At 45.2% G+C, this 72,089-nt stretch overlaps 2 protein-coding genes across 3 annotated transcripts in view; one reads left to right on the top strand and one right to left on the bottom strand.

Annotated features, from left to right (window-relative positions):
• The window catches only part of LOC139404973 (tumor necrosis factor receptor superfamily member 16-like), a 16,645-nt gene extending 2,526 nt beyond the window's left edge, over positions 1-14,119 (top strand). The window contains exons 2-6 of one of the 2 annotated variants that reach the window (XM_071147524.1): positions 8,529-8,661; positions 8,795-9,160; positions 11,867-12,110; positions 12,349-12,491; positions 12,743-14,119. In XM_071147524.1, coding sequence (XP_071003625.1) covers positions 8,529-8,661; positions 8,795-9,160; positions 11,867-12,110; positions 12,349-12,491; positions 12,743-13,065 — 1,209 coding nt within the window. In that variant the 3' untranslated portion in view covers positions 13,066-14,119. Of the gene's footprint in view, positions 1-8,528; positions 8,662-8,794; positions 9,161-11,866; positions 12,111-12,325; positions 12,492-12,742 lie in introns of both variants that reach the window. The other variant, XM_071147525.1, reaches the window with a different exon arrangement.
• A 9,233-nt stretch (positions 14,120-23,352) lies between these two features.
• LOC139404965 (histone-lysine N-methyltransferase SETD2-like) lies at positions 23,353-65,576 on the bottom strand. The gene is made up of 23 exons (XM_071147518.1): positions 65,248-65,576; positions 63,489-63,610; positions 60,678-60,699; positions 56,015-60,468; positions 55,634-55,765; positions 50,915-51,043; positions 50,276-50,399; positions 49,919-49,996; positions 46,739-46,836; positions 45,234-45,384; positions 42,440-42,574; positions 39,108-39,236; positions 37,496-38,890; positions 37,353-37,401; positions 36,880-37,210; positions 35,318-35,963; positions 34,857-35,063; positions 34,560-34,685; positions 33,991-34,139; positions 33,663-33,780; positions 26,070-26,144; positions 24,729-24,830; positions 23,353-23,751 (listed from the first exon to the last, which is right to left on the bottom strand). The coding sequence occupies exons 2-23, from the start codon at positions 63,515-63,517 to the stop codon at positions 23,590-23,592; spliced, it is 8,841 nt and encodes a 2,946-aa protein (XP_071003619.1). The 5' UTR covers positions 63,518-63,610; positions 65,248-65,576; the 3' UTR covers positions 23,353-23,589.
• Positions 65,577-72,089: the final 6,513 nt, after the last annotated feature.

Here is a 72,089-nt window from a genome sequence, read left to right as displayed (position 1 = left end):
CTCAGGGTGGAGCTGGTGACACCACGCTGCTGTCCTCAGGGTGGAGGTGGTGACACCACGCTGCTGTCCTCAGGGTGGAGGTGGTGACACCACGCTGCTGTCCTCAGGGTGGAGGTGGTGACACCACGCTGCTGTCCTCAGGGTGGAGGTGGTGACACCACGCTGCTGTCCTCAGGGTGGAGGTGGTGACACCACGCTGCTGTCCTCAGGGTGGAGGTGGTGACACCACGCTGCTGTCCTCAGGGTGGAGGTGGTGACACCACGCTGCTGTCCCCAGGGTGGAGGTGGTGACACCACGCTGCTGTCCCCAGGGTGGAGGTGGTGACACCACGCTGCTGTCCTCAGGGTGGAGGTGGTGACACCACGCTGCTGTCCTCAGGGTGGAGGTGGTGACACCATGCTGCTGTCCCCAGGGTGGGAGGGTCAGGGTGGAGGGAGAGCCCTGCCTCCTGGGGCTCCCCACCCTTTTATGTGCTCATCACTCTCACGTGGAAACTCCATGCTGCTGCAGCCAAGGAGTCAAATATCATGTCAAATGGGATCGCATTGCAAAAAGGCCAAAGGGCGGCTTTAGGGAGTGTGTGTGACTGCGCGCTTCTGTGTGTACATGTGCTTCTGTGTGTATTCACCCTTTTGTGTGTGTGTGTGTGTGTGTGTTGCTTATGTGTGTGTTGACGGAGTGACCGTGACAGCCGTGGAGTTCATAGCACCTTTTGAAAGCAGAGAGGGCTCCATGGAGGTCTCCTCTCACCAGGGAATCAAGTCCTCTAGTACTGAAGTGGAGAGAGCAACTGCGGCCCCTCAACTCTCGCCAGTGGCCCTGGTGCAGACAGATCAGGTCTATGTGTTCTCTTTTCTCATGGTCCTTGAGCCAAGGAGGTGTCGACTGTGTAGGCTACTTGGCTCTGTATGTAAGCAAGTCCTGAGCTACCCCATAACAGTCTGAAAATGGTTTATATAAGCTAGCATATAACAGCACAGTACACAATGATTCTAATATAGTTCATCAAAATTCTAACAAGTCAGCACTTTTTTTGGAACAAGATTCCACTCTGATGTCATATGCAAATCGGGTCACTTTTCATGTTGACTTTCTCAACTGCCTTTTCCTGTTCAGTAGGCGAGTACGGAGACCTTTTACACAAATTCCCTCTGAGGTCCATAAATCAGAGCTCTGTTAGTCCCAGTCCTGATTACTGTGGTCATTAAGCCCTGGGCAGGGTGGATGTTTATACACACACACACACTACACACGCGCACACACGCGCACACACACACACTCCACCCCATGAACTGGTGCACGGAGGGGAATATTTAACTCTATATTTGGTCAGCACAAGAGGAAATGCCAATGGGTCTGGCTCTGCAGAGCAAAGTAGAGCTGGAGTGGACCATGTCTGGACTTTCTCGTGTGTGTGTGTGTGTGTGTGTGTGTGTGTGTAGTGTGTGTGTGTGCGTGTGTGTGTGTGTGTAGTGTGTTGTGCGGTTGCCAGTTTCTGGTCTACAGCACGATGAAGCAGCAGTTGGAGACACTACCAGACAGCATCGCTGCCACAAAATATTTATAATTCAGTGGATGGGTAATTGTATGTGTGGGGTACAGAGATGAGGTAGTCAATCAAAAATCATGTTAAACACTATTATTGCACACAGAGTGAGTCCATTCTACTTATTATGTGACTTGTTAAGCAAATGTTTACTTCTGAACTTATTTAGGCTTGCCATAACAAAGGGGTTGAATACTTAATGACTCAAGACATTATGGGGCCTTGTAATTTAGGTGCAAATCCAAGCCTTGTAATTTAGGTGCAAATCCAAGCCTTGTAATTTAGGTGCAAATCCAAGCCTTGTAATTTAGGTGCAAATCCAAGCCTTGTAATTTAGGTGCAAATCAAAGCCTTGTAATTTAGGTGCAAATCCAAGCCTTGTAATTTAGGTGCAAATCCAAGCCTTGTAATTTAGGTGCAAATCCAATCCTTGTAATTTAGGTGCAAATCCAAGCCTTGTAATTTAGGTGCAAATCCAAGCCTTGTAATTTAGGTGCAGGATGACATTTGTTTTAGATGACAGTTAGGCTACAGGAGGTGAACATTACAGGTAATATTCAAGATGTTGTGAAGACCAGCGTGCTGTAAACATTCTAAAATGTTGTGAAAACCAGCGTGCTGTAAACATTCTAAAATGCTGTGAAACCAGCGTGCTGTAAACATTCTAAAATGTTGTGAAAACCAGCGTGCTGTAAACATTCTAAAATGTTGTGAAAACCAGCGTGCTGTAAACATTCTAAAATGTTGTGAAAACCAGCGTGCTGTAAACATTCTAAAATGTTGTGAAAACCAGCGTGCTGTAAACATTCTGAAATGTTGTGAAAACCAGCGTGCTGTAAACATTCTAAAATGTTGTGAAAACCAGCGTGCTGTAAACATTCTAAAATGTTGTGAAAACCAGCGTGCTGTAAACATTCTAAAATGTTGTGAAAACCAGCGTGCTGTAAACATTCTAAAATGTTGTGAAAACCAGCGTGCTGTAAACATTCTAAAATGTTGTGAAAACCAGCGTGCTGTAAACATTCTAAAATGTTGTGAAAACCAGCGTGCTGTAAACATTCTAAAATGTTGTGAAAACCAGCGTGCTGTAAACATTCTAAAATGCTGTAAAACCAGTGTGCTGTAAACATTCTAAAATGTTGTGAAAACCAGCGTGCTGTAAACATTCTAAAATGCTGTGAAAACCAGCGTGCTGTAAACATTCTAAAATGCTGTGAAAACCAGTGTGCTGTAAACATTCTAAAATGCTGTGAAAACCAGCGTGCTGTAAACATTCTAAAATGCTGTGAAAACCAGCGTGCTGTAAACATTCTAAAATGCTGTGAAAACCAGCGTGCTGTAAACATTCTAAAATGCTGTGAAAACCAGTGTGCTGTAAACATTCTAAAATGCTGTGAAAACCAGCGTGCTGTAAACATTCTAAAATGTTGTGAAAACCAGCGTGCTGTAAACATTCTAAAATGCTGTGAAAACCAGCGTGCTGTAAACATTCTAAAATGCTGTGAAAACCAGCGTTCTCTTAAGGGCGCTGTACTGCAGCGCCAGCTGTGCCATCAGAGTCCTGGGTTCGCGCCCAGGCTCTGTCGTAACCGGCCGCGACCGGGAGGTCCGTGGGGCGACGCACAATTGGCCTAGCGTCGCCCGGGTTAGGGAGGGCTTGGTCGGTAGGGGTGTCCTTGTCTCATCGCGCACCAGCGACTCCTGTGGCGGGCTGGGCGCAGTGTACGCTAGCCAAGGTGGCCAGGTGCACGGTGTTTCCTCCGGCGCATTGGTGCGGCTGGCTTCCGGGTTGGATGTGCGCTGTGTTAAAGAAGCAGCGGCTTGGTTGGTTGTGTATCGGAGGACGCATGACTTTCAACCTTCGTCTCTCCCGAGCCCGTACGGGAGTTGTAGCGATGAGACAAGATAGTAGCTACTACAACAATTGGATACTACGAAATTGGGGGAAAAAAGGGGGATTTTTTTTTTTTTATATAAATAAATTAAAAAATTTAAAAAAAGAAAACCAGCGTTCTGTAAACATTCTAAAATGCTGTGAAAACCAGCGTGCTGTAAACATTCTAAAATGCTGTGAAAACCAGCGTGCTGTAAACATTCTAAAATGTTGTGAAAACCAGCGTGCTGTAAACATTCTGAAATGTTGTGAAAACCAGCGTGCTGTAAACATTCTAAAATGTTGTGAAAACCAGCGTGCTGTAAACATTCTGAAATGTTGTGAAAACCAGCGTGCTGTAAACATTCTAAAATGTTGTGAAAACCAGCGTGCTGTAAACATTCTAAAATGTTGTGAAAACCAGCGTGCTGTAAACATTCTAAAATGCTGTGAAAACCAGCGTGCTGTAAACATTCTAAAATGTTGTGAAAACCAGCGTGCTGTAAACATTCTAAAATGTTGTGAAAACCAGCGTGCTGTAAACATTCTAAAATGCTGTGAAAACCAGCGTGCTGTAAACATTCTAAAATGCTGTGAAAACCAGCGTGCTGTAAACATTCTAAAATGTTGTGAAAACCAGCGTGCTGTAAACATTCTAAAATGCTGTGAAAACCAGCGTGCTGTAAACATTCTAAAATGCTGTGAAAACCAGCGTGCTGTAAACATTCTAAAATGTTGTGAAAACCAGCGTGCTGTAAACATTCTAAAATGTTGTGAAAACCAGCGTGCTGTAAACATTCTAAAATGCTGTGAAAACCAGCGTGCTGTAAACATTCTAAAATGTTGTGAAAACCAGCGTGCTGTAAACATTCTAAAATGTTGTGAAAACCAGCGTGCTGTAAACATTCTAAAATGCTGTGAAAACCAGCGTGCTGTAAACATTCTAAAATGTTGTGAAAACCAGCGTGCTGTAAACATTCTAAAATGTTGTGAAATCCAGCGTGCTGTAAACATTCTTTTGTCACCAGTGCTTGTTTTGTTGAACTGTTGTCGTCCTCACTGTTGCTCCTACGGCACTAATCTGGTGAGCACCTTTTGGAGCTCCGCCCAAGCAGGTCATTGGATTGGTTTGACATGTTGTGAGGTGTCACTGATTTCCGGGTTCTGACCCCTCTTTAGCTGATTTCTGCCATGGAACTTCCCCGGGAAGCCTGGTTCACAACAATGCTTGTGCATTCCAAATGGAACCCTATAGGACTCTGATCTAAACAAGTGCACCAAGTAGGGAATAGGGTGTATTTGGGACACAAGCTAAATACACGGCCGTTGAAAGAGACTACAAGCCATTGGCCAAGCTCTTCTCACACAACTCACTGTGATGGGCCATTCTCACATGTACATTTTCTGTCATTTAGCAGACACTCTAATCCAGAGTGATTTACAGTCAGTAGTTATTTAGCAGACACTCTAATCCAGAGTGATTTACAGTCAGTAGTTATTTAGCAGACTCTAATCCAGAGTGATTTACAGTCAGTAGTTATTTAGCAGACACTCTAATCCAGAGTGATTTACAGTCAGTAGTTATTTAGCAGAGACTCTAATCTAGAGTGATTTACAGTCAGTAGTTATTTAGCAGAGACTCTAATCCAGAGTGATTTACAGTCAGTAGTTATTTAGCAGACACTCTAATCCAGAGTGATTTACAGTCAGTCGTTATTTAGCAGAGACTCTAATCCAGAGTGATTTACAGTCAGTGGTTATTTAGCAGACACTCTAATCCAGAGTGATTTACAGTCAGTGGTTATTTAGCAGACACTCTAATCCAGAGTGATTAACCGACAGTGCATTCAACTAAGGTAGGTAGAACAACCACATATCACAGTGATAAGACAACCACAGCTCACTGTAGAAGCGCATGTGATCGCTGAGATGAATACCTGTTGAAACTGAGCTCCCATCACCCTGATACTGCAGATCTGTGCTAGCTGAGGTTCACATGTTGTCTGGCTCCTCAAATAATGGTGCAATAAAACCTCTGTGCTGTTTTTCTTGGCATGAAATGTGCCCTCCTTCCCTTCAAAGCTGTGATGTTGTTCTTGGAATGAAACGTACCCTCCTTTCCTTCAAAGTTGTGCTGTTGTTCTTGGAATGAAACATACCCTCCTTTCCCTTCAAAGTTGTTCTCTTTCTAGTGGTGGAATTGTTTCGGTGCAGTTTTGTGACTGGAATGATCAAATTAAATTAAATGTTATTTGTCATATTGGCCAAATACAACAGTGAATTCTTACTTACAAGCCCTTAAAAATAGTGTTATATTTACTAAATAAACTAAAGTAAAAATGTTTTATTAAATTAAAAGTAGCACAATAAAATAACAATAATGAGGCTATATACAGGGAGTCAATGTGCAGGGGTACAAGTTAGTTGAGGTAATTTGCACATTTGGTCCGCACATGCTCTGAGTACACATCCTGGTAATCTTTCTGGTCCTGCGGCCTTATGAATGTTGATCTGTTTAAAGTTCTTGCTCACATCGACTACGGAGAACGTGATCAAACAGTCGTCTGGAACAGCTGGTGCTCTCATGCATGCTTAAGTGTTGCTTGCCTCGAAGCGAGCATAAAAGGCATTTAGCTCATCTGGTAGGCTCGCGTCACTGGGCAGCTCATGACTGTGTTTCCCTTTGTAGTCCATAATAGTTTGTATATGCCCTGCCACATCCGACGAGCACCAGAGCCAGTGTAGTATTCAATCTTTGTCTTGTATTGACACTTTGCCTGTTTGATGGTTCGTCTGAGGGAATAGCGGGATTTTTTATAAGCGTCCGGATTAGTGTCCTTCTTATTGAAAGTGGCAGCTTTAGCCTTTAGCTAGGTGCAGATGTTGCCTGTAATCCATGGCTTCTGGTTGGGATATGTACGTACGGTCACTGTGGGGACGACGTCGCAGATGCACTTATTAATGAGGCCGGTAACTGAGGTGGTGTACTCCTCAATGCCATTGGATGAATCGCGGAACATATTCCAGTCTGTGCTAGCAAAACAGTCCTGTAGCGTAGCATCCACATCATCTGACCACTGGCATGGTGTGTGTGTGCGTTGGTTCCTGTGTGTGTTGGGCTCGTTGGAGGCTCCACATGTTGACACAAGCTGCTTCTTGGAGCAGACATCGGAGACAGCGGTTTCTCCCAAATGGCACCCTATTCCCTACGTAGTGCACTACTTTTGACCAGAACCCTATTGGCCCTCGTTAAAAGTGTGTACTATAAAGGGAATAGGGTGCCATTTGGGAGTGAGTCGGGGAGAAATCAGAGGGTTGTTTAGCTGTTAGCAGGAGGTTAGTTGTTAGACATCTGTTAGTTCCTGTCTACCCTCAGGCTCCAGGGATAATGGCTAGTGGGTCAATCAGCCCTCAACATGGGCATGTTTCAGATGCCTGACTGCCTTAGAGGAGGGCCTTGATGGGGGGGGGGGAGTGTGTGCGTGTGTGTGTGTGTGTGTGTGTGTAAATCTCGTTCTTAGACATAGTGAGGGGCAGTCGGGAGGGAGCGACACACACACACACACACACACCTGCAGGGCTGGGGGGGGGGGGACATCAAAGGCCCCCTCAAAATAGACACACATGCTGGGCTGCGGGGGCTAACTGACACACCCGCCTGGGGCTACAACGGTCTCCCCTCCTCCTCACCCTCCCTCCCTTCCTCCCACCCCTCACTGTGTCTGAGGACAAGAGACACACACACACACATTGTGACTATAATGTCATTCACACCCATGTGGAATGTGTCAATGTGGGAGGGAGGAAGCCCTTTCTACTCCTTCCTTCTTCCTCATGTCTCAGTGTTTTCCTTCTCCTTTGTTTTATTCTTTCCATGGGATTAAAGCCAGTCTGATTATAGCCAGTCTGATTTAAAGCCAGTCTAATTGAAAGCCAGTCTGATTTAAAGCCAGTCTAATTGAAAGCCAGTCTGATTTAAAGCCAGTCTAATTTAAAGCCAGTCTAATTTAAAGCCAGTCTGATTATAGCCAGTCTGATTATATATAGCCAGTCTGATTATAGCCAGTCTGATTATATATAGCCAGTCTGATTTAAAGCCAGTCTGATTATAGCCAGTCTAATTAAAAGCCAGTCTGATTATAGCCAGTCTGATTAAAGACAGTCCCTCCTGCTAGGCTGCACTGGGCTCTATAAGCCCTTAGGAATGTCTGATGTATCCCTCATGTTTAACACACACTGGGGCTGCCTCCCAAAAGGCACCCTATTCCCTATAGAGTGCACTACTTTTGAGCAGAGCCCGGCGAGCCCTATAGACCCTGGTCCAATGTAGAGCCCCATATAGGGAATAGGGTGCCATCTGGGCCTCAGTCTGGCCCCTCCATTACCCGGCCGGGGCAGATAAGCGCTCAGCACTCTGAAAACAGAGCCAGATCAAAATATAAAAAAAGACTATTTTCAATACGCCCACCTTCTCCCCATTCTTTCCATCTGATGTCGAGGCAGGAAAAGGGGTGTGTGTAATTGATTTCCTGATTTCTACACAAACATTGAGGTCTTATTTTTGAGTCTTTGGTTGGTGGAACTGGACTGGCCTTGACTGAGACCAGCCGAGAGAGACGCTTGTGCTCTTACTCCTCCAAACATAGCTTGTCACCATAGTTTCCATCATAATCTTGAACATGTCTATGTGTTGGCTTGTCACCATAGTTTCCATCATAGTCTTGAACATGTCTATGTGTTGGCTTGTCACCATAGTTTCCATCATAGTCTTGAACATGTCTATGTGTTGTCACCATAGTTTCCATCCTAGTCTTGAGCAATCTATGTGTTGGCTTGTCACCATAGTTTCCATCATAGTCTTGAACATATCTATGTGTTGGCTTGTCACCATAGGTTCCATCATAGTCTTGAACATATCTATGTGTTGGCTTGTCACCATAGTTTCCATCATAGTCTTGAACATGTCTATGTGTTGGCTTGTCAACCACTTAGCACTCATCAGTTTGATCTATAAAAGAGTTCCCTCGTCACTGGCATCTGCAAATAAATACAACACTATATCTATCTGATCATTGATGCTAAGCTAACTGTTTTGTTTCTCCTTCCAGGTTGCCCTGGGAGATGCCTGTGTCAGTGGGCAGTTCAGCCAGTCAGGGGAGTGCTGTAGCCCGTGTCCTCCAGGCCATGGGGTGGAGGTAGAGTGTGGGATGGAGGACACCAAGTGCCAGCCTTGCCCTGAGGGTGAGTCATGGAGGCAATAGGGTTTAGATGCTGTTGTTTATATCATTCCCCCAGTAGACATACAGCTATAGTACAACACATACTGATAACACTGTGAGATACATTCAAATCACCTATACCTTGTATGTTCTAGGAACATTCTCCCCATCAGACGGTCTCTCCCCGTGCCTCCCCTGTGCCCGCTGCCCGGCTGGCATCCCAGAGCTGACCTCCTGCAGCGCCACCCAGGATACCCACTGTGACTGTGACCAGCACTTCTACCTTTGGCGGGATGGGAAGAGTGTGGCAGGGCTGTGTGCCGCCTGCACCATGTGTGGACGGGGCGAGGGGGTGGTGAGGCTGTGTGGTGCCCAGGGGAACACCCAGTGCACACCATGTCGCCCAGGAACGTTCTCAGAGGAGAAGAGTGATATCAAGCCCTGCCAGGCCTGCTCTCAGTGCTCTGACACTGAGGTGGAGATCAGAGCCTGCCAGCTCAACTCTGACACCCTCTGCATGGGTGAGTCTCTGTGCGTATGGACTTAAAGTTGACCGGGGCAGCTCTAGCAGGGCAGACATTTGACAAACTGACTTATTGGAAAGATGGAATCCTATGACGGTGCCACGTTGAAAGTCACTGAGTTCTTCAGTAAGGCCATTCTACTGCCAATTTTTGTCTATGGAGATTGCATTGCATTGCTGTGTGCTCGATACAGTTGTCAGCAACGGGTGTGGCTGAAATAGCTGAATCCACTCATTTGAAGGGGTGTCCACAGACACTATATATACAAAAGTATGTTTCCCATGCCAATAAAGCCCGAGAGAGAGAGAGAGAGAGAGAGAGAGAGAGAGAGAGAGAGAGAGAGAGAGAGAGAGAGAGAGAGAGAGAGAGAGAGAGAGAGAGAGAGAGAGAGAGAGAGAGAGAGAGAGAGAGAGAGAGAGAGAGAGAGAGAGAGAGAGAGAGAACACACATGTGGCCAACACCTGTACCCACACCTAATCTGAACACTTAGCAACACTTGAGGAAACATGAGCACAGTCCAACAGAGAGAAAACACTCTTAAGTGCTGCAGTCAAATGGCTCGGAGCCGACAGCTCTTAAAAAGGGCCTGACAATCTAACTACCCCCACACCAGACCCCAGGGCCTTGGCACATTGGTGACCCCAACATGGTAACCCCTCACCGGCTCCAAATGACCAAGCCTTGGTCTAGTGGCCTGGATCTCCCCAGGAGTCTGGTCATCTGAACACACAGGTCACCCCATCTGACACTGTAGATAGAGGTCAGGGGAGTCCCCAGTCGTGTTTGATCCTAAAATGGGCCGGCTGTAGAAGGAGTAAGGAGGGGTTTGGGGGGGGGGGGGGGTGACTGAGTCAGGGGCTGTAGAAGGAGTAAGGAGGGGTTTGGGGGTGACTGAGTCATGGGCTGTAGAAGGAGTAAGGAAGGGTTTGGGGGTGACTGAGTCAGGGGCTGTAGAAGGAGTAAGGAGGGGTTTGGGGGGGGGGGTGACTGAGTCAGGGGCTGTAGAAAGGGGTAAAGAGGAGGGGGGGTTGACTGAGTCAGGGGATGGTAGCTGACTGGGTCGGGGGGGCTGGTAGCTGACTGGGTCAGAGGGGGCTGGGAGCTGACAGGCCCTCACAGACTACTGCTGCTGGATTAAATTTGGCAACAAGATCATTATTCAGATAGCTGGTAGTGTTATCAAATATGTTCACTGTTTGTGACTGTGTTTGCTTCAACTGTAGGTATGAAAGCCCTCACATTCTTTACACAGTCATTGACTTATTACAAAAAAACATTGTGCCAATGGTAGATGTGTCAAGGCCCTTGATTTGATGTTGAGACGGGGATAAGGACAGGGCAGATATGCTGAGACGGGGATAAGGACAGGGCAGATATGTTGAGACGGGGATAAGGACAGGGCAGATATGTTGAGACGGGGATAAGGACAGGGCAGATATGTTGAGACGGGGATAAGGACAGGGCAGATATGTTGAGACGGGGATAAGGACAGGGCAGATATGTTGAGACGGGGATAAGGACAGGGCAGATATGTTGAGACGGGGATAAGGACAGGGCAGATATGCTGAGACGGGGATAAGGACAGGGCAGATATGTTGAGACGGGGATAAGGACAGGGCAGATATGTTGAGACGGGGATAAGGACAGGGCAGATATGTTGAGACGGGGATAAGGACAGGGCAGATATGTTGAGACGGGGATAAGGACAGGGCAGATATGCTGAGACGGGGATAAGGACAGGGCAGATATGTTGAGACGGGGATAAGGACAGGGCAGATATGTTGAGACGGGGATAAGGACAGGGCAGATATGCTGAGACGGGGATAAGGACAGGGCAGATATGTTGAGACGGGGATAAGGACAGGGCAGATATGTTGAGACGGGGATAAGGACAGGGCAGATATGTTGAGACGGGGATAAGGACAGGGCAGATATGTTGAGACGGGGATAAGGACAGGGCAGATATGTTGAGACGGGGATAAGGACAGGGCAGATATGTTGAGACGGGGATAAGGACAGGGCAGATATGTTGAGACGGGGATAAGGACAGGGCAGATATGTTGAGACGGGGATAAGGACGGGGCAGATATGTTGAGACGGGGATAAGGACGGGGCAGATATGTTGAGACGGGGATAAGGACGGGGCAGATATGTTGAGACGGGGATAAGGACGGGGCAGATATGTTGAGACGGGATAAGGACGGGGCAGATATGTTGAGACGGGGATAAGGACGGGGCAGATATGTTGAGACGGGATAAGGACGGGGCAGATATGTTGAGACGGGGATAAGGACAGGGCAGATATGTTGAGACGGGGATAAGGACGGGGCAGATATGTTGAGACGGGGATAAGGACAGGGCAGATATGTTGAGACGGGGATAAGGACAGGGCATCTATGTTGAGACGGGGATAAGGACAGGGCAGATATGTTGAGACGGGGATAAGGACAGGGCATCTATGTTGAGACGGGGATAAGGACAGGGCAGATATGTTGAGACGGGGATAAGGACAGGGCAGATATGTTGAGACGGGGATAAGGACAGGGCAGATATGTTGAGACAGGGATAAGGACAGGGCAGATATGCTGAGACGGGGATAAGGACAGGGCAGATATGTCAAGTGGCCCCCTTCTATCCTTAGTGTTTCCTTCATGGTTCAGTGGTTCTGTAATCAACAGTCTCCCATCTCTCTCCAACCAACAGATAAGAAGCTCCACATCCTGTCTCGTCCCCCTGAGTCTGACGGCCCTCTGGCCGCTCCTCGCCTGCCTGGGTTAGGGTTGGTGAATGATGGAGAGGAGGCCAGCCCTGCCCCTGGAGGAGGAGCAGCCCCCAGGGCCCCCGGGTTCACCCCTCAGGATGATGGGAGCAGCAACCACATCCTGGTCTACGTATCTGTTCTGGCTGCTGTGGTGCTGGGCCTGCTGCTCTACGTCGCCTACAAGTGGTGAGTTGACAGGAGACACGCTGCCGTCTCATTGGCTGCATCCTGATTCTCCACACTTGAAGCATTGCATTGGTGTGAGCATTGGCTGGAGGGAGTTGTTAAATGCATAACGGGGTGGAGAATTGTTTGCAAACCTTTCGATTGCCGTCGTGTATTTCCGTTATAGGTTGTGATAAAAATGATCCTGTTGTTATGTTTAGTGAAGAGTGTAGAAGTGTTTCCTCCCATGTCTCGTCAGCTGGACGTCGTATAAGCAGAAGCAGGCGTTGGGTAAAGCCCGCGCTGCAGAGCTGGGGACGTGTCCTGAAGGAGAAAAACTCCACAGTGACAGCGGCGTGTTCCTGGACTCACACAGCCTGCAGGATGGCCAACCAAGTAAAGGTAACAACCAACAGCCATCTCACGACTACGCCACAATTAACCTCACTGCACTACACTGTTACTGGAGTGAGAACAGAAGCCCAAGTTAAATACATGTTCTCATCTCTCTCAATGTAGAGCACATTTAGCATTTATCAGACACTCTTATCCAGAACAACTTACAGACGTCTTTTCTTATTGGCTATTCTCATCTATTATAACTGTTGAATGGACTTGTGACGATCTGTGTCTGTTGTGTATTCTACCCCCAGGTAGTAAGAGGGACAGTAAGCAGGACGGCCGTCTGTACATCAACCTGCCCCCCCACAGACAGGAGGAGGTGGAGCGTCTGCTCCAGGAGGGGAGCGGGGGCCGCAGAGGCTCCTGGAGGACCCTGGGGGCCGCGCTGGGCTACGAGCCCGAGCAGATGGACCTGTTTGGACACGGCGAGGCCCCTGTACACACCCTCCTTTCCAACTGGGCTCAGCAGGAGGGCTCCACTCTGGGGCTTCTGTGCTCGGCGCTGGCCCGCATCGAGAGGCCCGACGTAGCTGCCGCTCTCACCTGCCCTGCCCAGGGGGTGTCTGTGGTCTGAGGAAGGAGCCATGGTGGGTCCCAAATGGCACCCTATTCCCTATATAGTGCACTACTGGTAAGCTAAAGGTCAAAAGTAGTGCACTATGTAGGGTGCCACAGAGCCTTCCTCATGAGCCTGATAAGACTGGGTGGCATTCATTAGGAACCAAACGCAAGAAAACGGACTGAATCAGGGAGTGACGACCTGAACTTGAACCAATAAGAAATGTTTGTTTTCCGTTGCGAAACATACTGCTGCGGCGTGTACTAATGAATACGAGCCTTGTGGACATAGGAGAGGATGGATGGGGCAAACAGCCCTCCTTCTCGCCCAGTGGGAGGGCATGGCATGCCAGGGGAGGTACTCGGCGAGGAGTACCCATAATGCCCCATAATGCCTCAGACATTTGAACTGAAGAGGACAGTGGAAGTGTTGTTGCTGGCTCGTTGAGCTGGGTCATCCTCTATTGGAAATGTACAGTATATCCACCATTCTGCCAGTATATATATATATATTACCATACTTGTGTATAATCTGCCCAAGCGTTCTAGGAATGGGTATTTATTTGCAGCAATGTCAGAAGGATCCACTCTCTTTCCTGATTTGTTTTGTAGCAATGTGAGGAGGATGCACAACAGCTGACCGTAACTAACTGAACAGGCATGGGAATGAAATACTCTGTAGAATATTCTTTACATGAAATAAAGGCATTCTGTTCATATTAACAATCAGTCGTGAATTTTAAGACCTTTGTAAATATTTGATCATACATTCATTGTAATATAGTGTTAGAAAGGTTTTCAAGCGTGAAGGGGCAATCGCAAACATCTTTGACTGAGGATGCATGATGACTCTCTCTCTCTCTCTCTCTGACATTGGGAGGCCTCAACTCAGTGATGTACTATCAGCGTTGCTAGCCACTGCCTCTCTCCTATCATGGTTTCTGGTGTGGCTGGCTATCCAGAACATTATCGTGATGTAACAATCAATCACTTATTCTTGTGTATATTCTAACGTCATGGTGTGTGTTTTTCTAAGACGTCGTTTCATATAATAAATGCTTTTGAAGGTGTGTGAGAGAGAGAGTCAAACGGTGTTCTCTGAGCTTGTTGTGTTACATGCTCTGACAAGTACAGTGGTTTCTGTCCTACGCGGACGTAACAGCAAGCAGCTACCTGCTCTGTGGTAGTTTATTCTGGAGATAATCAATGGCTGTCTTTGTTTGTCTCAGTCACCTAACTGAACAAGGGGTGTGACTTGTAACATAAATTAAACAAGTATGTGGTCATGTCAGAGGAAAGTATGGAAGACTTCCATTTACAGTTGAAGTCGGAAGTTTACATACACTTAGGTTGGGGTCATTAAAACTCATTTTTCAACCACTCCACAACTTTCTTGTTATCAAACTATAGTTTTGGCAAGTCGGTTAGGACATCTACTTTGTAAACGACACAAGTAATTTTTCCAACAATTGTTTACAGACAGATTATTTTACTTATAATTCATTGTATCACAATTCCAGTGGGTCAGAAGTTTACATACACTAAGTTGACTGTGCCTTTAAACAGCTTGGAAAATTCCAGAAAATGATATCATGGCTTTAGAAGCTTCTGATAGGCAAACTGACATAATTTGAGTCAATTGGAGGAGTAGCTGTGGATGTATTTCAAGGCCTACCTTCAAACTCAGTGCCTCTTTGCTTGACATCATGGGAAAATCTAAAGAAATCAGCCAAGACCTCAGATAAATATTTTTAGACCTCCACAAGTCTGGTTCATCCTTGGGAGCAATGTCCAAACGCCTGAAGGTACCACTTTCATCTGTACAAACAATAGTACGCAAGTATAAACACTATGGGACCACGCAGCCGTCATTCCGCTCAGGAAGGAGACGCGTCCTGTCTCCTAGAGATGAACGTACTTTGGTGCGAAAAGTGCAAATCAATCCCAGAACAACAGGTACTTGTGAAGATGCTGGAGGAAACAGGTACAAAAGTATCTATATCCACTGTAAAACGAGTCCTATATCGACATAACCTGAAAGGCCGCTCAGCAAGGAAGAAGCCACTGCTCCAAAACCGCCATAAAAAAACAGACTACGGTTTTGGGGACAAAGATTGTACTTTTTGGAGAAATGTCCTCTGGTCTGATGAAACAGAAATAGTGTGGTTGGCCATAATGACCATCGTTATGTTTGGAGGACAAATGGGGAGGCTTGCAAGCCGGAGAACACCATCCCAACCGTGAAGCACGGGGGTGGCAGCATCATGTTGTGGGGGTGCTTTGCTGCAGGAGGGACTGGTGCACTTCAAAAAATAGATGGCATCATGAGGCAGGAAAATGATGTGGATATATTGAAGCAACATCTCAAGACATCAGTCAGGAAGTTCAAGCTTGGTCGCAAATGAGTCTTCCAAATGGACAATGACCCCAAGCATACTTCCAAAGTTGTGGCAAAATGGCTTAAGGACAACAAAGTCAAGGTCTTGGAGCGGCCATCACAAAGCCCTGACCTCAATTCCATAGAAAATTTGTGGGCAGAACTGAAAAAGCCTGTGCGAGCAAGGAGGCCTACAAACCTGACTCAGTTGCACCAGCTCTGTCAGGAGGAAGGGGCCAAAATTCACCCAACTTATTGTGGGACGCATGTGAAAGGCTACCAAAAACGTTTGAACCAAGTTAAACAATTTAAAGGCAGTGCTACCAAATTCTAATTGAGTGTATGTAAACTTCTGACCCACTGGCAATGTGATGAAAGAAATAAAAACTGAAATAAATCTCTCACTACTATTATTATGACATTTCACATTCTTAAAATAAAGTGGTGATCCTAACTGACATAAGACAGGAATTTTTACTCTGATTAAATGTCAAGAATTTTGAAAAACTGAGTTTAAACTTCCAACTTCAACTGTAACTCTCGCCATTAGTCCTGAATCTGAGGAGACTTCCATTTAACTCTCCCCATTAGTCCTGAATCTGAGGAGACTTCCATTTAACTCTCACCATTATTACTGAATCTGAGGAGACTTCCATTTAACTCTCACCATTAGTACTGAATCTGAGGAGACTTCCATTTAACTCTCACCATTAGTACTGAATCTGAGGAGACTTCCATTTAACTCTCCCCATTAGTCCTGAATCTGAGGAGACTTCCATTTAACTCTCCCCATTAGTCCTGAATCTGAGGAGACTTCCATTTAACTCTCCCCATTAGTACTGAATCTGAGGAGACTTCCATTTAACTCTCCCCAATAGTACTGAATCTGAGGAGACTTCCCATTTAACTCTCCCCATTAGTACTGAATCTGAGGAGACTTCCATTTAACTCTCCCCATTAGAACTGAATCTGAGGAGACTTCCATTTAACTCTCCCCATTAGTCCTGAATCTGAGGAGACTTCCATTTAACTCTCCCCATTAGAACTGAATCTGAGGAGACTTCCATTTAACTCTCCCCATTAGAACTGAATCTGAGGAATATAATTATATTCTAGGAATAAGCTAATTTGTTTTTCCACAGAATGATCAGAGGGCACATATGGAGATAATAATTTACAGTTATTACATGTTGGTCTTCAATCATAATGCAACTCTTTATAACAGTTTTATTAAATACTCCTCAATGAAACCACTTGATGGGTCACACAGGTAAGAGGTTTGGATGTAGGAGGGTATTTAAAGGGGTTGGGACAGAGACAGTATTAGGAGGGTATTTAAAGGGGTTGGGGCAGAGACAGTATTAGGAGGGTATTTAAAGGGTTTGGGGAAGAGACAGTATTAGGAGGGTATTTAAAGGGGCTGTGACAGAGACAGTATTAGGAGGGTATTTAAAGGGGTTGTGACAGAGACAGTATTAGGAGGGTATTTAAAGGGGTTGGGGCAGAGACAGTATTAGGAGGGTATTTAAAGGGGTTGTGACAGAGACAGTATTAGGAGGGTATTTAAAGGGGTTGTGACAGAGACAGTATTAGGAGGGTATTTAAAGGGGTTGGGACAGAGACAGTATTAGGAGGGTATTTAAAGGGTTTGGGGAAGAGACAGTATTAGGAGGGTATTTAAAGGGGCTGTGACAGAGACAGTATTAGGAGGGTATTTAAAGGGGTTGTGACAGAGACAGTATTAGGAGGGTATTTAAAGGGGTTGGGGCAGAGACAGTATTAGGAGGGTATTTAAAGGGGTTGTGACAGAGACAGTATTAGGAGGGTATTTAAAGGGGTTGTGACAGAGACAGTATTAGGAGGGTATTTAAAGGGGTTGTGACAGAGACAGTATTAGGAGGGTATTTAAAGGGGTTGTGACAGAGACAGTATTAGGAGGGTATTTAAAGGGGTTGTGACAGAGACAGTATTAGGAGGATATTTAAAGGGGTTGGGACAGAGACAGTATTAGGAGGGTATTTAAAGGGGTTGGGACAGAGACAGTATTAGGAGGGTATTTAAAGGGGTTAGGACAGAGACAGTATTAGGAGGGTATTTAAAGGGGTTAGGACAGAGACAGTATTAGGAGGGTATTTAAAGGGGTTGGGACAGAGACAGTATTAGGAGGGTATTTAAAGGGCTTGGGGCAGAGATAGTATTAGGAGGGTATTTAAAGGGGTTAGGACAGAGACAGTATTAGATAAGTCTTCACCCAACCTGTTTTTTAAGATATGCTTTCCCTTTCATTGAGATTCCTGCTCCCTCCCTCCCTCCCTCCCCTCCATCCCAACCCCCTCCTCCACGACTTCTACTCACTCTGTCCTCAGCTGAAATCTGTTCATGATTTCTCTCTCTGCCTTTACTCTGTGCTCTAAGTGGGAGCAGGCCTGCGTCTCTCTCTAGCAGGGCCCGGGGCAGGCAGCGTTCCATGATTTCTCTCTCTGTCTTTACTCTGTGCTCTAAGTGGGAGCAGGCCTGCGTCTCTCTCTAGCACGGCCCGGGGCAGGCAGCGTTCTATGTCGTCATGGACACCAGACACTCCAGCTTAACTGTGGTCTGGAGCACACAGGCATGGGGCTGCGGAATGCACATTAACTCAGAGTGGGATGGAGGTGAGGGGGGGACCCGATACCCTATATAGTGCACTTCTTTTGTCCAGATCCCTATGGGTCCCATTTGAAATTTAGGGTGCCATTTGGGATGCAAGTCAGAGGCTCTCTGCCAGAAATGTTCCATACGCACAAAAAGCTAATTTCTCTAAATGTTTTGGCACAAATTTGTTTACATCCCTGATAGTAAGCACTTCCTCCTTGCCAAGATAATCCATCCACCTGACAAGTTAGGAATATCAAGAAGCGGATTAAACAGCATTGTCATTACACAGGTGCACCTTGTGCTGGGGACAAAAGGCCACTCTAAAATGTTCTGTTTTGTCACACATCACAATGTCACAGATGTCTCAAGTTTTGAAAGAGCGTGCAATTGGCACGCTGACTACAGGAATGTCCACCAGAGCTGTTGCCAGAGAATAGAATGTTAATTTCTCTACCATAAACTGCCTCCAATGTGGTTAAACGTGGTTTAAGAGGACAACCGCAGACTACATGTCCATGCGTTGTGTAGGCGAGCGGTTTGCTGTTGTGAACAGAGTGCCCCATGTTGGTGGTGGGGTTATAGTACGAGCAGGCATAAGCTATGGACAACAAACACTTTTATAACAGTTTTATTGCACAATTGTATTTTATTGATGGCAATTTGAATGCATAGAGATACTGTGACGAGATCATGAGGCCCATTGTCGTGCCATGTTTCAGCATGATAACGCACAACCCCATGTCGCAAGTATCTGTACACCATTCCTGGAAGCTGAAAATGTCCCTGTTTTTTCATGTTCTATATACTCAGACATGTCACCCATTGAGCATGTTTGGACTGCTCTGTATCGGTGTACGACAGCATGTTCCAGTTCCCGCCAATATCCAGCAACTTTGCACAGCCATTGAACAGGAGTGGGACAACATTTCACAGGCCACAATCAACAGCCTGATACACTATGCGAAGGAGATGTGTCGTGCTGCATGAGGCAAATGGTGGTCACACCAGATACTGACTGGTTTTCTGATCCACGCCCCTATCTTAAAAAAAAAAATGGTATCTGGGACCAACAGATCAGTGTCAGTGGAGGCACCTCAGATGAGGACCATCCTCAGTAAATTTCATAAAAATAAAAATGTTAATACATTGAAAAAGTTGACCTTTTTAGATAGACCTACACTAAATATATTCACGTCACCAAACAATTGATTAAAACACTGTTTGCAATGAAGGTCTACAGTAGCCTCAACAGCAGTCTGTAGGGTAGCACCATGGTGTAGCCGGAGGACAGCTAGCTTCCGTCCACTTCTTGGTACATTGACTTCAATACAAAACCTAGAAGGCTCTTGGTTCCCACCCCCTTCCATGGACTCACAGTAATTATGACAACTTTCAGATGACATCCTCCAACCTATCAGAGATCTTGCAGCATGAACTGACATGTCCACCCAATCAAAGGATCAGCTAATTAATCTAGAGCTAGCTAGCACTGCAGTGCATAAAATGTGTTGAGTAATTGACTCAAAGAGAGAAAGAAAATAGTTGAACAGTTGTCAACAAATTAATTTCTTCAAAAATGAAGGAGAAGCAAGAGAGCTAGTGTCATTCTTTTTCACTTTCAGTTTCACTTACTTAGCTAGCAAATGCAGCTGGCTAGTTTAGCCTATTGAAACACCCTGCTCAAACAGAGGGATGCTATGTTAGCTAGCTGGCTATGACAGAGGGATGCTATGTTAGCTAGCTGGCTATGACAGAGGGATGCTATGTTAGCTAGCTGGCTATAACAGAGGGATGCTATGTTAGCTAGCTGGCTATGACAGAGGGATGCTATGTTAGCTAGCTGGCTATGACAGAGGGATGCTAAGTTAGCTAGCTGGCTATGACAGAGGGATGCTATGTTAGCTAGCTGGCTATGACAGAGGGATGCTAAGTAAGCTAGCTGGCTATGACAGAGGGATTCTAAGTTAGCTAGCTGGCTATGACAGAGGGATGCTATGTTAGCTAGCTGGCTATGACAGAGGGATGCTATATTAGCTAGCTGGCTATGACAGAGGGATGCTAAGTTAGCTAGCTGGCTATGACAGAGGGATGCTAAGTTAGCTAGCTGGCTATAACAGAGGGATGCTATGTTAGGTAGCTGGCTATGACTACCCAACACAACACTGGATCTATTCCAAGTCAAGGTAAACTTTTAGTTGTATTACGTTTTTGCCCCTGGACCGCCGGTGTAACGTTACTACATGATTGTAGCGGGTTTACTAACGCATTAGTTCTATTAGCTGTTGACTAGGACATTACTTTAGCTGATAGAACAACAATGTAGGTTGTGTATAGCGGTTATGACATGGTCTGGTTTAGAAAGGTTTTTTCGTCTGGTCACATAACCGAAGGGAAAAGGTAGAGAGGGAATACGTGGCTGCTCTAACACTGAACTGTGTTTATGCGTGATCAGTGGTGTATTCATCCCGCCTCTTCTGTTGAAAAACGTTTCTTAAACGAAAGCAAACGAAACAGGGATACAAATTCCATGCATTTGCCCAATATTAACTCTCGTTTGCAACTGTTGGACTAATGATTACACCCTAGATCAGCTAGATGCAGGCAAGTGTGTGCAAGGCTGTATTGCATGTGTCACTGTCATCTTTTTTTTATCTCGACCTGTGTTGAAAACTTTCATTCATTGGCTAGGTTGTAGCAACCTCATGATGGGTGTAGGGAACATTACAGTATCATGTAGTAGCCTAAACCTATCGATGTTACATTGAACTGGGTGAATGGAATATGAATGACAGTCATCCAATATGCTGGAATAGAAATAAGGCCACGCTCATGAAAAATAAAAAGTGCTCCCTCAGAGGCACAGACCGCCACTGTAACAGATGCATATCTGTATTCCCAGTCACGTGAAAGCCATAGATTAGCGACCTAATGAATTGTTTTCATTATATGAACTGTAACTAAGTAAAATATTTGAAATTGTTGCATTTATATTTTTGTTCAAATCTTGTCAAAAGTAGTGCACTAAATAGGGAACAGGCTGCCATTTGGGATGTAAACAGCCTGTCCCTCCATATGCACCCTGTATTGAAGGGGTAAGTACACAGTGAAACAGGGATTGGGTGGAATGCAGTGCACTACTGGGTGTCTAACCATGTAGTGGAGGAACTTCTCAGTTGGTTCTGGGTAAACGCTAGAAATATTTCAATAGTGTGCAAGTTGAAAATGGAATACACATTTTTACAAAAACTTTATTTTTCTTTTAAAATGTTTGTACACTCAGCATGACAATGTGCTTGCACAGTACTTACAGTAGAGTTGGGGTGAAACTCTTTTTGTACAAAAAATAAAATAAAAAGTCTCAAAACAAACAAAACAGAAAAATGCTGCAACCCCCACCACCAAAATAAAACTCAAACAAGAGGCTGTGAATCGGTGGAATCCTGGCTTTAGCTTACAGAGGAAGGGGGTGTTGATTTGAGCTGCTGGAGCAGACAGGGGTACTCACTTCGACCCCCCCCCCCTTCATTCACCTGTGTTTGGTATACTGACACCAGGCTATTGACAGGTTATATCACGGACCAACAGTCCATCCTTTCACAAAGACTCAGCTTACCTAAACATTCTCAAACTATTTCTCAATATATTCACATATAAAGCACTATAATACATGTGTGTTTGAACATGGTTTTAATGCAATTTAAATGGTGGTGAGAGAGTTACCTAAAGGATTAACGACCCCAAGCCTATGAACCGGTAACCCTGACGACAGGACACAAACCTTGTTACCCCGGAGACTAAGGAGTAAAACAGCTTGTGTAGCAACAAGACGACAGCACAGGCGCCTCTGATGCCCGTCTAAAGGAATTATAATAGTAAAAAAAAGAGTTAAAATGACCACGCCCCATTGTGGAGGAGGGGGGTCGAAACGGAACGAGGGACAGACTGACTGACACATAAGCATCATGTGTCTGATAGCATCCAAATCCTGTTCACTTCATAGTACAAGTTAATTAAAGACAAAAACATTGATCAGTAACCCCGTCCCCTGCTGTTCCTTATTCACCACCAAGTCCGTCCGTCCGTCCGTCCGTCCGTCCGTCCGTCCGTCCGTCCGTCCGTCCGTCCGTCCGTCCGTCCGTCTGTCTGTCTGTCTGTCCGTCTGTCCGTCTGTCTGTCTGTCTGTCTGTCCGTCTCACTACTTGATACAGTCAGACGAGTAGGCGGACTGAAGAGAACAAGCTTCATAATAAAGTTCATTCTTCAATTTTTGTATTAAAAAAAAAATTTACTCAGGGAGGGAGCATTGGAACATGGACTACGTCCCAAATGAACACTATTCCCTACATAGAGCTCTCGTCTAAAGTAGTGCACTCTGGGATTCCCCTATAGGCCCTGGTCTAAAGTAGTGCTCTTTTTAGGAAATAGGGTGCTATTTGGTAAGCAGCCATGGAGGAATTCCCATAAGTACACCAGTCAGCACGATAGAACCGAACCCAGCCTCCATCCGGACCGAACCCAGCCTCCATCCGGACCGAACCCAGCCTCCATCCGGACCGAACCCAGCCTCCATCCGGACCGAACCCAGCCTCCATCCGAACAGAACCCAGCCTCCATCCGGACCGAACCCAGCCTCCATCCGAACAGAACCCAGCCTCCACCCGGACCGAACCCAGCCTCCATCCGAACAGAACCCAGCCTCCATCAAGCATTCATATAACAACAGAGGCGCCGGAGGATTGTGGTCTGAAGGCAGGGAGGGCACCAGATACCCTAGTCCAGTCAATAGCTGGCTTGGGGGTGTGGCGGGCGGGCGCACCAGGGGAAAGCCAGTCATATGGACAAACAGCGATTTTGTCTTTCTTTACACGGATCCATTTTGACCAGTTAATTGCCACTGCTGGACTTCATACAGCAACATCCCAACAGTGGAAAAACAAGAGCAATTTAAAATGGTGGTATGTCTGACTCTTTCATGAATCCTTTTCAGACAGGGGAGGAAGAGTTCTAGAGAGAATATGTAGATAAGATTTGAAAACATTGTTAGTTAGGTAAGAAAGTTAAACTGGAAAAAAAATGTAGAAAGCTAACATGATAGTGACACTATAGGTCAATGTAGCACCCCTCTCTGGGTCTGAGTGCCAAACAGCACCCTATTCCCTACTTAGGGCACAGAGAATAGGGTGCTAGTTGAGACGCAGCTTAGGTGTCGCACACTTCTCTGTGGACACTTCACCTGGATCCTCCGCCCTTTGGGAGACACCTCCCTCCTCGCCATGATTCTCGCCCCCCTCCCATTAGTCAGTGGGCCCGGCGGCAAGCCTTCAAGGCATCAGTTTAAGACACCGTCTTAGTCAACATAAATATGTGTCTGGAGTGATCCCACCTCCACAGTTCAGTTTCCCAGCGTGACTTGACTTTAATCTGGGTTTCAGTGGGTCTCCGTTCACCGTTTGTGGGCCCCAAACAACTGTAGCCTAATCATATTTTCAAGTCTTGATCCCCGTTCTGTTCCTCCAGTCAGACGCAGTGTTAGTCCAGCTCAGTGTCCTCTTTGGGCCGGTAGATGTTGCCGAACTTCTGCATGTATTTCTTGATGTACTCCTTGGTCTTGTGCTTGACGTTCTCGTTGCACTCCAGGTCCTCTGGGTTCTTACAGGACTTCAGCTCCTTGTTCATCACGCCGTGAGTTAGCTGGAGGAATAGAAAGGGGGAGACAAGGAAGTCAGATGTTTCTCCTGACAACAACATCGGTAATGGGTAACTTTCCCATAATTCCCAAGTTTTCTAGAATCCTGGTTTGAGGATTCAGGATCTTCTGCTAATTCCGTCCCGATTCCATTAATCTTCCAAACATGATTTCTGCAAAACTGGAAAGTTATGGGAATTTTACAACCCTGCAACAACAAAACTGAAACTAGTTCCAGCAAAAGGAAGAATGGAGGTTAGGTCACACTGTGAAGAGATGAGGCTTTCATTCTGACTGATCCATTTCATGAGCTTTGTTCTCCTCCTAAAAATGTAGACAGTCAAATGTCAGGGCTGCGTCCCCCAAAATCGCAGCTTTCTATATAAAACGAGTCAATCCAAAACTTTAGCTAGCGCTCTAGTTTTTAAGAGGTTCTGCTTTAAGGGTTTGTTCTGCACGGTATTAAATCAAAATGTGAGCCAGTTTACTTGGCCTCTCTTTTGTTTATTGTGACCATGTGCTCAAGAGTAGTAGAGTGTCCAAATGGCACTCCATTTAAACAAGTCCCCACCGAGTTGTGGTTGTCAACCCAGAGAAACACTCAAAACTACTTGAGGGGGAAAAAACAGAGCTTTATGCCCTTTGAAAAAAAGAATGCTGGCTGAGCACTGAGTGAGAGAGAGAGAGTATGTCCCAAATGGCACCATTTTCAATACATAGTGCACTACTTTGGAATAGGGTGCCATTTGGGATACAAATGTGAGCTGAAGGTTCAGGCGTTTAGTTCTGGTCTGGGGGAAGAGCTTTAGTGAGATGTGAAGGGGAAAACCTTTATCCTTTCAAGTTAATTGCTATTCAGGACTTTAATTCAATACTCTGACTGTTGGGAGAGGTTCATGTTTTGGATGGTTTGAGACAATAAAATACAAATATCCAAATGATTGCTTTCCACACACAACCCCCCCCCCACCCTCCCCCCTACCTTTCTGGCAAGGTGTTTGAAATCCTCGGTGTTGACAATGCGTCCCAGTTTGCAGTCTGGTTTCCGGAACGGATTCAAGCAGGTCACAATGAACTGTGACATCTAAACACAGGAAATAGGAGGTCAAATCGATCGTGTAGAGATGACATTCATTACATTTCAGTCATTTAACAGACACTCTTATCCAGAGCCACTTACAAGTACATTCATCTTAAGATAGCTAGGTGGGACAACCGAGTATCTCAGTCATAGTCAGATGGGCTTGACATTAACTTGTAACTTTTTTAGCCACTTGTCAAATGTGCAAACGCGGCTTTGATCTAAAAAAAATAACATCTCACAAATACATAATTGAAAGACCACTTGTGCCTGTCAACGCAGAACTACTATAATTATACTCTGATGAGCTCTGCAGAGACCGGTAGGACCGAGAGTAAAACATCGCATCCCGGGGACACTTTCCATCCCTTTCTGATCAGAGTAGCCTAATTGTTTGATATTTTTTTACTTGTCTATTCAGACAACTTAAAGGTGTTGAAAGCGTTCCACAGGGATGCTGGCCCATGTTAACTCTAATGCTTCCCACAGTTGTGGCAAGTTGGCTGGATATCACCATGTGCAATGCCAAGCGTAATTTGGAGTGATGAATCACAATTCACCATCTGGCAGTCCGACAGAAGAATCTGTGTTTGGCGGATGCCAGGAGAACACTACCTGTCCCACCCAATGCATAGTGCCAACTGTAAAGTTTGGTGGAGGAGGAATAATAGTCTGAGTCTGTTTTTCATGGTTTGGACTAGATCTCTTAGTTCCAGTGAAGGGAAACCTTAACACTATAGCATACAATGACATTCTAGACAATTTTGTGTTTCCAACTTTGTGGCAAGTTTGGGGAAGGCCCTTTCCTGTTTCAGCAGGACAAATGCCCCGTGCACAAAGCGAGGTCCATACAGAAATTATTTGTCAAGATCGGTGTGGAAGAACTTGACTCGCCTGCACAGAGCCCTGACCTTAACTCCATCAAACACCTTTGGGATTAATTTTAACCCAGACTGCGAGCCAGGCCTAATCGGCCAACATCCGTGCCCGACCTCACAAATGCTCTTGGCTGAATGGACGCAAGTCCCTGCAGCAATGTTCCAACATCGAGTGGAAAGCCTTCTCAGAAGAGTGGAGGCTGATATAGCAGCAAAGGGGGAGACCAACTCCATATTAATGCCCATGATTTTGGAATGAGATGTTCGATGAGCAGGTATCCACATACTGTTGGCCATGTGTAGTTGAGGAGGAGGTGAGGAGAGGAGGAATCACAGGAAGACTGAGATATGGACGTTGACTCACCTCTTTCCGGAACGTCTCCTTGCTCCTCTTGGCCAGCTCACTGGATGTGTCTGCCTCTGCTGTCTTAGTAGAGAACTGTGGAAACACACACACGATGGGAGAGATGAGAGAGGTCAGGGAACATCTCAGTCTATAGAACAGTCACGTTTCGTTTGACTAGCTTGGTTCGGCCATGGATTAATCTAAACGGTCGCCTAGCAGTCTGTCTGGGTTATAGCTACTGTCATTTTCTCAGCTGTGGCAGACAGCAGCAGGCGGCAGCCATTACTTGGAGCTAAAAGGCCCAGATCAAAGGAAGTGAGGCTGTATCAGCCACACCATGGAGACCATGGATGAACCATGGCAGGTGTTGAGCCGAGGCCCTGGACTTCAAGGCCAGTGGGGAAGGCAGGCAGGCCACACCTGGTCACCAGCCCCCTCCAACAGGAAAGGAGGGAGCCACACAAAGCAGGGATATCCTGCCAGGATAAAGGCAGGGCTCCCTCTCCGGCTAACAGTACCCACCCTACTCAGCCCCAGAGACAAGCCGTAGACAGTTGATGATGGCCCCCCCTCCCCCCAGAGACAAGCAGTAGACAGTTGATGCCCCCCCCCCCCCCCCCCCCCCCAGAGACAGGCAGTAGACGGTTGATGCCCCCCCAGAGACAGGCAGTAGACCGTTGATGCCCCCCCAGAGACAGGCAGTAGACAGTTGATGCCCCCCCAGAGACAGGCAGTAGACAGTTGATGCCCCCCCAGAGACAGGCAGTAGGCAGTTGATGCCCCCCCCCCCAGAGACAGGCAGTAGGCAGTTGATGCCCCCCCCCAGAGACAGGCAGTAGGCAGTTGATGCCCCCCCCCCCCCCCCCCAGAGACAGCCAGTAGACAGTTGATGCCCCCCCCCCAGAGACAGCCAGTAGACAGTTGATGCCCCCCCCAGAGACAGCCAGTAGACAGTTGATGCCCCCCCCCCCCCCAGAAACAGCCAGTAGACAGTTGATGCCCCCCCCCCCCCCCCCCCCCCAGAGACAGCCAGTAGACAGTTGATGCCCCCCCCATGCATCAAACCAAGGTGGTGAGGATCAAAGGGAACCACAATAGATTCACACACAGCTCTCCTTCGTGCTTCCTGAGGGGTGGTGTGCCCACGGAGCGTACCAGGGAGAAGCATTCAGACTGACAAGAGAACACTTTATGAGCCAGTGTTTAACCTAGATTATTTTCCAGGTGGGATGCAAAGCCCTCTAACCAAAACACCAAATTATTATCAGGGGTCAACAGAGCTAGGGAAAATAACATTTAAGTGGTGTCAGAAACTCAGTGGTTATCATTTCAGGTCCTGGTCAGTAGAGACAGACAGAGACAGACACAGACACCACTATCAAGACATGTTGGAAATGGTCCTTGAGCTAATTGCTTTTATTGGCCAACGACATCCCATCATAAAAAAAAGAGAAATGGAGACATCCCATCGTTAAGAAAGAGAGACATCTCATCGTAAAGAGAGAGAGAGAGAGACATCCCATCGTAAAGAGAGAGAGAGATGGAGACATCTCATCGTAAAGAGAGAGAGATGGAGACATCCCATCGTAAAGAGAGAGAGAGATGGAGACATCTCATCGTAAAGAGAGAGAGAGATGGAGACATCTCATCGTAAAGAGAGAGAGAGAGATGGAGACATCTCATCGTAAAGAGAGAGAGAGAGATGGAGACATCTCATCGTAAAGAGAGAGAGAGAGATGGAGACATCTCATCGTAAAGAGAGAGAGACATCTCATCGTAAAGAGAGAGAGAGATGGAGACATCTCATCGTAAAGAGAGAGAGAGATGGAGACATCCCATCGTAAAGAGAGAGAGCGATGGAGACATCCCATCGTAAAGAGAGAGAGCGATGGAGACATCCCATCGTAAAGAGAGAGAGAGATGGAGACATCCCATCGTAAAGAGAGAGAGAGATGGAGACATCCCATCGTAAAGAGAGAGAGAGAGAGAGACATCTCATCGTAAAGAGAGAGAGAGAGATGGAGACATCCCATCGTAAAGAGAGATGGAGACATCCCTTCATAAAGAGAGAGATGGAGACATCCCATCGTAAAGAGAGAGAGATGGAGACATCTCATCGTAAAGAGAGAGAGATGGAGACATCCCATCGTAAAGAGAGAGAGATGGAGACATCCCATCGTAAAGAGAGAGATATGGAGACATCCCATCGTAAAGAGAGAGATATGGAGACATCCCATCGTAAAGAGAGAGAGATGGAGACATCTCATCGTAAAGAGAGAGAGATGGAGACATCCCATCGTAAAGAGAGAGAGATGGAGACATCCCATCGTAAAGAGAGAGAGATGGAGACATCCCATCGTAAAGAGAGAGAGATGGAGACATCCCATCGTAAAGAGAGAGAGATGGAGACATCCCATCGTAAAGAGAGAGATATGGAGACATCCCATCGTAAAGAGAGAGATATGGAGACATCCCATCGTAAAGAGAGAGATATGGAGACATCCCATCGTAAAGAGAGAGAGAAGACATCCCATCGTAAAGAGAGAGACATCCCATCGTAAAGAGAGAGACATCCCATCGTAAAGAGAGACATCCCATCGTAAAGAGAGAGAGAGACATCCCATCGTAAAGAGAGAGAGAAGACATCTCATCGTAAAGAGAGAGAGAAGACATCTCATCGTAAAGAGAGAAGACATCTCATCGTAAAGAGAGAGAAGACATCTCATCGTAAAGAGAGAGAAGACATCTCATCGTAAAGAGAGAGAAGACATCTCATCGTAAAGAGAGAGAAGACATCTCATCGTAAAGAGAGAGAAGACATCTCATCGTAAAGAGAGAGGAGACATCTCATCGTAAAGAGAGAGAGAGAAGACATCTCATCGTAAAGAGAGAGAGAATACATCTCATCGTAAAGAGAGAGAGAGATGAAGACATCTCATCGTAAAGAGAGAGAGAGATGAAGACATCTCATCGTAAAGAGAGAGAGATGGAGACATCCCATCATAAAGAGAGAGATAGAGACATCTCATCGTAAAGAGAGAGAGAAGACATCTCATCGTAAAGAAAGAGAGAAGACATCTCATCGTAAAGAAAGGGTCTCTCCCTCTCTGGAGACACACATATGAAAACATTTCAGCTCAGAGACAAAAGGGCCCAGTGCGTAGACACTAAACCACAAACCTGGTTTCCATTACGATCAAAGAAGAGGGGAAACAAATGACAGAAAAGAGAGAGCGAGCGAGAGCTCAAGAGAGAAATGCATAATAACCATTCCTACAACCCATATAGGCCCCCTCAGATCAGACCTATGACACTCCTGCCCACCCCATGCCCCCCACTCCCACAAAGAGGGCCTCAACATGGAAGTCACACATTCACCCAGGCTAACAGGCCCAACCCCCACTCTTACACTAGCCCAAGCCAATGGCATGTACCAGATGCTCAACAGGCTCTGCTCACACTTACTGGTCTGGGGCCAAACCCCACGATTAACAACATTGGACACTTTATGGAACACAAAGCCTTCGCTATATCATCCTGGAATATCCAAGGCCTGAGGTCATCTGCCTTTGGCCTAAAGAGCAGAAACCCAGACTTCACTAAAGAAATACAGACATTGTCATCCTACAAGAAACACGGTATAGAGATGGACTTCAGTGGTTACCCTCTAGGTTACAGAGAGCTGGTAATGCCATCCACCAAACTACCAGGTGTGAAACAGGGAAGAGTCTCAGGGACTTTGCTTATTTGGTATAGAGCAGACCTAACTCACTCTCTTAAATTAATCAAAACAGGAACATTTTATATTTGGCTAGAAATTAAAAAGGAAATGAACTAAACAGAGAAAAACAACCTACTGTGTGCTACCTATACCCCCCTACTAGAATACCCATACTTTAATGCAGACAGCTTCTCCATCCTGGAGGGGGACATGTACTAATTTGTGGCAACAAACAAACAATTAGGCAAATTCAATCCCTGTTAGACAACTGCCTGGACAAAATGTAATATTGAAGATGTAAACTTGGCAGTAGAAAACAAACAGTATTTCTCAGCTTCCCTATCAAATCAAAACTGTCAAGACAACCTAAGAAAAGTAGCAACAATGACAAATGGTTTGATGAAGCAAAAAAAAACTAAAGAAAGAAATTGAGAAACCTATCCAACCAAAACCAGACCCAGAAAACCTCTACGCCTTCACTATGGTGAATCACTAAAACAATACAGAAATACACGACGGAAGAAGAAGGAACAGCATGTCAGAAATCAGCTCAATGTAATTGAAGAATCCATAGAATCTAACCACTTCTGGGAAAATGCTAAAGAAACAACACGAAGAGCTATCTATCCAAAAACAGAGATGTGTGGATAAACCACTTCTCCAATCCTTTTGGCTCTATAACAAAGAACAGCAAAAACATATACATGATCAAATACAAATCTTAGAATAAACTATTAAAAGACTACCAGAACCCACTGGATTCTCCAATTACATTGAATGAACTACAGGACAAAATACAAACCCTCCAACCCAAAAAGTCCTGTGGTGTTGACAGTATCCTAAATGAAATGATAAAATATACAGACCACAAATTCCAATTGATATGCGTCAACAACAACCTTGGGAAAATCGTCTGCATTATCATCAACAGCAGACTTGTACATTTCCTCAGTGAAAACAATGTAGTGAGGAAATGTCATGTTGGCTTTTTACCAAATTACCGTACGACAGACCACGTATTCATCCTGCACTCCCCACTTGACAAACAAACCTAAACAAAGGCAGTTTTCTCATGCTTTGTTGATTTCAAAAAAGCCTTCCACTCAATTTGGCATGAGGGTCTGCAATACAAACTGATGGAAAGTGGTGTTGGGGGGGGAAACATACAACATTATAAAAGCCATGTACACAAAACAACAAGTGTGATAAAATTGGCAACACACACACACATTTCTTTCCACAGGGCCATGGGCTAAGACAGGGATGCAGCTTAAGCCCCACCCGCTTCAACATATACATCAACGAATTGGCGAGGACACTAGAACAGTCTGTAGCTCCCATCCCCACCCTACTAGAATCTGAAGTCAAATGTCTACTGCTTGCTGATGATCTGGTGCGTCTGTCCCCAACCAAGGAGGGCCTACAGCAGCACTTAAATATTCTGCACAGATTCTGTCAGACCTGGGCCCCGACAGAAAATCTCAGTAAGACAAAAATAATGGTGTTCCAAAAAAGGTCCAGTTGCCAAGACCACAAATACAAATGACATATAGACACCGTTGCCCTAGAGCACACAGAAAACTATACATACCTTGGCCTAAACATCAGCGCCACAGGTAACTTCCACAAAGCTGTGAATGATCTGAGAGACAAGGCAAGAAGGGCCTTCTTTGCCATCAAAAGGAACTTAAATTCAGCATACCAATTAAGATCTGACTAAAAAAAATACTTGAATCAATCCATTACCCTTTATGGTTGTGAGGTTTGGGGTCCGCTCACCAACCAAGAATTCACAAAATGGGACGAATACCAAATTGAGACTCCACATGCAGAAATCTGAAAAGATATCCTCGGTGTACAACGTAAAACACAAAATAATGCATGCAGAGCGGAGCAGGAATGATATGTGGGTTGGATCTTGTACCTCCTAAACCTAGTTCACCCTTACTTTCAGATGTTGATGAAGATGTGTGGGTTGATTTAACAGCTCCTAAACCTAGTTCACCCTTACCATCAGATGTTGATGAAGATGTGTGGGTTGATTTAACAGCTCCTAAACCTAGTTCACCCTTACCTTCAGATGTTGATGAAGATGTGTGGGTTGATTTAACAGCTCCTAAACCTAGTTCACCCTTACCTTCAGATGTTGATGAAGCTTTTAAAAAGATGTGATTCACTGCATCAAATCAACTGCATCTGCAGCTAGAGCTATAGTGTCTGTCTACATCTACTTTAGACCAGGACACATAGGGTAGTGGTGCACTATGTAGAGAATAGGGTGCCATTTTAGGATGTAGCCTCTGCATGACACTCCAGACTAGAGGCCCTTCGGGGGGGTGATTTTCTCTCCCAGGAGAGGAACCACAGCTGAAAATAATCCCTTTTCCAACATCTTCAATTAACCGATGGGAGGAACACCATCATCATGTTTTACACACAAGCACAAACATTCCAGGAAGCAAACCAAGCTCAAATATTTTTTCTTTCGCACCGATGAGTTAGAGTAGATCTGTTTTCCACACCATCATCTATTAGAAAAACCTTGTGTCCAAAAACCACAAGGCAATGTAATGGATATTATAGCAGGGTTTCTACTCCTAGACTCACACCACCACTAGGGGCTCGGACCTAAAGACTGTATGGAACTCTGCTGACCATGTATGACCATAGTCCCGTGGACAAATTACACTTTAGTCCCTGGACAGTGCACTACATTTGACTAGAGTCCTGTGTGAATCTGATTCAACCGTGAGACATGAGATTTGGGTCCTATTCAAATACCTTAATAACCACCCACCCACCCAACCTTCCGTCCTTCCGTCCTTCCTTGAGGAAATCACTGACCTACCAGTCAGATTGGTGAAAGTAATGAGACATACAGATCAGTGCCCACGTTGTCCACGTTTCCATCCAACCTCCTTATACGAGTAAAGTACTTGTCGGATATTTTGTTGTTGTCATGACAGGCCTGATGGAAACACAGTAAATGTGTCGACAAAACAAAATATTCTAGACAAGGTGAGATCTTTTTGTGTCTATAAAATGAATAACGCGAGAAATGTCGTCAAAAATGCTTTTATGCTCAAATACTGATATAATAACCATTATATGGAAGTAAACTTGGAGTCATGCGATGACATGTTGTGTGATCCTCCCACTACGACTGGTCAGGAATGCCTGCAGTTTATTAGGCTGCAGATGAGATAAACGATTCACTTCACAGGGTGGTGAGCTTGATGCTCCTTTCCAATAAACATCCAGAGAAGAGCATCAATAGAGTTGAAATTGAGAAATTTAACTTGAATTTAAACCGCAAAAAGTATTTTTTTTTAACCTTTATTTAACTAGGCAAGTCAGTAAACAACTTCTTATTTTCAATGACAGCCTAGGAACAGTGGGTTAACTGCCTGTTCAGGGGCAGAACCACAGATTTGTACCTTGTCAGCTCGGGGATTTGAACTTGCAACCTTCCGGTTACTAGTCCAACGCTCTAACCACTAGACTACCCTGCCGGTTGTGTAGAAAGCCTCAACCTGAACACACAGGAATAAGTGTTGTAAGTCCCAGGCTTCCTACTGTTGTGGCCCAACGCTCTAACCACAAGGCTACCCTGCCGCCTCAAGTCATCACACACAGCCTTTCATCTGCAACAAGTCAATTTGATGGAAACATCTCTGGATGGAAAATACACAATGGCTTTTATGCAGATTGTAGAATATTCGTCACCAATTGGATGGAATCTGTCACCAATTGGATATCTGTCACCAATTGGATATCTGTCACCAATTGGATATCTGTCACCAATTGGAAACCTAGCTAGTGATTATATCAAGGAAGGAAGGATGCATTTGAAAGGCCTTGGCCTGTGTGTTTTCAGGGTCAAAGGTCACCTTGGAGGGGTTCTCGTCGTAGGTGGGCGTCCCCAGGTCCATCTCAGCCTCGTGGTCTAAGCTGTGAGAGTCTTCACTGACCCCGTCCCAGCTGCTGGGAGGATCCCACTGAGTCTGCCTGTAGGAGGGAGGGGTTAGATACACAGTAAGACACACAATTCCAGGCAGACAAACGCAGCCAGACACACAGAGCTAGTCAGACATGTGCAGTCAGACCGACAAGCTGACAGATACACACACAGTCACAAACGCAGACGGGCAGAGACCCAGGCAGAGACCCGGGGCAGAGACCCAGGCAGAGACCCAGGCAGAGACCCAGGCAGCCTACCTGGTGATGACGTGATAATAGTAGATCTTTCCCTCTCCGTCCCGTGCTACCTTCCAGCTGGGGGGCAGGACAATGGTTTTGGGTTTGGGAGGAGAGGGAGGGGGCAGGTCTATCATACTGTTGGGGACTAATAGAGTGTTGGGCATCTCCTGCACAGAGGAAGAGAGGCAAGTGAAAAGACAGGAAGTCTCCTCTAGTGGTTAGAAAACAACTTTTTATGAGGCCTTCAGCATGATAAAAAACATAGTATGAAACTGCCGGACAAGAATCAAGACGACTATCACGTTGATACACTGCCACCCCCTTGTGGTAGCTTGGGGAAGGGTACGGCCAGACAGATTTGGTGTATGAGGTAGTGAGACAATGTTTTTGTTTTGTTTTTTCAACGGAGTCATCCGCTGACGGATGATGGACAACCGAGAGGATGTGCAACATGTCGACCTTTGTGAGTCTGCAACTAGTCTGAAAGTCATTGACTTTGTGTGAAGTTTTAACAGACAACTACGGACAACGATTAATGCATATATTTCATCAGTGTTCGTGCCTCTGGGTCTGGCTGGAGGCCTTACCTGCTGGACAGTCTGTGAGGTGACGATGGTAGTGACCGTACCCCCCTGCTGAACCACCACTCCTTGCTGGTGACCTGTGTACACCGGCTGACCATGGAGGTAGTTGGCAGCCGGATCAGCGTAGGCCTGGCCAGAACAGGGTTGACAGATCACACAGAAATCACACAGATACTCAGAGAGAGACCTTCTGATCTAGTCATGAAACAGGTCTTTTTTCATGCGTTGTTTGAAAGCCTCGATCTACGAAGGGCGATATGTGTTGAGTGTTCATGGACACTGTGCAGTGTGTGCGCCTACCTGCAGGACAGGTGTGTTAGCCTGTGGATAGGCCGTGGGGATACTGTAGATGGTCTGACAGGGCTGGCCCTGGTAGTAGATGGCTGTCTGGGTGGGAGGTGGTGCTGGGACAACCTGGTACTGTGGTGCTACCTGGGTCTGTACCGTCACAGCCTGCTGGGTGGTAGGGTCCCACAGCGTGGCGTAACTCCCCTGGCCCGCCGACACCTACAACAATAATATAGGACGTTTGGAGTTAGGGGACCAGACGGAATTTGCAACTTGCACCGATGCGGCCAATTAAAACTGTTTACTCGCACAGTCAAGTCAAAGGACCAAACGAGGCCAATGGCAGCACTCTGGGGCCATGAATAATAATTAATGTTATTTACAGCGCTTTTCAAAACACCGAAAGTCACTTTACAATAAAAAATCAAATAAAAAACCAGTTAAAATGATGAGAAATATAAAAAGTAAAGCACCTGAGGGGGCGCTGACACGGCTGACAGGACGCCTACACCCGGGTCCTGGCCCGCCACGCTGGGCTGCTGGGCATACTGCTGGGCGGTGCCGGGGTGGAGCTCCAGAGGCGTAGTGGGTTGGTGGATGTGTTGGGAGATGCTGGAGAGGTTGGAGACTGGAGGGGGCTGGGAGGTAGAGGAGGGAGAGGTCATGCCCAGCTCGGTGATCAGAGCCTGGGGAGGGGTCTGCTCCAAGACCAGAGTGGCTGGGACCAGGGGCTCCACGGGAGGGGTAGGCAGCAGCACCTTGCCTGCGTTGGGGTTGACGGGGTCCACGTAGGTCTGGAGGGGGTAGCCGGGGGGGTAGTGGATGAAGCCAGCTGGGCTGGTATTGTAGGTCAGGGCTGCATCGTAGGCTAGAGTCTGGAGTTGCTGCTGCCGCTGTTGATGTTGTTGATGGTGTTGTAACTGTTGATGTTGTTGTAACTGTTGATGTTGTTGATGTAACTGTTGTTGTTGATGTTGTTGTAACTGTTGTTGTTGTTGTTTCTGGACCTCGCGCTGGGCCACCTCCTGCTCAAACAGCTTCCTGCGCTCCTCTGTGGACAGCTTGGTGCGTTCCTTGGTGATGGAACGGGTCTTCTTACTGCTGTTAGCCAGGTCAAACCTAGAAACACACAGTCAATACTACTGTCTACAGAGATCAACACAACAGACATTTCTACAAGTCAACAACAGGTTTGATATAAGTCCCAAATGGCTCCCTATATAGTACACTACTTTTAACCAGAGCCCTATGGGACCCTATTCAGTACACTACTTTTACCCAGAGCCCTATGGGACCCTATTCAGTACACTACTTTTAACCAGAGCCCTATGGGACCCTATTCAGTACACTACTTTTACCCAGAGCCCTATGGGACCCTATTCAGTACACTACTTTTAACCAGAGCCCTATGGGACCCTATTCAGTACACTACTTTTAACCAGAGCCCTATGGGACCCTATTCAGTACACTACTTTTGGGAAAAGGGTGCAATTTGAAAAGGAACCTAAAGTCATCAATAGTTTTGTTTCTAAAACCGTGGAAGTTTTCTAGAATGATTCAGAAAGTCCATTCAGTCATTCAGTCAAAGGACATGTGATCGTTCATAGCTAGTCAGTCTATATGTTGGTATTCCAGCCAGTCCTACAGTCCAAGGACATGTGATCATTCATAGCTAGTCAGTCTATATGTTGTTGTTCCAGCCAGTCCTACAGTCCAAGGACATGTGATCGTTCATAGCTAGTCAGTCTATATGTTGGTATTCCAGCCAGTCCTACAGTCCAAGGACATGTGATCATTCATAGCTAGTCAGTCTATATGTTGTTGTTCCAGCCAGTCCTACAGTCCAAGGACATGTGATCGTTCATAGCTAGTCAGTCTATATGTTGGTATTCCAGCCAGTCCTACAGTCCAAGGACATGTGATCATTCATAGCTAGTCAGTCTATATGTTGGTATTCCAGCCAGTCCTACAGTCCAAGGACATGTGATCATTCATAGCTAGTCAGTCTATATGTTGGTATTCCAGCCAGTCCTACCGGTCCTCCTGTCTCCTGCTGCTCCTCTCGTATGCTGAGGGCGGTGGGGAGGTGGAGGCACGTCTCCTCCGTCTCTCTGTGATGCGGGGTGTCTTCTCAGAGTCTCTGTCCCAGTCTCTGTCCCGGTCTCTCTCCCGGTCTCTCTCCCAATCCCTGTCCCTTTCTCTGTCACGCTCCCTGTCACGTTCCCTGTCCCGTTCTCTTTCTCGATCTCGTTCCCTGTCCCTCTCCCTGTCCCGCTCCCTCTCACGTTCCCTCTCACGTTCCCTCTCACGTTCCCGGCTGCCGGAGGGGGTGCGAGCCGGGGCGGCGTCTCGGTCTCGACTACGATCTGTATACGTGGAACAATGGAAACAGGTTAAAGCCTCACCAACGGTAGGCTGTCAGCACTGTTGAAAATAAAACGTGACACTGTAACAGGTGTGGACACAGAATGGTGAGAGAAAGAGCAGGAGAGAGGGGCAGAGGCCTACCGTGCATCTCTTTCTCCACCTGGCTCTTCTTGGGGATCCTGTACACCTCCTGAAGGATGAGTCACACACCACACATGTAAAAAACAATAAACTCAGTGTGTGTGTGTGTGTGTGTTTATTTATTGATCAGTGTTTGTCCTTGCCTTCAGGTCCTTCCAGCTGTCCAGCAGCCTAGCAGCCATGTCTCCTATATCCACAGCACTGAGCAGGGCTTCCTGGCTCCTCTCGCTCTCTACATCAGACACACCCTCCTCCTCATCCTGCGAGGGCGTCCCCACCGCCGCAGGCTCCACGGGGACCACCGGAGAGGGAGGTGGAGGGGCCTCCGAGGCAGGGGTCACTACCTGGGCAGCGTCCTCAGTGCCAGGGGCCACCTCCGGGGGACCCTCGGGGGCCACCTGGCCTGGATGTTCCTGGCTGCCTGGAGCCTTTTCTGTATCTTCAGTCCCAGTCTCTGCTGTGGTGGTCTCCTCTTCCTTCTTCTCCTCAGCAGGCTGCTCCGCTGAAGGGGTCTCAGTAACTTCCGTCTGAACTGGCTGAATATGTGATGATTCCTGGACCTCCACGTTGGCCTGCTCTCCTGCCACAACCTCCCTCTCCTCCACTGACTGACTTGCCTGCTGCTGCTCCTCCTCCTCTCTGCTCTCCTTCTGTCCCTCACTCCACTCGTTTTTCACCACCTCGTCACCGCCCTTCTCATTCAACTCCTCCTGATCTGTAGCGTCTTGGCTCTCCGCTTGGGGTTCTGTGATCTCCATGGTCTCCACCACCTCCTCTGGTGTCTCCTTCAGCTCTGTGACTGGCTCTTCTGGCAGCTCCTCCGTTGTGGGAGTCTGAGCCTGGACCTCAACCACCAGCTCTATGACTGGCTCTTCTGGCAGCTCCTCCGTTGTGGGAGTCTGAGCCTGGACCTCAACCACCAGCTCTGAGACTGGCTCTTCTGGCAGCTCCTCCGTTGTGGGAGTCTGAGCCTGGACCTCAACCACCAGCTCTGTGACTGGCTCTTCTGGCAGCTCCTCCGTTGTGGGAGTCTGAGCCTGGACCTCAACCACCAGCTCTGTGACTGGCTCTTCTGCCGGCTCCTCCGTTGTGGGAGTCTGAGCCTGGACCTCAACCACCAGCTCTGTCTTGGACCGTTTGCTGCTCTCCACTGGAGGCTCAGATCGCAAGACCTCCTCGTCCTCCATCTCCTCTTCATCCTCCTCTTCCTCCTCCTTACCGTCCGAGGCCTTGCTGGCGTCCGACATGGCGCTGTCCAGGCTGTTCTCGCTGATCTTGAGGCGACGGTAAACGGCCCGTTTGGGAGTGTCGCTGTCCAACTCAGGGCCCAGTTTGGCGACGGAGGCAGAGGAGCCGTCGGGAGTGTTGAGAGGGGTCTGGGCGCGAGACATGTTCTCACTGGAGTAGCCGTCCTGTTCGGCCCCGGGGGCCTGGGGGAGGGAGTGTGTTTGGGCCCAGCGCTGGATGAGGCTCAGGACATGACTCTCCTCCAACATGTTCTTAGTGGAGATAGGCAGCGCTGACAGGGTCTTCATGATCTGGAGACACAGGGAATAGTCAGTTGGTTACAACACACACACACCTTGTTTTGATATTCCTAGGCCCTTTGTTTTAATTCAATCTGAATTGGTTTATTCTAAAGTGCATTCTCATATAGATTCAGTGATCATGTTTGTCATGATCACAAGTGTGAGGGATGAGCAACCAACGTTAAATATACATTTTTTTTGGACTCCGAACAGATTTAATTGTCACCTGAAACTGCAGTTTGATGTTGTTGACACTGTTGCCCTTGGCTTCAGAGAGCTCCACCATGAAGATCCACAGTAGAGACAGACCGTGATGGTCCAGGAACTGCTTCAGACAGGATGGGCTCTGGGTATCCTGTTCATACACAACCACCAAGTCAACATTATGGTAGAGAAACCCTCCACACAATAACACAGTACACAGACATCCCCAATACAATACACCCTCCACACAATATAAATATAACAACTTATTAAATCACATTTTATTTGTCACATACAAAATAAATAAAACTAAATAAAACAAGCAACTTAAATAAAATGTTCGTCCCAAATGACCAGGGCCTATAAATATATACATCTATAAGTATAGTGCACTATAAATGACCAGGGCCTATAAATATATACATCTATAAGTATAGTGTACTATAAATGACCAGGGCCTATAAATATATACATCTATAAGTATAGTGCACTATAAATGACCAGGGCCTATAAATATATACATCTATAAGTATAGTGCACTATAAATGACCAGGGCCTATAAATATATACATCTATAAGTATAGTGTACTATAAATGACCAGGGCCTATAAATATATACATCTATAATTATATACACATCTATAAATGACCAGGGCCTATAAATATATACATCTATAAGTATAGTGCACTATAAATGACCAATATATATATAAATATATACATCTATAAGTATAGTGTACTATAAATGACAAGGGCGTATAAATATATACATCTATAAGTATAGTGTACTATAAATGAGCAGGGCCTATAAATATATACATCTATAAGTATAGTGTACTATAAATGACCAGGGCCTATAAATATATACATCTATAAGTATAGTGCACTATAAATGACCAGGGCCTATAAATATATACATCTATAAGTATAGTGTACTATAAATGACCAGGGCCTATAAATATTTACATCTATAAGTATAGTGTACTATAAATGACCAGGGCCTATAAATATATACATCTATAAGTATAGTGTACTATAAATGACCAGGGCCTATAAATATATACATCTATAAGTATAGTGCACTATAAATGACCAGGGCCTATAAATATATACATCTATAAGTATAGTGTACTATAAATGACCAGGGCCTATAAATATTTACATCTATAAGTATAGTGTACTATAAATGACCAGGGCCTATAAATATATACATCTATAAGTATAGTGTACTATAAATGACCAGGGCCTATAAATATATACATCTATAAGTATAGTGTACTATAAATGACCAGGGCCTATAAATATATACATCTATAAGTATAGTGTACTATAAATGACCAGGGCCTATAAATATATACATCTATAAGTATAGTGTACTATAAATGACCAGGGCCTATAAATATTTACATCTATAAGTATAGTGTACTATAAATGACCAGGGCCTATAAATATATACATCTATAAGTATAGTGTACTATAAATGACAAGGGCCTATAAATATATACATCTATAAGTATAGTGGACTATAAATGACCAGGGCCTATAAATATATACATCTATAAGTATAGTGTACTATAAATGACCATGGCCTATAAATATATACATCTATAAGTATAGTGCACTATAAATGACCAGGGCCTATAAATATATACATCTATAAGTATAGTGTACTATAAATGACCAGGGCCTATAAATATATACATCTATAAGTATAGTGCACTATAAATGACCAGGGCCTATAAATACATATAAGGGTCTATAAGTATAGTGCACTATAAATGACCAGGGCCTATAAATATATACATCTATAAGTATAGTGCACTATAAATGACCAGGGCCTATAAATATATACATCTATAAGTATAGTGTACTATAAATGACCAGGGCCTATAAATATATACATCTATAAATATAGTGTACTATAAATGACCAGGGCCTATAAATATATACATCTATAAGTATAGTGTACTATAAATGACCAGGGCCTATAAATATATACATCTATAAGTATAGTGTACTATAAATGACCAGGGCCTATAAATATATACATCTATAAGTATAGTGCACTATAAATGACCAGGGCCTATAAATATATACATCTATAAGTATAGTGTACTATAAATGACCAGGGCCTATAAATACATATAAGGGTCTATAAGTATAGTGCACTATAAATGACCAGGGCCTATAAATATATACATCTATAAGTATAGTGCACTATAAATGACCAGGGCCTATAAATATATACATCTATAAATATATAAGTATAGTGCACTATAAATGACCAGGGCCTATAAATATATACATCTATAAATATATAAGTATAGTGTACTATAAATGACCAGGGCCTATAAATATATACATCTATAAATATATAAGTATAGTGTACTATAAATGACCAGGGCCTATAAATATATACATCTATAAGTATAGTGCACTATAAATGACCAGGGCCTATAAATATATACATCTATAAGTATAGTGTACTATAAATGACCAGGGCCTATAAATATATACATCTATAAGTATAGTGTACTATAAATGACCAGGGCCTATAAATATATACATCTATAAGTATAGTGCACTATAAATGACCAGGGCCTATAAATATATACATCTATAAGTATAGTGTACTATAAATGACCAGGGCCTATAAATATATACATCTATAAGTATAGTGTACTATAAATGACCAGGGCCTATAAATATATACATCTATAAGTATAGTGTACTATAAATGACCAGGGCCTATAAATATATACATCTATAAGTATAGTGCACTATAAATGACCAGGGCCTATAAATATAGTGCACTATAAATGACCAGGGCCTATAAATATAGTGTACTATAAATGACCAGGGCCTATAAATATATACATCTATAAGTATAGTGTACTATAAATGACCAGGGCCTATAAATATATACATCTATAAGTATAGTGCACTATAAATGACCAGGGCCTATAAATATATACATCTATAAGTATAGTGCACTATAAATGACCAGGGCCTATAAATATATACATCTATAAGTATAGTGCACTATAAATGACCAGGGCCTATAAATATATACATCTATAAGTATAGTGCACTATAAATGACCAGGGCCTATAAATATATACATCTATAAGTATAGTGTACTATAAATGACCAGGGCCTATAAATATATACATCTATAAGTATAGTGTACTATAAATGACCAGGGCCTATAAATATATACATCTATAAGTATAGTGTACTATAAATGACCAGGGCCTATACATATATACATCTATAAATATAGTGTACTATAAATGACCAGGGCCATCCCAGACAGCCAGTGCTCATTGGTGGTGGGGTGTCAGGTGTGCTTACTTGGATAAGTTTGAGGCAGATGAGTTTCTGCTCCATGGTCTCCACTCTGACCATCAGCCTGCAGAGAGACACCACCTCCTTCTCATCATACAGACCCTCCCCGTTCTCCAGCAGAGCCTCTAGTTCCTCATCCACCTGGAGACACAGCAGACCAGCATTAACACTGACCAGTAACAGACCAGCATTAACACACTGACCAGTAACAGACCAGCAGTAACACTCAGCATCAGCAGTAACAGAACAGCATTAACACACTGAGCATTAACAGACCAGCATTAACACCCTGAGGAGTAAGAGACCAGCATTAACACACTGACCAGTAACAGACCAGCATTAACACTGACCAGTAACAGACCAGCATTAACACTGACCAGTAACAGACCAGCATTAGCACTGAGCAGTAACAGACCAGCATTAACACTGAGCAGTAACAGACCAGCATTAACACTGACCAGTAACAGACTAGCATTAACACTGACCAGTAACAGACCAGCATTAACACTGACCAGTAACAGACCAGCAGTAACACACTGACCAGTAACAGACCAGCATTAACACACTGAGCAGTAACAGACCAGCATTAACACCCTGACCAGTAACAGACCAGCAGTAACACACTGACCAGTAACAGACCAGCATTAACACACTGAGCAGTAACAGACCAGCAGTAACAGACCAGCATTAACACACTGACCAGTAACAGACCAGCAGTAACACACTGACCAGTAACAGACCAGCAGTAACACACTGACCAGTAACAGACCAGCATTAACACACTGAGCAGTAACAGACCAGCATTAACACACTGAGCAGTAACAGACCAGCAGTAACACACTGAGCAGTAACAGACCAGCATTAACACACTGACCAGTAACAGACCAGCAGTAACACACTGACCAGTAACAGACCAGCAGTAACACACTGACCAGTAACAGACCAGCATTAACACACTGAGCAGTAACAGACCAGCATTAACACACTGACCAGTAACAGACCAGCAGTAACACACTGACCAGTAACAGACCAGCAGTAACACACTGACCAGTAACAGACCAGCATTAACACACTGAGGAGTAACAGACCAGCATTAACACTGAGCAGTAACAGACCAGCATTAACACCCTGAGGAGTAACAGACCAGCATTAACACTGAGCAGTAACAGACCAGCATTAACACCCTGAGGAGTAACAGACCAGCATTAACACCCTGAGGAGTAACAGACCAGCATTAACACCCTGAGGAGTAACAGACCAGCATTAACACCCTGAGGAGTAACATACCAGCATTAACACACTGAGCAGTAACATACCAGCATTAACACACTGAGGAGTAACAGACCAGCATTAACACACTGAGGAGTAACATACCAGCATTAACACACTGAGCAGTAACAGAGCATAAGCCACTCTATCAAGTGTTCTCTGGCCTGAATGGTGCCAAATTCTTGACAATAGGACAGCGTAGCAAATTTTTACGATGAGCCACTTGAGCCTCCTATGCCAAGGTTTCATTGAACATGAATGGGAGAGTCTCACGCTCAGCAGCAGTTAGTGTAGCTCTATCAAGACCACAGATAATCCATTCAACATACTAAACACAGAACTGACAAAACTACTACTTCTCTGCAAAACTGAGACAAGCAGCTTTCATGGTGATGGGGGGGGGGTAAATTGACGGTCCTTTTGTGTTCAGTAGCAGTGTTATTTACGGAAAGGAGAAGACATTGGAGCTCTCAGAACAATTAGCATAAAGCTAGTACAAGCCTGACCCCTATCTGCCTCTCTGGACCATGTCAGCGTCTCTAATGGCACCACACCCTATATAGTGCACACTTTTGACCAGAGCCTTGGTTAAAAAAGTAGTGCACTAAATAGGGAATAGGGTGCCATTTGGGACACAGATCATCACTGCTGGGGGTTTCAGCAGATCATCCGATCAGAGGTATGAAATAACTACATGCCACTGTGGTTCATCTACTGGCCTGAGCTTAAAGATGAACTCAATGGCACGTCAGACTATGCTGAATTAATCTACCAGTTACAAATTAAGACTATTATGGGTCAACAGCCACAAAAAAAAAGTGTGGAATCCTAACTACCAGGGTGAAAACATAAACCTAGATCGCAGGGGAAGGGAACAGATTGTAGCTTCGGCAGTTCAATTCAAATGAGTTGAATCCTATATTTACACACTGGGAGGTTGGGATAATGGAAAATTATGATAATGCCATTTTAGTGTAATAGCTGTTTGTAAAGGCTGACATTTCAGCCCAGCTTGGTGGGATAATGGTTTGTCCTCCCGGGTGACACTACATCAGGCAGTAAATTAGTTAACTGACAGATAAGAAAGAGTTCCAAACTTCTCCTCTCCACTCAGTCCACTCCCAAACAAAACAGTCCTAACTACATTCTTGCTGGAGTAATTGCTCTTCGCTAAGAAGCTATTGTTTTTTTTTTTTAACCATTTTAATTGAAAACAATCACAGTAAGGTATTTAATTGTTGCCTCAGAAATGATTTGATATTGAGATAAAAACAGGTGCATTGGACCTTTAAATATTCACTATGGTTGATAGTGACATGAACTCCACAACAGGTCACTTCCCCAACACCTTTTCAAGTGATGGCTGTTCAGACAGTCCAGTCAGTCCTAGGTTCGCAACATGCTGATCACTTGTTTGTATTGAAGATTCCCCAGATGTCCTACTTATTCCAGGAATCTTCCAAAACAGCATTTATGGAAAACCTGTGACTCTTGGGGGAGTGCCATTACCAAACCTGACCCACACACTCACCGTAGTGAGTGCATTGCTCACGGAGGTGTCCTTCTTGCGAGGGCGCTCTTTCTTCATCTTCCCTGCCGCTGCTCTTACACTGACCCTGTTCTCCCCGCCCAGGAAGCCTCGGCAGCTGGGAGCCCCACAGAAGCACTTCTGGGCCTCTTTCCTGGCGTGTACAGAGGAGAAGGAGTAAAAACACTACACCGTAGCTATGTGGTCAGTCAAGAGAGCAACAGGGGCTTAATAATGTATCGTTATGTTTTCAATGACTGCAACAGCAGGGTGACGTATTAGAACAGACAAACATTGATATGTTACAACAGACATTTAAAATCCAAAGAGAGAATCTGCGTCCTAAATGGCATCCTATGGGCCTTGGTCAAAAATAGCTCACTAAAAAGGGAATAGGGTGCCATTTGGGACAAAAGTAGAGAGACACTAACCCATTCCTCTGGAACTGATAATCGAAATGAGAGACACTAACCCATATCTCTGGAACTGGTAATCGAAGGTAGAGAGACACTAACCCATACATCTGGAACTGGTAATCGAAGGGAGAGAGACACTAACCCATATCTCTGGAACTGGTAATCGAAGGTAGAGAGACACTAACCCATATCTCTGGAACTGGTAATCGAAGGTAGAGAGACACTAACCCATATCTCTGGAACTGGTAATCGAAGGGAGAGAGACACTAACCCATATCTCTGGAACTGGTAATCGAAGGTAGAGAGACACTAACCCATACCTCTGGAACTGGTAATCGAAGGTAGAGAGACACTAACCCATATCTCTGGAACTGGTAATCGAAGGTAGAGAGACACTAACCCATATCTCTAGAACTGGTAATCGAAGGTAGAGAGACACTAACCCATATCTCTGGAACTGGTAATCGAAGGGAGGGAGACACTAACCCATATCTCTGGAACTGGTAATCGAAGGGAGAGAGACACTAACCCATATCTCTGGAACTGGTAATCGAAGGGAGAGAGACACTAACCCATTTCTCTGGAACTGGTAATCGAAGGGAGAGAGACACTAACCCATATCTCTGGAACTGGTAATCGAAGGTAGAGAGACACTAACCCATATCTCTGGAACTGGTAATCGAAGGGAGAGAGACACTAACCCATATCTCTGGAACTGGTAATCGAAGGTAGAGAGACACTAACCCATATCTCTGGAACTGGTAATCGAAGGTAGAGAGACACTAACCCATACCTCTGGAACTGGTAATCGAAGGGAGAGAGACACTAACCCATACCTCTGGAACTGGTAATCGAAGGGAGAGAGACACACTAACCCATTCCTCTGGAACTGGTAATCGAAGGGAGAGACACACTAACCCATACCTCTGGAACTGGTAATCGAAGGGAGAGAGACACACTAACCCATACCTCTGGAACTGGTAATCGAAGGGAGAGAGACACTAACCCATACATCTGGAACTGGTAATCGAAGGGAGAGAGAAACTAACCCATATCTCCGGAACTGGTAATCGAAAGGAGAGAGACACTAACCCATATCTCTGGAACTGGTAATCGAAGGTAAGCTCTGTACCAGCTGTGACGGTCTTGGAGGTGAAGAACCCAACTCTCAGCTGGCCGTTCACGGTCCACTGAAATACAGAAACCAAGAAAGAAACATTAGCGAGGTCAGGATAAAACTAACTTGGTTTTGACTTTGCTGATAAATACTTTGTTGAGGGAAAGTGTACTTGTCATGACCGTGATGTGTTGAGGGAAAGTGTACTTGTCATGACCGTGATGTGTTGAGGGAAAGTGTACTTGTCATGACCGTGATGTGTTGAGGGAAAGTGTACTTGTCATGACCGTGATGTGCTGTTGTCTCACCCAGCCATCTTAAGACGAATGACTAATTGTAAAATCCCTCTGGATAAGAACGTCTGATAAACGACCCAAAATGTCAAATGAAAATCACAGCCTGAGATGCAGCTCACTGATAAAGTAGCCTCAGTGCCCATCTGTGTTAGAATGCAAACTTCTTGTCGCTCATTGTCATGTTTGGCTTGACAACGGCAGCAATGGAACTGGCAAGAGAAGACAGGCACAAGGTACCAGCCTAAAAGTAGAGCGAAGTACAGGCAAATATGGTTCTGAACCAAAGACAAGTCAATGAAATGTATTTACATTTTTAAATGAACTGTCCAGTGAAATTCTTACTTTTAAATACTCATAATCTGTTAACTCGTACGCAATTAATGTTGTTGACTCGTATGTGGCCGAAGCATCAATTAGAGAGAAATAAACCCCACCTCAAACTTATAAATCAAACAGACCTTGTCAAAAATGCTTGCCATTTCCTCATATAGAGGATACGGTCATGTTTTTAGCCGAGGCGGCTAACTGGCTGAGCTGGCCAGTCAGTCATTTACTGTCTAGAAAAATATTCATGACGGTATACGCCCACCCCGTCCCGTTGTTGGGGTACGCCCACCCCGTCCCGTTGTTGGGGTACGCTCACCCCGTCCCGTTGTTGGGGTACGCCCACCCCGTCCCGTTGTTGGGGGTAAGCCCACCCCGTCCCGTTGTTGGGGTAAGCCCACCCCGTCCCGTTGTTGGGGTAAGCCCACCCCGTCCCGTTGTTGGGGTAAGCCCACCCCGTCCCGTTGTTGGGGGTAAGCCCACACCGTCCCGTTGTTGGGGGTAAGCCCACACCGTCCCGTTGTTGGGGGTAAGCCCACACCGTCCCGTTGTTGGGGGTAAGCCCACACCGTCCCGTTGTTGGGGGTAAGCCCACACCGTCCCGTTGTTGGGGGTAAGCCCACACCGTCCCGTTGTTGGGGGTAAGCCCACACCGTCCCGTTGTTGGGGTAAGCCCACCCCGTCCCGTTGTTGGGGTAAGCCCACCCCGTCCCGTTGTTGGGGGTAAGCCCACCCCGTCCCGTTGTTGGGGGTAAGCCCACCCCGTCCCGTTGTTGGGGGTAAGCCCACCCCGTCCCGTTGTTGGGGTACGCCCACCCCGTCCCGTTGTTGGGGTACGCCCACCCCGTCCCGTTGTTGGGGTAAGCCCACCCCGTCCCGTTGTTGGGGTAAGCCCACCCCGTCCCGTTGTTGGGGTAAACCCACCCCGTCCCGTTGTTGGGGTAAACCCACCCCGTCCCGTTGTTGGGGTAAACCCACCCCGTCCCGTTGTTGGGGTAAACCCACCCCGTCCTGTTGTTGGGGTAAACCCACCCCGTCCTGTTGTTGGGGTAAACCCACCCCGTCCTGTTGTTGGGGTAAACCCACCCCGTCCTGTTGTTGGGGTAAACCCACCCCATCCTGTTGTTGGGGTAAACCCACCCCATCCTGTTGTTGGGGTAAGCCCACCCCATCCTGTTGTTGGGGTAAACCCACCCCATCCTGTTGTTGGGGTAAACCCACCCCATCCTGTTGTTGGGGTAAACCCACCCCATCCTGTTGTTGGGGTAAACCCACCCCATCCTGTTGTTGGGGTAAACCCACCCCATCCTGTTGTTGGGGTAAACCCACCCCATCCTGTTGTTGGGGTAAACCCACCCCATCCTGTTGTTGGGGTAAACCCACCCCATCCTGTTGTTGGGGTAAACCCACCCCATCCTGTTGTTGGGGTAAACCCACCCCGTCCTGTTGTTGGGGTAAACCCACCCCGTCCTGTTGTTGGGGTAAACCCACCCCGTCCTGTTGTTGGGGTAAACCCACCCCGTCCTGTTGTTGGGGTAAACCCACCCCGTCCTGTTGTTGGGGTAAACCCACCCCGTCCTGTTGTTGGGGTAAACCCACCCCGTCCTGTTGTTGGGGTAAACCCACCCCGTCCTGTTGTTGGGGTAAACCCACCCCGTCCTGTTGTTGGGGTAAACCCACCCCATCCTGTTGTTGGGGTAAACCCACCCCATCCTGTTGTTGGGGTAAACCCACCCCATCCTGTTGTTGGGGTAAACCCACCCCATCCTGTTGTTGGGGTAAACCCACCCCATCCTGTTGTTGGGGTAAACCCACCCCATCCTGTTGTTGGGGTAAACCCACCCCATCCTGTTGTTGGGGTAAACCCACCCCATCCTGTTGTTGGGGTAAACCCACCCCATCCTGTTGTTGGGGTAAACCCACCCCATCCTGTTGTTGGGGTAAACCCACCCCATCCTGTTGTTGGGGTAAACCCACCCCATCCTGTTGTTGGGGTAAACCCACCCCATCCTGTTGTTGGGGTAAACCCACCCCATCCTGTTGTTGGGGTAAACCCACCCCATCCTGTTGTTGGGGTAAACCCACCCCATCCTGTTGTTGGGGTAAACCCACCCCATCCTGTTGTTGGGGTAAACCCACCCCATCCTGTTGTTGGGGTAAACCCACCCCATCCTGTTGTTGGGGTAAGCCCACACCATTAAAAACATATAAAAGCTGCTTTTTAACATAGTTTTTCTTCCCCAAAAATTGTAATTAACTATTTCACTCATATTATAACAAATTATACATGCTATTTCATAGAAATCTGGAAACACTGGACAGATACCAGGTAGCCTAGTTGTTAGCGCATTGGGCCAGTAACCGAAAGGTTGCTAGATCGAATCCCCGAGCTGACAAAGTAAAAAAATCTGTCGTTCTGCCCCTGAACAAGGCAGTTAACCCCCTGTTCCTCATTGTAAATAAGAATATGTTCCTAACTGACTTGCCTAGTTAAATAAAATAAAACATACCGAAAGGGGCTCCTGGGCTACATACCTTCTGGGTCTCACAATTGGGCTCACAGCTGTGGTTCATGAAGCGAGAGCAGTTCCCCTTCAGTGTGGCATCTATGATCTGAGAAGACACAGAGGAAAGGAGTTTCAGGTAACCTTCCACATTACCTGTCAGTTGTAAACAATACAGCACTTGGTGCATCCCAAAATGGCACCCTATATAGCCACTACTTTGGACCAGAGCCAAATCAGGGTGTCATTTGGGATGCACACCTAAAACTTGTTGGGGTCTGGTAGTGCACTTTATAGGGAATAGGGAGCCATGTTGGACGCAGCCTACACTTGTTCCTGTTTCAGGGGTTCAGTGGACGACATGTCAACAACGTTCCAGTGGTCTCACCTCGTTATTCTTCAAGGCCATGAAATAGTAGTGGATGTTCTTCATGCTAGCGTATTTTTTCACCCGTGTCTTGAACTCCTTATGGTCCAACACCTCTCCGCAGTACTCCAGCACAAAAGTGTTTCTGAAATGTGATTAAAATGGTCGGGGGGGGGGGGGGGGGGGGGTGAGCACGACTCCTTTGTGTACAGCTTTTAGTACAATGACCAGGGCTCCATCTCATTATGTCTGTTCATCCTATCGCCACACCTCCTTCTCAACCGTATTGGAGAAGGTCCAAGGGGTTTCTCTCAGACCAGAGGAACTCTGTGTTGAGGAGGCGAGGAGATAGGATGCGAGGAATCAAAGGTTAAGCTCTATTGAGAACGAGCCCTGGGTGCTAGTTATAACATTATTATGAATCAAGGAGTACAGGGCTCCTGAGTGGCGCAGCGGTCTAATGCACTGTATCTCGGTGCAAGAGATGTAACTACAGTCCCTGGTTCGAATCCAGGCTGTATCACATTGGGCAGCGCACAATTGGCCCAGTGTCGTCCAGGTTTGGCAGGTGTAGACTGTCATTGTAAATAAGAATTTGTTCTTAACTGACTAGCCTAGTTAAATAAAAGGTTACATTTAAAAATAAGATAAGAGCCTTACGGTATCAGGTCCCTGGCCGCCCTCAGTCCCCAGCCCTTATCTTCAGTCAGGATGACCTCAAAGTCTGCATGCTGTTTCATCTGGAAGCGGCGGTTGGAGCAGTAGCCTTCATTCAGGCAGCGTGACGAGCTGCAAAAGACATTACATGTGTTTTCATTTTGGCCATTTAGCAGACGCTCTTCTACAGAGAGAGACTTACAGTCCGTGCATTCGACTGCATTTGATAAGACATATCAGTCATTGCAAATCTTCCTATGTTTGAAGATGTACTGGTAAAGGACCAGTGATGTAAAACTATCGTGCATTCGGGAAGTATTCAGACCCCTTGACTTTTTCTACATTGTTACATTACAGCCATATTCTAAAATGGATTGAATGTATTTCTCCCCTCATCCGTCTACACACAATACCCCATAATGACAAAACAAAAAACAGGTACAAATATTTTTACAATTTTATTAAAAATAAACTTGAATATCACAAAAGTAAATCAGATCCTTTAACCTCTTGCGACGAGCAAACCCGTATCTGGGAGCGTAATCATAGCCTCAAACGCATTAGCATAACGCAACTTTTCCTATTCATGAAAATCGCAAATGAAATGAAATAAATATATTCAAACACAAGCTTAGCCTTTTGTTAACAACACTGTCATCTCAGATCTTCAAAATATGCGTTACAGCCAACGCTAGACAAGCATTTGTGTAAGTTTATCATGGCATAATGCTATGCTAGGCTCTGCTGGCAGCAGGCAACATTTTCACGAAAATAAGAAAAGCAACCAAATTAAATCATTTACCTTTGAAAAACTTCAGATGCTTTCACTCAGGAGACTCCCAGTTAGATAGCAAATGTTCCTTTTTTCCCAAAATAATATTTTTGTAGGCGAAATAGCTCCCGTTTCTTCATCATGCTTGGCTGAGAAATCGACCGAAAAGTAGTACTTTGTTGAAGCAGCTTTGGCAGCGATTACAGCCTTGAGTCTTCTTGGGTTTGACGCTACAAGCTTGGCACACCTGTATTTTGGGAGTTTCTCCCATTCTTCTCTGCAGATCCTCTCAAGCTCTGTCAGGTTGGGCGGGGAAGGTTGCTGGACAGGGAGCGTTGCTGCACAGCTATTTTTCAGGTCTCTCCAGAGATGTTCGATCGGGTTCAGGTTCGGGGTCTGGCTGGGACACTCAAGGACATTCAGAGACTTGTCCCGAAGGCACTCCTGCGTTGTCTTGGCTGTGTGCTCAGGGTCGTTGTCTTTTTGGAAGTTGAGCCGTCACCCCAGTTGGAGGTCCCGAGAAGGTTTTCATCAAGGATCTTCGTACTTTGCTCCGTTCATCTTACCCTTGATCCTGACTAGTCTCCCAGTCCCTGCCGCTGAAAACATCCCCACAACATGATGCTGCCACCTCCAGATGTGACGCTTGGCATTCAGACCAAAGCGTTCAATCTTGGTTTCATCAGACCAGAGAATCTTATTTCTCATGGTTTGAGAGTCCTTTAGGTGCCTTTTGGCAAACTCCAAGCGGCCTGTCGTGTGCCTTTTACTGAGGAGTGGCTTCCGTCTGGCCAGTCTGCCATAAAGGCCTGATTGATGGAGTGCTGCAGAGATGGTTGTCCTTCTGGAAGGTTCTCCCATCTCCACAGAGGAACTCTGGAGCTCTGTCAGAGTGACCGTCGGGTTCTTGGTCACCTCCCTGGCCAAGACCCTTCTCACCCAATTGCTCAGTTTGGCCAGGCGGTCAGCTCTAGGAAGAGTCTTGGTAGTTCTAAACTTCTTCCATTTAAGAATGACGAAGGCCACTGTGTTCTTGGGGACCTTCAATGCTGCAGACATTTTTTGGTACCCTTCCCCAGATCTGTGCTTCAACACAATGCTGTCTCGGAGCTCTACGGGGAATTCCTTCGACCTCATGGCTTGGTTTTTGCTCTGACATGCACTGTCAACTGTGTGACCTTATACCGGGCGGTAGGTAGCCTAGTGGTTAGAGCGTTGTACTAGTAACCGAAAGGTTGCAAGATCGAATCCCCGAGCTGACAAGGTAAAAATCTGTCGTTCTGCCCCTGAACAAGGCAGTTAACCCACTGTTCCTAGGCCGTCATTGAAAATAATAATTTGTTCTTAACCGACTTGCCTAGTTAAATAAGGTTAAAAAAAATAAGAAATAGACAGGCAAGTTCCTTTCCAAAGCATGTCCAATCAATTGAATTTACCACAGGTGGACTTGTTTTCCATGAAAACATAGATGAAATGAGTTGCAAAATGAATAGGAAACAGTCAAGATGTTGACACGGTTATAAATAATGATTTTTTATTTAAATAATTGGGTCCTTCAAACTTTGCGTCATCAAAGAATCCTCAATTTGTAGCAACTACAGCCTTCCAGACCTTTGGCATTCTAGTAATCTGAAGTGATTTCTCCCCATGCTTCCTGAAGCACCTCCCAGAAGTTGGAGTGGCTTGATACGGTCAAGCTGCTCCCAACAACAGCTCAATAGGGTTGAGATCCGCTGACTGTGCTGGCCACTCCATTATAGACAGGATACCAGCTGACTGCTTCTTCCCTAAACAGTTCTTGCAGTTCGGAGCTGTGCGTTGGGTCATTGTCCTGTTGTAGGAGGAAATTGTCTCCAATCAATTAAGCACCGTCCACAGGGTATGGCATGGCGTTGTAAAATGGAGCGATAGCCTTCCTTCGACAAGATCCCTTTTACCCTGTACAAATCTCCCACTTTACCACCACCAAAGCACCCCCAGACCATCTCCTTTTACCCTGTACAAATCCCCCACTTTACCACCACCAAAGCACCCCCAGACCATCTCCTTTTACCCTGTACAAATCTCCCACTTTACCAACACCAACGCACCCCCAGACCATCTCCTTTTACCCTGTACAAATCTCCCACTTTACCAACACCAACGCACCCCCAGACCATCACATTGCCTCCACCATGCTTGACAGATGGCGTCAAGCACTCCTCTAGCATTTTTTCTGGGTCTCGTGAATGTTCTTCTTTGTGATCCAAACACCTCAAACTTAGATTTGTCTGTCCATAACACATTTTTCCAATCTTCCTCTGTCCAGTGTCTGTTCTTTGCCCATCTTAATCTTTTATTTTTATTGGCCAGTCTGAGATATGGCTTTTTCTTTGCAACTCTGCCTAGAAGGCCAGCATACCGGAGTCGCCTCTTCACTGTTGACGTTGAGACTGGTGTTTTGCGGGTATTATTTAATGAAGCTGCCAGTTGAGGACTTGTGAGGCGCCTGTTTCTCAAACTACACACTCTAATGTACTTGTCCTCTTACTCAGTTGTGCACTCCCACTCCTCTTTCTATTCTGGTTAGAGCCAGTTTGCGCTATTCTGTGAAGGGAGTTGTACAGTTTTTTCTTGGCAATTTCTCGCATGGAATAGCCTTCATTTCTCAGAACAAGAATAGACTGACGAGTTTCAGAAGAAAGATCTTTGTTTCTGGCCATTTTGAGCCTGTAATCGAACCCACAAATGCTGATGATCCAGATACTTAACTAGTTTTAAAAAGATGGCCAGTTGTATTGCTTCTTTAAATCAGCACAAGTTTTCAGCTGTGCTAACATAATTGCAAAAGGGTTTTCTAATGATCAATTAGCCTTTTAAAATGATAAACTTGGATTAGCTAACACAACATGCCATTGGAACACAGAAGTGAATGGTTGCTGATAATGGGCCTCTGTACACCTATGTAGATATTCCATTTATTTTTTAAACTGCCGTTTCCAGCTACAATAGTCATTTACAACATTAACAATGCCTACACTGTATTTCTGATCAATTTGATGTTATTTTAATGGACAAAAAATGAACAGTAGTTCATGTTCTGAATGGTAGTGTACAGTTTTTATTTTTTTAAATACATTTGCACACCAACAATTTTTTTAATAAAGTTGACTGTGTCATTATGGGGTATTGGGTGTAGATTGATGAGGACATTGTTTTATTTAACCCATGTATTAGTTACAGTTGTCTCCTATCACGGCCATTAAACTCTGGAACTATTTAAAGTCACCATTGGCCTCATGGTGAAATCCCTGAGCGGTTTCCTTCCTCTCTGGCAACTGTTAGAAAGGATGCCTGCATCTTCATAGTGACTGGGTGTATTGATACACCATACAACATGTCATAAATAACTTCCTGTTCAAAGGGATATTCCATGTCTGTTCTTATGTATTTATTTGTAACCTTCTACCAAGAGGTGCTCTTCTTTGCAAGGCATTGGAAAACCTCCCTGGACTTTGTGGTTGAATAGGTGTTTGAAATTCACTGCTCGACCGAGGGATCTTACAGATAATTCTGTGTGTGGGGGTACAGAGGAGGTAGTAATTCAAAAACTCATGTTAAAACACTATCATTACGCACAGAGTGAGTCCATGCAATTTATTATGTGACTTGTTAAGCATATTTTTACTCCTGAAGTTATTTTGCCTTGCCAAAACAAAGTGGTTGAATACGTGTCGAGTCAAAACATTTCAGCTTTTCATTTATTATTCATTTGTAAACATTTTGAAAAACTTAATTCCACTTTGATATTCTGGGGTATTGTGTGTAGGCCAGTGACACAACATCTAAATACATTTTAAAACACAACAAAACGTGGACAAAGTCAAGGGGTGTGAATACTTTCTGAAGACACTATTTGATCTGCTTTACAGTTTGGTATTACCAGGGTGACGCAAAGGAGAACAACTCACCACTCGATCATCAGCAGACGGTTAAGGCAGTCCTCCCCACAAGCCATCATTCCACGAGACCTCTCCTCCCTCGAGAGCATAGAGCACTCACACTGCATTCGCTTGATGTCTCGGTGAGACTTGTTCTTCTTCCTGTACAGATCAACAGAAATCCCTCACTTTCTCTACAGTCAGATTTATTTCACCTTTATTTAACCAGGTGGGCAAGTTGAGAACAAGTTCTCATTTACAACTGCGACCTGGCCAGATACTTATGCTGAAGTCATATGATGATAAATCGCTTTTAAATTATGTACAACTAATTTATAAAATAAAACATAGTTTCAATGACTTTGCATGACAACTACTGAAAAAAAAAACTATAATGGAACAAAATCTCACCGTTCAGTCAGATACAGGTTTTCCTCAATCAGGTCAAAGTATGGTGGCATCTTCTTAGACCGTGCCATCTCCCTCCAGTTGCTGGCGTCCCGGAAGTCCCTCAGACTGAGCAAAGGGCGTTGCACCTCAGCCTGACCTGGAATCTCCCTGGATTCCTTGGAGACCTTGGGGAGCTCCCTCTCTGCCAGTCGCTCCCTTTTGCTAGCCAGCACAGGTTCTGCCTCGCTGTCCGAATCAGACTCCATTTCTGGACGCCTTTTCTTAGGAGGACCCCTGCCTCTGTGGGGCCTTGAGTTGTCCTTGTCTCTGGGGGGTTCAACTATGGAAATATTCTCTGGAGTGGCGTTGACAGAGCCTCTACAGTTGCTGCTTATTTCATGGGCTTGTAGGAAGGCTAGCGAGCCTGGAAGCTTGGGACCATTGCATTCAACATCTAGTCTACTAAGGCCTGCTGGTTTCCCTTCACTGTCCTCATCACAGTCATTAGTCAAGGAGTCAGGATGGACTTGACCAACAGGCTCCTGATAATGTGTTGCAGGCACATGGAGGTAGACCGGTCTGCAGGTGGGTTGAGTCGTAGTTGGTAGTTGGGTCCAGTAGGCCCCATTGTTTGTCCTGTACACCTGCCCCAAAGAAGAGTTCCCTGACTGTTGTGTGTTAGGATGCTGTTGGGATGCCCCATAGCTGCTGTCAGGCTGCTGGTACGTACTGCTGGGCTGCTCCGACTGTGTGAAGTCCCAGCCCAGACTGCTGTTGAAGTCATCAGAGCTGGCAAAGTCTCCATGTTGGTAACGGGAAAGCATCCTGCCACCCCTGCCACTTCCATAATGCTGTGGATGCCCTGTGTCAGACTGCCTGAAGGAGTTCTCAAGGCTGTGGGCAGCAATCTGGCTCACCGTTGCATCACCAATCTTTGGTCTCTCACGCGCATTGCTATAAGGATCCTTAGAAGGCTGGGCATCGGTGGCGTTGGAGCCCTCGAGCTGGCTGGTGCTATCGACCATGTTGCTCTGTGATTGGTATACCATGATGTCATGTGCAGAGAGACTTCCATCAACACAAGTATTACTGGCCTGCCTAGTGCTCTCACACATGGCGGGAAAGCCTCTATGTCTCTGCTGAGGGCTTACTCTGCTTGGGATCTCATTCCTGTCCAGATCACCCTCTTGGCCACTGGCCCTGTTAGCGTGTTGTTGACGTCCTGGGCTAGTGTTTGGAGTGCAGGGAGACGCAGGCTTGTCTGTTGTGTCCGAGTGAGTCAGGGTGGAATTCTTTGGTACAACCACCACAGAGTGCATCCGTTTCACGGCAACACCGCAGTCTGAGTCCGACTCTGAATCGTCAGTGTCACTGTCCTCGCTTTGGCCTACAGCGTCCTGGCTCGACACTAGTGTTGTCAGCGGTTTGCTCTTGTGAGGGCCATCTTTAGGTTTCTCTTCATTACCATCGTCATTCCTACACTGCTCCCTTCTAGCTCGGTCTACATGTGAGGTATTATTTAAAAGTGAGGGCTCTCCATCCATTTGGCTGACGTGGGGTTTGATGTCTAAATGGTCACTGCTGGTTTCACAGGTGCCTGGTTGTGCGGTTGGATTTGCGGACTCTGATTGGTCGTTCCCAAAAGTTATTGGTGCCGAGCTGTGTTCTTGTGTGATAATCATTTCTTGCTTAATCATCTTGGAATGCAACTCAGCTTCCCATTTCAGTTGACCCTTCAGAGACGGATCTTCCTGGCTGACGTCTTGAGAGAACTCAATTCTCTTGACGGAGATGACCTTTTTCACAGCAGGTTTGCTTTCTTGGGAAGGCAATTTCTGAGGATTATCACTGTCTGAGGTGTCTTGTCCAACAATATCCCAACGTGATTGTTTTGTTTTCCCTCTGTTTTTCCTTAAACTAGAGTTCTGTTGTTCAGTCTGGTTGGAAAACTGAGGTTCAGGACTAGAGGGTTCAGATTTGAGAGGGACGTTTTTGCAAGACTGCATGTTGATATTCACATTTCTACTAGAACACATAGTATTTTCTGGTTTAGTGTTCTGCTTAGGGTGGTCTCTGATAGATACATCTACTGTAGATGGTAATGACTTTGACCCAACTGAATCTTGAAAAACAGTCTTATCCTGGCTGGGTATTACTCTGTCATTACTGCAGGAAAAGCTAGAGTTGGTTACATCAACCCACTTCTCAGTGGATTCTATTTGGGGGTCTACACGCTGTGCATCTTTCGTTTGTTCAGAGCAAAGGCTTTTATTAACATTGTCAATGTCCCCTAAGGCAAATTTTTCACATAATTGGTCTCCACTAGAGTTGTTCGGTGAAGTTGCTGCCGAGTCATTCTGAACCTCAATGCAATGATGGATCTTCTCATTAACTAGATCCAACGCTGGTTCTTGCAATCTGTCAGTTGGATCACAATTTGACGGTAACGACAGAGTTGGTTTTTGTAAGCCTTTATCTTGGGATGTGATGTCATTCATGTTGCCAGCATCCTCCCTTTGGCAAGTATCTACTAGATGGGAATCTGCTCCTGCTTTGTCATTTTTGCTCTGAGGGTGAGCATCAGAAGGGGTTTGTACCTTATTGGGACTGTGAAATGTGTCCTTTGATTGTCTATTAGTTTTCACTGATGACATGGTGGCAGACATTTGCTTAGAGTCTGATTTACTGGTGGAAGATGTCCATGCCCCTTCAGAGCCAGAAGAGCGGTCAGAGCCCTGTGACTGAGACTTCCCTTTGTGAGCTACCTCAGATTCACTATAGCTACTTTTCTGGAGACGTTTGTCTGATGTTTGAGAGAGGGCATGTGGACTGGAACGAGTGGATCGAACACCGATGTCCGGCTTGTAGTGGGTGTTGGATTTCCTGTGATTAGGTTCTACATCAGTAGAGCACTTTTGGAGGGAACTGGAGTCAACAGTTCTCTTTGAGGCCCTCTCAGACTTAGCAGATTGTGTTATTTTATCTATCTCTGAATCTCGTTCAGATTTCGAGTCTCGCTCAGATTTCGAGTGAGATAAGTATGACTTTGAATCTCTCTGCAAGCTAGAATGGGTGGATGACCTGCTGGAATCACTTGTTCTAGTCCGAGTTCTTCTGTGGTCATCTTCAGAGTCAGAGCTGTCGCCGCGGACTCTGCTGCTATCGGTCCGAGAGCGAGAGCTGCCTCTCCTCTCTCTGTACGGAGAACTTCTGTGACCCCCTGACCTCCGCTCAGAGTCGTAATACGACCGATCAGACCGTGATCCTGACCCTCTCTCGCTTCTAGATCTCTCAGATCTGGAGCGTGTCTCAGATCTGGAACTCGTCCGGGGACCTCTTGATCTGGACCTCGACCGACTCTTAGTCCTTCTGCGGCCTTTGTCAGAGCGGGATGACCGCGAGGGTGTGTGCTTTGATTCTCGGTCAGAGGTTGACCTTAATTCTCGGTCAGAGGTTGACCTTAATTCTCGGTCAGAGGTTGACCTTAATTCTCGGTCAGAGGTTGACCTTAATTCTCGGTCAGATTTTGAGTAACTAGAGGTTCTTTCGTCCTTCTCAGAACGTGAATGGTTAGAACTTTTTTCTGTTTCCTCTAATTTGGAGCGAGAAGAGGACATATGTTTTGTATCGTTACTTCTACTCTCCAACTTTGCTGTGGCCTTGGGTTCACCTGACTTGTAGCTAGAAGACGTCTGCACTGAATCAGCATCAGATTCTGAGCCAGGGAGTGTGCTGTCCGACCGGGAACGGATTTGTATGTTTTCTGAGGTGTCTTGCTGCTCTGTTATACTGGAAGTGTTTACATCCACTTTCCCTTTGTGGGAGGAGTCAGTGGGTTCCTTGAGACTGAGGTCCAGCTTCACATCAGATACACGAGTTAGAGCATTCTCAGAGGGGCCGTCATTGTCCATGTTCTGAAGATTGTTCTGAGACTGGGGCGTTCGTGTCGGGGTGACAGTTTCAATTTTACCTGAAGATTCCGTTAAAACCTGTTGCTCGGAAGGGGGTGGATCCTGTAAGACAACACTGGTTATGGGACTCTCTTCAATAACAGATGCACTGAGGATCTGTTTCTTGAAGTGCATCTTTCCCAAGTCCACTTTAGGTTTGGGGACGGAGGAGACTGCCGTCTGAGGTGCAAGGATCTCTGCTACTGGTGTGGGCACCAACAATGGTGGCTGCATTTGCTCATTTTTGCTTTCCGTATGCTGCCCTGCTCTGTCCTGAGGGAGGGAGGTTGTAGGTGACAGGACAGAGGGGAGTTCAGCAAGAGATTTTTCCTGACTGGGAGGGGCAAGGAATAAGTTCTGCAGCGGTTTCTTTGTCAGAGAGAAGCTGAAAGACACTTTCTGGCGACCCTGATCGTCCAGGTTCACCTTCCTCTTGGTTCCTTTAGGCAGGAGATGGCTGGACAACATCACTCGAGGCGAGAGGCCTTTGAGTAAAGCTGCCTTGGTGAGACCCTCAACCTTGACCTGTACAGTGAACAAAATAAGTAGATGTTACCATGGCTAATAATTCGAGGAGAAACTATTACAGTAAACCAAATCATATGACCGATCATTCGGTTTCCCCGAAAGGTGATTTCTACGTTATTGAAATGGTCAAGCTCAAAAAGATCCACAACACCAGCTGTTTGTCCAATAGAAAACAGATGAACAAAGACGTTTAATAATAGACTTACCGAGGTATCTCCTCCCTCTTCCCTGAGGTAGCATTAGGAGTGCATGGGGGGGGAACAAAAAACAAATCAATGTAAACTATTCATAGACTTATATTGCAACATCTGACAATCCCTTCAACGCTTTAGCAATCACACAAAATGTATTATGAAATGTAATGTAAATCCATGTCCAATGAGGCAACGGTAAAACATACACAGAACAAAAACAATTTCATGCAAAGATGTAGACCCACACGGCCGCTTGAGGAATAGCCTGGCGGTTGGTGAAACATGTTTAACGCAGGGGGTCTCATCGTAGAAACTACATGTCATCGTAGTGTAAAAAAAAAAAAAAAAAAAGGCCTAATTCACATTTATGACAAAGTAATCAACTCTTTTGTTCTACTAGGAGGACTCAATATTGTCGTGGTTTTCTTTACGGTACAATAAGCTGCTAGGCAACAAACTGGGTAACGTATTCCTTTAGGACTTGATGTTCTCGTTTTCCTCTGTGACCTTCAAAAGTCAGACCTTTCTAAAATTACCGTTACCAACATGGGAGGAGCCTTTTCATGTCCACTTTAGTGTCAGTTCCTGTTATTTTAACAAATGATAAAACAGGATTGTGGTTTCATTCATTTGAATTTAGGCTACACCAATCACATCCTCCTGAAATAGACCTATCTGCAATACACCATTATAAACATATTGAATTAGCTATATTTACAAATAGAAAAAAATATTTTTAGAGTCGGGTTTGAATAGTTTTTTTTTTTTTAAACATTGAGGTAGACAATGTGTAAGGGTGGAAGAATGTTACTTGAGAAATAAGCTATCTGACAAAAATAGTGCTGAGCCATGAATCAAAATGTCACTTGTTTTGTTATTAAACAACTAATTGACTGATGTCAGTTCAATTACTTGAATACAATGTTGTTTTTTTTGTGAGCCAAATGCGCCGTTTCTCAAGAGAAATCAAAATCATTCACGAGAGAAATCAAGTCAAGAACTATGTGGGACGCTGGGTGAAGGGAGTTGTAGTTTTCATTAAGGAAATATTCAACCTAGTTAATAAGCGCAGAAACGTGGTAATTAACTACAATGACCATAATCTATTGTGGCTGTTCTTTCTGGCTCAGACAGTGACACTTATGCCTGCTACTTTAGGTCAGATATACAGACTGCATGAGAGAGGAATGTACACAATGACTAGGGATAGAGACAGTTTGTGAAAGTTTGCCTTATCTACTTTGAAGAACTAGTAGAAGGATTGTCAGAAAGCTTTGCAGCATACTTAGGCAGGTTAGCTAAATAAGATGACTAAAGACAGTACAGTATGGGGAGCACAGAGATAACGTTAGATGGCCTGGCTGGCTGCTACTACCTGAGCAGAGCTGAGCTGATGACTGAGGAATGAAAATAATAAAATAAAAACTAAGTAATATACACAACTGAGATATTATTTCATAGCAATTTCATGTTTTTCCTTCTGATGTCTACCCAATGTGGACCTGACAGAGACAATGGAAAATGTTCAATGCTTTGGACAATTTGATAAAAAAAATATATATATATATATATATATATATATATAATATATATATATATATATATATAAAAATTTTTTAATAATTGAAAGGACCTCAAAAAAGCACAAGGCACTCAGGACAAAGACAAAAGCAATCTTAACACATCAAGTGAACCCTGTCATCGTCTCTCAAGGACAAAGGATAAAGAGTCATGGAATCTTTGCACTCAGGTTGTGTACCTTTTGTCTGTTAATATTCTGTGAGGTTGACTGCTGCCATGGTGACCAAGACTTCTGAGTCCACACCAGGTTGGTTGAGCAAACAAACTCGGCAGACAGAGGCTGAAGCTTGAGCACACACTAACATCTATAGGACAGGGGCACTTGACATACTAGCCGATATCTGATGTAACCTCCCATTGTATGCAGAGAGTAACCCCCGGGAAGAGGGGTGCCGAAAAGTCGGATCTGCAGCCACTTTTAAAAAAATGTTATTATCTAGCTAGCCCTTTTACAAGCTAGGTTGATAGAACACATTCTCCTGGTGAGTATCGTCATTTTTATTAGGGTCCAATTACGACTGCTTTGACCTTGCTCACATTGAGTAATGAAATTCAGCAACTCTCCTCAAATAAGAAAGTTATGATGGGCACAAAGCACTGACAGAATGTGGTCAAAGTATACAGTAAACAACTACATCAACCTACACGAGGCAGGTGCTTTTCAAACAGACGCCTTTCCCTAAAGCAGCACTGATAGTCTTTAGAACTGGAGCACTGGGATGAGATCAACATTCCAGAATTCAACACACCATGAATGATGTCATGGCTATTCATTGGATACACCAATGGACCAAATGACCAATAGGAGGGGAGGTGGGTGTCTTTTTAGATCCAAATGAAGTTGTTTAGGGGTGTAGTCTACTTTGCATGCATACATACATTCCAATGCCCACCATTGAGGGTGACAATCTCCAGGGCTAGTGTTTCCCAACACCAGTCCTTGATTACCCACAACAGCACACATTTTGGTTGTAGCCCCTGACAAACGCACCTAATTCAACTCATTGAGGGCTTGATGATTAGTTGAATCGGGTGTGTCTGTCCGGAGCTACAACAAACATGTGTACAGTTGGCAGTACTCAAGGACTGGAGTTGAGAAACACTGTCCTAGGCTCTAGTGTCACTTCAGTTAGCTAGCAAAGGGCATTGATTACAGGCAGTCTATAGTGCCACTCTGACACTCCGTCAAAAGGAAAAAAAGATCCCTGTGTGTGTGTGTGTGTGTGTGTGTGTTGGTAGTACCTGATCTCTGAGTTCACCAGAGCATCCATTACACAGTGGTTCTGGCGTTTGTAGCCCAGTAGAAGCTGCTGGCCAAGAATAAACCAGTTCAGAGCAGTGAGCTCTCCAACGTGACGTCACACCTAACAAAATATCAAAACAAATAAATTGGGTTACACACCAACAATAAACGTACAATACGCAGTCTCAAAAGAATTTAAGCTGATCCCCCCCCCCCAACTCAAATCGGGTAGACAATTTGGGGGTTGAGAGCTGCTACCATCTCTGTTATCTTTAAAACCATAGGTTCAAATCAAAGAACATCTGGATGCATTTGTTTACCTTATGACCACCACATGTTCAACACTGGAGGTTGCTTGTAAACAAAGCTTTGACGAGAAAATGTGCAAACTGTTTTCTGTGCAAATGAACACATCAGTTTAAACGTTGAACACAAACTACAGCCAGTAGCTAATGCCTATGAATAAACTGTGTCTATGTCATCTCTGCAGATTATTATTTTCTGCCTGAAGGGCCCAGCGGCATGCCACAACACTTACAACAGGAGTAATATAGAAGAATGGTTCCTATGCCAAATGTAGATGTATAAATTATGTCTAAATCTACCAAATGTTTACATGGTGGTTCTAGCTACAATTCTGTATGACATAGACCCGTTTCCTCTGACCCGTTGGTCAGAAACGACATGTCTGTTTAACGGTAATATCTGTCCTTTCAATTTGGCAGAAAGAGGAAGCCATTGCTCGCATTGACATTCATAGTAGTCAGTGGATTGAAAGCAAGTGATAGAGGAGCCGAGTAGCTGTCTTGCGATATAACAACACAGTAGAGAAAATAACACAATTCAAAAACATTACACAGAAATGTTTTGACGCTTCCACTAAATCACATATAGCAAGGTTATCTAGGCTGGCTAGCTACACCAACAGCGAGAAGACAAGGCGACATGACAATCTTCTCATCGCACAGCTTGCAAATGTGGGGTAACCGGTTAGTTTAATATGTAACGTTACACATGTGAGATCAACAACAGAGCCAAGGGCCTATTCTGTGAACTGATTTAACGTTAAATACATACACAAAAATGCATACACTTTGCATGGAGTTTCGATAAATCTACTCCATAAGACCGGGTCTAACGTTTTACAACGAGGAGTCGAGGCCTGCAAATGAGGCCTGTTGTGGTGGGAGGGGGGGTGACCGAATTGGCTAACGTTAGCTAACTAAATATCCAAGTTAGCACAACCTAGTTAATAACTGAGTAATGTTTGTGTTGTAAACTTAAAACTGTCTGTTGCCAAAAGTAAGGTGCACAACATCTAGCTAACTAGCTAGCTTGCAACCAATGCATCGTCCATTATTAAATACATCCAGCAACGTTAGCCACCAATGTTGCCAGCTAACTAACTATACTAGGTTGTGTGAAAGATCTGGTGGTGTTAACTAAATTGAAGGCTAGCTGCCGGTGTACATAGGAGGGTTGAGATCATGTCGCATTCACTAAATACAACATGCCACTTTACCATAGTTAGCTATGTTTCGTGAAACACAAAGGTAACTCCAACACTAGTTTGTGTAGGAAACTAGACTGGAAAGCTAACTAGCGTAGCGTGCATGGAAACGGCTAAGCTAACGTTAGCTGGTAGCTAGCTAGCGTGTAACTAAATAACACTTTGGAAGTTGTGTGTATTATGGCAAGCCCAATAAATAATCAACAACAACAAAAAAAACACCGAAAATAAGCCAGCCAAATACTCACTCTTTCGGGTGCTCTGGGTCATAAAGGTCCCCCATCTTCTAACATTAACCTCACGCCGATAACAAACAGCTCCCGTCTTGGCTGAAAAACACCCAGCGCTGCCGACGTCCACACGGGGTCGAAATGGTACCTACCTAGTTAACTGTAAGTACCTAGCCTATTAAATCAGAAAAGCGGTGCAAAGTTGTGATTACTACTCAATTTGGTGAGGTATTCTAAAAACATAAATTAAAGAGGCAGCTAATTAAACATGTGATTTCTAGCTGGGTTGCACAATTTTGTTGGCTAACGTTATATTTTCTTTTGACAATGGCTACCTAGATAAATGTCTAGAAATGCCGTGCTACAACGGCGACTCCTCCCCTCTCGACATTCCATCATGACGATAAAATATAGAGTTATATATATATATATATATATTTTTTTTTTAGCTTTCCCACTGTTTCCCACTAACTATCTAGTTGGATAATAACGTGCAAACTGGAAACGTCCAAGTGTCTGGAAGTTCTGCTTGTGGAACGAAGCTAAAGTTAATCACCTGGCTGTCGGATTGTTTGTAACAAACACCCCACTGTTTGTAGGTAGCCTACGTTCCTGATTAGCTCGCTATGTGTAATACAAGTCTAATGTGATAGATATTCAGTTAGTTGACATAGCTAGTTACCATACAAGCTCAATGTTTATGTTGAAAAGTGAAAAAAAAGGATGTTCCTCGTGATTTGACTAGTTGGGGTTTTGTTCTGTTTATCAGAGCACAGTTGTGCTAGCTGGATCACTGCAAGACCATACTGATTGATGTCTGCAGATGTGCTTCAGGTTGGCCAGTGTGTAAACCAGCTGGGCTTGGAATGGAGACTCATTACCAAGAGTGGTGCAGTCCAGAGCAAGCAGAATGACAGGTGATCAAAAAACGTTTAAGTATCATTGCATGTCCATAGTTCACAGTACCAAAGTGACTGTGACTTGAACAAGGTACTTGAACAATCCCTAAATAGCTTGTGAGGGATACCAGGGCTATATTTTAACTTTTTCCCCAAGGAGTACATGTGCTTCTAAATTTTTAAAAAAATGTAGAAGCCCACAAATAAATTTAGGAGCACAATGAAAAATGTTTAAGTAACAGAGTTTATTAACAAACAATTTATTACATACATATTTATACTGTGTGCGTGTACTAAGGGACACATAATGGACACATACCACCAATCACACATTGACTCATGGCTACTAGACACAAAGGATATCAGTTGTCCAGCTGCTTTTGTATGTTGGCCGTCTGGCACGCTTAGAGGTCAGCCAGCGGTCCACGGCAGGAGTGGGATCCAACTCCTTGACAGAAGACCCCCAGGCTGATCCTCATCAGGTCTTCGGTGGTAGAGACCCAAGGCAGCTTCTTGTCAATCTTAATCCGGTTCTGTGCAGAGAAGCCTCACTCACACAGGGCGGCTGAAAAGGGCAGCACCAGCATAAGCTGCACCAACTCCAGTATGTTCTAGGGAAAAGATGATATCTTTCAATTTCATTTTAATCTTACCATTAACTTATCAAAACCAACCATAAAAGGATACCATACATAACCACTCTGGACTGTTAGTCTACCTTGTAATCGTGCCTGTAGGGGTCCTTTGTCAACATTGTCTTCCACATGCCACTAAGACTTGTCCTTGAAATTGTGGCTGACCAGGATTTTCAGCCCCTGCCACTCATCCTGGATTGCAGCCATGTTGCACCCCTATCTGTAGGATTTAAAAGAGCAAGTGAGTTTGCAAATATGCAAATGTACAGTATAACTTTAGTCCGTCCCCTCGACCCGGGCGCGTACCAGGGACGCTCTGCACATGTCAATAGTCACCCTCGAAGCATCGTTACCCATCGCTCCACAAAAGCCGCGGCCCTTGCAGAGCAAGGGGAACCACTACTTCAAGGTCTCAGAGCTAGTGACGACACCGATTGAAACGGTCTTCTGACCATGTGTCAGGGTTTAGCACTCTGAAAGTCTCCACTGGGGTCTGGACACCCTCATTCTTCAGCAAACCACCAAACCTGGCTTTGAGATCATCCACGCCAATGTTGATGGCCGCCTCCATGTGCTGCTTTAGCTAGGGATTGGTGAGGTCCGTGTAGCCTTTCAGATTCCCCTTCAGTGTTATACCCTTTAACATAAATTTCACACACACACACACAATGAAAGGTCTGGCCATTTGTCTGTCTCCCATAAACATTTTTTAAAGACTTCTCCACTGCATTTCCCTCCTTATCCTCAAATTGTTCTATTGGGTAACGAATACATTGATTCCCACAATGAGAATCTGTCTTAATCATCGATTTCTCTTACATCCTAACAAGCTCTCATCCTAACACACCTGGAATCTCCTCTCATCACCCTGCTGCTGAGGAAGCATGGTCTGGATCTTCTCCATCATGCCTCCTGCCTTTTCCCTAAGCTTTAGTGCTTCCAGTCTGGTCACTGTCTTCCTCAACTCTGACATGGCTTGGGGGAGGATCAGGTCATTTCTTTGCAGGGTGAGGCTAAGTGAGGATAGCTCCTCAACTCTGACATGGCTTGGGGGAGGATCAGGTCATTTCTTTGCAGGGTGAGGCTAAGTGAGGATAGCTCCTCAAACATGTCAGAGAAAATGGCAGAATACACACGTGCATTCTCCATTTCCCGCTATATTGGTTAAGTAGTGAGTAAATAAACTAGCACCTGTAAATTACTTTATTCTGAAAGTTCATTTGAGTCTTGGACCTATTTTTGAAAACTAGTGTTGTATTCCATTTCCTGTGTAAAACTGACCTTCTTTGCCCTTGAACATCCACTGTTGTTGATGTGTTGCAGAACAACGGAGTACTGGCCTTCGTCAGCGGTAAGGTCCGTGTCTTGTCCATGCCGCAGGAACACTTTGAGCGCTCTGTGGACATGGGGGATCCAGCGAGTTCCCTTGACGCTAGACGGTGTGCAAATATCTACACTGAGCTCTTGCCCGAGAACATAGAGCTCTCGTTTGGATTTTCCGCTGAAGTGATACATCTTCTGAAGTGATACATATCAGATTCAGAAGATCATACACGACAGACACATTTGGCTCTTTCTTCTGAATGGTCAGTATTGCCAGCTCGAGCCTGTGAAAGTCAGAACAGAATCTTCCAAACAATTCACCCCACCCTCCCATCTCGTGCCAACAGAAAACTATAATTCTGTGGTATTTACCATTCCAGCACTTAGAGCACACACAGACACACACAGTATTGTTTAACATTATCTGCTAGCAAATAAAACTAATTCAGATAATTTATTAGTTACAAATATATATGGCATACAGTGGATTGGGATTATATGCCCCCCTTCCTCTCTGCAGGTGGTCAATCACTCCCCCACGGTGGCACCATCTGCCCGAAGGAGACCCACTTCTTCATACATGACCCTCCATCTTCCTCTGGGCAAACAGCACGAAATGCGGCCTTGGTGGCATCCAAAACACCTCGAATGGACAAAAAAAAACAATAATACAAAAGCATTTATTACAAAATAAATTCAATCTCCATTACGAATAATGATTAAACTTTACACCAAAATAAAGCCTATAAAGATAAACAATTTACCAATGGCATGGAGTGTTCCGAAGTCTGTTGTCCGACCAAATTTGACTAAAGGTTCTTTCGCAATTTAGTATGGTCTGTTTATCTTATTTTCAGCTGTCTCCTCCTCAGACAGAAACACTTTCCTCCTCAAGGCTGCTGACACCGTGCTTTATTGTGTCTCCTGTCTCAAAATGTTCAGATCTCTGCACTGGATATGCCGCAGCCAGATGTTATGTTTCACTGCGCTATCTCTCTTTTCAGATGCGGGTTTTCCTGACACGAAGGCCGGGTTGTCCGCCTGTTTCAACCTTCTACAATATTTGCAGAACATTACATTGTTTTATAACTCTAGCCATGGTGACATTTTGAACCAATTCCCATTGAATCTATATGTTCTCCCTCCGCCGGCTACAGTGGACGTTGAAGTGACAGCCGGGGACACCGTAGCTTCGCTAACCGCCTCATGTAAACCTTGTGAAGAGGCTTCATTAGTTGAACCTTGCGAATCCCCCTCGCCGAATCTCCTCGTCTCTTATTCGCTTAAAATAAAATTGAATGGGCTTCATTTTTAGCGATGTCTGCACGTTAATTTACAGCCTATACCAATACTTTTCCCCCAGTGTTGTTCACCTTTCTCTCAGCACTGAAAACCCTACTGTGGTTGGCGCTTGTGGGAAAAAAAGAATAGATTACGGTAGATTGTAATCTTTACTCGCACTGTGCTCGTAAATCATTTTCCGGTTCGCACAAATCAATTTAAGGGCAAATGCGAGTGAAATACTCGCATTGTAGAGCCCTGGATACCTTTTACAGAATGGTCTGAGTTGTTATGATACGCCATTTAAACCCACAAGGTTACAATGAACATTGGGGCGAGGAGAGTAATAGTTTACTCCAGCAGACGATGGAGGTGGAGAGAATAGATTACGACATTGGAGGGGTGCTACTTCACAGCCTGAGTGAGGGACACAGGATCTGGTGGGTAATCATGGGACTAGTCCCAAATGGCACCCTGTTCTCTATGTAGTGCCCTACTGTTGACCAGTGCCCATAGGGATATGGGACTCTACTCAAAAGTAGTGCACTTTATAGGGAACATTTTGTAATTTGAGATGCAGACATGGGCTCAAGCATAATTTGGAAAAAATAGAGGTCAGTGAACAGTAATAAGGGCCAGTTTCCCAGACACAGATTAAGCCTAGTCCTGGACTAAACAACACAGTCAATGGAGAATCTCCATTGAAATAGCTTTGTAGTCCAGGACTGAACGTATTATCTGGGTCTGGTAAACTGGTCCTGATGGTGTATGGTCGCGATCTTCAGAGAAATGTCCTTTATGCTGATAGGAAACGTCTAGTCACCTAGGCAGCATAACATAATTGGCGATGATGAGTTTGCTGACTGTTTGTGCTGTCATTGTTCCAGGGCTCAGTTCCAAGCTGTGTGAGGAGATCCGTGACAAGTTTCGGTCACATTTTGACTGGATCAGTGGCGCCGCACCAAAGTGCAGAGAATCCCGTTCAACACTACAGCACACTGCTGAGTTTAGCCTCACTGCAAAGGTATGTGTTTGTCTTCTTTGAGTCAAAAGTAGCCTTCGTTGCCCAATAATACTAAACCCAGAAGGAATACCAAATGTCTAGTTTTGAGTCAGACCTGGGCCTGTATTCATAAAGCTTTAGTAGGACTGCTGATCTAGGATCAGGTCCTCCCTGTCCATAATAATCTGATTCAACATCAAATTATATTTTATTGGTCGCATACACATATTTAGTAGATGTTATTGCAGGTGTAGGTAAATGCTTGTGTTCCTAGCTCCCAGCAGTTCAGTAATATCTAGCTGTAAAGACATTAAGGACAGTATGTGGATATAATATTTAGTATATCTAGAATACGTAGGGTAGAATAGTGACTATGATACAAAAGGCAAAACTGATCCTAGATCAGCACTCTGAGAAGTTTGATGAATATGGGCCCTGGTCCTCGCCTGCCTTCAGGTCTGCTGAGAATGTGCTCCTGTTTCATAATGACCAGGCCCTGACCCTGAGCCCAGGCCATACAGAGGGCGCTCATGAGCACATCATCCTCTCTCTCTCTGTTGTCCCACCAGCAGCAGAATCCCTCTGTGATGAATACACACATCACCTCACGCATGGCTGGACTACTGCTGCCTGTCCACAGCCTCACCACAGTCAGGTAGGTACCCATAGTCAGACACTAGGTCTGCATCCCAAATGGCACCCTATTCCTTATTTAGTGCACTACTTTTGACCATAGCCCCTTGTCAAAAGTAGTGCACTATGTACGGAATAGGGTTCCATTTGGGATGCAAACCAAGGACAATGACTACATTGTGATAGAAGGGCAATACGTTCTACTCTGCTGACCATGGCATTTTGTTACTAATGCCTTGTACTAAATACATGTCAATTCAATTGTCCCTCAGTGTAAATTGCTGATGTTGGTGGTTTCTCCAGAGTTGAGGTGTGGAGCCCTTGGAACTGATTAGGTCTGTGTGCCCTTTACCTGCAGCCAGACTCCTTCACCCCTCAGGCTTGTTCCAGATGTGCCATTACAAACGCTTGTATGATGTCCATCTGAAAGACTTATAGTAAAATCGCATGTCTTTATTACATTGTAATTACATGTGTAAGTACAGTGTTTGAATGGATCAGTTGAATTATTATTTAATACACAGGGAATTGCTGGCCTCTCAGCGAAAGTGTTTGTTTGTGTCCGAATGGCACCCTTCTATTTATAGTGGACTACTTTTGACTAGGTTCCCTACAGGTCTCTGGTCAAAAGTAGTGCACTACACAGGGAGTAATGTGCCATTTGGGACTTAACCTGTATGTATTGTGATGCCTCTCCCACTTCAGCGAGAAGACTCGCTGGGAATCCTTGGCCAGCTGCACCCTCCAGCCTGTTCCACAGCTTTCCCCCACAGGGAAATCTGTATCTTTCAAACTATTGTCCAGATTCAACTCCAATTGCCATTTTTAAGATCAATGGTGATATTATTTTTTATGGCAAATTTGCCCTGAAATCAATAGGCCTGTGTTTTGGATATCTTTCACACCCAAGTCAGACTGTTCTCTCTGCTACCACACAGCAAGTGGTACCAATGCACCAAGTCTGGAACCAACAGCACCCTGAACAGCTCCAACCAGCCAGCCATAAGACTGCTAAATAGCTCATCAAATGGCTCCCTGCATTGACCCTATTTTGCACAAACTCTCTTGCACTGACTCTATACACAC

Source organism: Oncorhynchus clarkii, unplaced genomic scaffold, assembly GCF_045791955.1.
Source record: "Oncorhynchus clarkii lewisi isolate Uvic-CL-2024 unplaced genomic scaffold, UVic_Ocla_1.0 unplaced_contig_10381_pilon_pilon, whole genome shotgun sequence".
Lineage (NCBI taxonomy): Eukaryota > Metazoa > Chordata > Actinopteri > Salmoniformes > Salmonidae > Oncorhynchus > Oncorhynchus clarkii.
Note: the sequence above shows the minus strand (reverse complement) of the source record. Positions and strands in the feature narration are given on the sequence as shown.

What these genes read in the sequence shown, in the direction of transcription:
- LOC139404965 (XM_071147518.1), bottom strand. Translation starts at nt 63,517, where the DNA reads ATGGATGCTCTGGTGAACTCAGAGATCAG. An exon ending in AAGAGGGAGGAGATACCTCG is followed by an intron (nt 60,469 to 60,677) that starts GTAAGTCTATTA and finishes TTCACTGTACAG; the next exon opens with GTCAAGGTTGAGGGTCTCAC. An exon ending in TGGCCTTGAAGAATAACGAG is followed by an intron (nt 49,997 to 50,275) that starts GTGAGACCACTG and finishes GTGTCTTCTCAG; the next exon opens with ATCATAGATGCCACACTGAA.